Source organism: Delphinus delphis, chromosome 12 (genome assembly GCF_949987515.2).
Source record: "Delphinus delphis chromosome 12, mDelDel1.2, whole genome shotgun sequence".
Classification (NCBI taxonomy): domain Eukaryota; kingdom Metazoa; phylum Chordata; class Mammalia; order Artiodactyla; family Delphinidae; genus Delphinus; species Delphinus delphis.
Window position 1 is genome coordinate 19,660,928 of NC_082694.2, and position 72,089 is coordinate 19,733,016.

Sequence of the window (72,089 nt, forward strand, 5' to 3'; positions counted from 1 at the left end):
TGTTCGACCGTGATTCTGATCATCCTAATCAAACAAAAACATACAGATAATTAGAATATCAAGTAGAGTTGCCTTAAGTGTACAAAATTTGTACACACATTTATTCACGTTTGAATTGTCAAGTTATAATATTCAGTTTTATGTCTTGAGGGCAGGGTGCAGGAAAGGGTGATATATACAAAGTGATTCTCACTATGAGCTGACCTAAAACAAGGAAGAGATTTTACAGAATATTCACATATAAAGAAGGGGTAATGGGCTTCCCTGGTGGGGCAGTGGTTGAGAGTCCACCTGCCGATGCAGGGGACACGGGTTCATGCCCTGGTCCGGGAAGATCCCACATGCTGCAGAGCAGCTAGGCCCATGAGCCATGGCTGCTGGGCCTGCGTGTCCGGATCCTGTGCTCCACAATGGGAAAGGCCACAGCAGTGAGAGGCCCAAGTACCACAAAAAAAAAAAAAAAAAAAAAAGAAGGGGTAAGGCCTGTGACCAAGAACCTATCCCATAACATATCCATATTTTCCTATATTTGGACAGAACAATAACTTGATGGCATGATTTGCAAGGCATGAGAAACGGAGGGCAGTATAAACTGGTGTCTATTTAAGAGATATGCCACCTTTCTTTTGTTTCTTCCCTAAAGTTTCCTCTCTATTATTTCTTTCCTGAAGATCAGGAAACTGATCCAAAGAGAGGAAGTAGTTGGTCAAAATTACCTAGCCTTCCTGTGATCAAGCTGGGAATAAAGTTAAGTCTCTTGACCCAGTATTGTACATATTTTCCTCTATGTCTCTAGAGCTACATTTAAGGTTATGCATGATTCTCTGCCATAAAGGTTTTTTCCCAAAAAAATCCCTGAGAAAGCTGAAAAAGGCAGGTAACTGACAAATAATGAAAGATTGAAGAAAAAAATAGAGATTCAAGTACTTTCAAAGAAAGGGCTTAATGCAATTTTGCTTAGAAATGCATTTGGGAGCAAGAAGCCTGCAATTAAGTTCAAGAACTTTTGGAATTTTATTGACAAAGTGATATTATGTGTAACAACTTCACTAGTTGGGGGGGAGCAACCTCTTGAACCAAAGTAGTATTGTATTTCCATTTGTCAGAAAAGAAACCTAAGCAGACAAAGTACATGCTCCTTTTGCACAGTCTTCCTATGAAAGAGATGAGAAAAGAAAATGGAGGGAAGAAAACAGGAAGGGAGGGGAAGAAAGAACACTCTATTCATTCAGAGAAGAGAACCTTCAAAAGACCTGAAAGATGTCTTTTACTCAGATGGTGAGATACTCAGATGGTGAGAAGGCAGCCAACACAGTGCCTGGTAGTAGGAGAAACTGATTCTGACTTTAGAGAAAAGATTAAAGAAAAGCACCTTAGAACTGTAAATGAATCTGGAAAGTGATTGCTATACAGATATCACCAAATCAAATCCACTCATTATAGATATCCATTAAAAGTATAGAAGGCAGATCTCTACAGGACAGAAGCCTAAGTCTAACTGTTAGAGACTAATGCCAAGGTCATGTAACAACTCAGGATTAGCTCTAAAATGGGAACCTATACACCTACTCCTAGAGTGTGTCTCTTCCTTTTTTTTCTTCTTTTAAGATTTTCTTGATGTGGACCATTTCCAAAGTCTTTATTGAATTTGTTACAATATTGCTTCCATTTTATGTTTTGTCTTTTTGGCCACAAGCCATGTTTGATCCTAGCTCCCTGATGAGGGATCAAACCGGCACCCTGTGCATTGGAAGGTGAAGTCTTAACCACTAGACCAGCAGGGATGTTCCTAGTGTGCCTCTTCTCATTAGCACTGTTGTAATCTAGCTTGCCTCAAATTAGTCTTGTGCTATAATGCTTATAGTTGATTATTACTAAATAGTTTAATCATTTTTTTATATGAAGGCACTGTTTAAAATATTTCACAAGGCTTAACCTTTTTAGATTTCATATATAAATGAGTTCATCACTTTTTGTCTTTGGCTTATTTTACTTAACATAATGTCTTTCAGGTTAACCCATGTTCTTGGGAATGGGATCTTCCTTTTTTAAGGCTGAATAATGTTCCACTGTATATATGTACATCACATTTTCTTTTTACATTCATCCATTGAGAGGCATTTAGGTTGTTTCTGCATCTTGGCTACTGTGAATAATGCTTCAATCAACATGGGAGTGTAGATATGTCTTTGAGATACTGATTTCATTTCCTTTGGATATACAGTTGACCCTTGAACAAATTGGATTTGAACTGTGCAGATCCACTTATATGCAGTTTTTTTTTTTTTTTTTCAGTAGCCAGTACTATAGTACTGTACAATTTGAGGTTGGTTGAATTGCAGTTGGGAAACTGGTGGTACTAAGGAACCACATACAAGGAGGGCTGGCTATAAGTTAAATTGCCATTTTTGACTTTGCAGAGGGTCAGTAACAAGGGTCAACTCTATATCCAGAAGTTGAACTGTTAGATCATATGATAATTCTACTTTTAATTTTTTTAAGAACTTCCATATTATTTTCTAAAATGGCTGTACCAGTTTACATTCCTGCCAACAGTGTGTAAGTGTTCCCTAAAAAAGCTAAACTCGTAGAAGCAGAGAGTAGAATGGTGGTTGGCATGGTCTAAAGGGTGGAGGAATGGGGAGATGTGTATCAAAGGGTACAAAGTTTCATTTATGCAGGATGAATAACTTCTGGAGATCTAATGTATAGCATAATGACTATAGTTAATAATACTCTATTGTATACTTGAAATTTGCTAAAAGAACAGATATTAAGTATTCTCACTATAAAAAGAAAGTGAGCTGATGTATATGTTAATTAGCTTGATCGTGGTAATCAATTCACAATGTATATGCATATCAAAACTCCACACTGTATACTTTAAATACATGCAATTTTTATTTGGCAATTATATATAAATAAAACTGAATGGATTGATTAATGAATTAATTAGTACAAGCCAGATCACAGGTCTGATAAAACAAACAAAAACACATGTATTACCTTCTTTAAAACTTGCAAAAACTAAGCTAAATAGTAATATTATTACCTCAGTTTTATAGAAGGGCAAATTGAAACAGATACATTGAAAACATTGTATATGTTCCCACCATTGTTGAGGCAGAGTTGTGAGTTGAAGGTGTCTGACAACAAAACCCACATTACTAGAGTAACCCGTCCTAGAACCTGAAACTTCTAGTACTGATTCCTTTGAGTTATGTTGAGGAAGACCAATATCAATAAACTTATTTTTGCCTTAGAGTAGAAGTTTTAGTTCTTCTACCATGCCATGGATTCTGTACAGTTTCAGTTCAGAGTACCTAGTCTGAGCCATTCTGTGAGTGGGCAACTTTAGAGTGTACAAGTTTGACAACAGTAATGTCTTCACTATCAAGGAGTGTACAATCATCACAGCAAATTTGTTAGTGATGCTTGAGAGAACAGGACACAGATTGGGAGATTTAAATTGTCAGCAAGAGAAATACTATCATTTTATAAAAGATCTGCAAAAATGACAGTTAGCCAGCTGCAGTGTCAGTGTAGAATCCTGGGCTTCCAATCTATCAACTCTTAATACAGGTTTTTTTTCCTCTAAAATTTTCATTTGCTAGAAAATTTAGTTGTTATATATCTTGGGTTACCTGCTTCTTTGGAATTTCATTATAAAACAAAGCAAATTTATTTCCCTCAAAAGTAGACAAACATGCAAAGTTCTACATATAATATAAGTATGTTTCCTGACCTCAAGTTAAGAGCAAATATTTTAGAAACAGTTATGGCAAGATGAGCCATTAGTAATAAGGATACATGTGATAATTAAGAAACATTTCTAATGTCCTATAAACTGGAATAATGATAATATACTCACTGCCTATTACGTATAATCAGTCAGCTTTTATTAAGCACTCATTATACTCCCCAGAATGAGTTTAAGGCTGACGGAATACACAAAAAGAAGAAAGTTCTCCCTTCAAGGACTTCATAACATGCTCAGATATAGTCAAAAAGTATTTACTGTAAGAGTCAAAAAGTACAGTCAAAAAGTATTTACTGTAAGAGTGGGAATCTGCATAAATGAGAGAAACCATGTAATCATAAATGTTTAGCTCTCTTCCATCTAAAATTCTCTGTCTTAAAAATGGTTTATACTGGAGTATCTTTAAGGTCACTCAAGCTCTAACATTGTATGATTGTATCAACAGCAATGGTATCAGGACTCAGGCACAGCGAGCAGTAAGGTATACAGCAGAAAAGATTAGCTTATGCCAAAAGCTCTAAGTTCACACACCTATTTCTCTTTTCCTTACCTTCCTCCCTTGAATCTACCAGCCTATAGATCACTCTTGCTTCTCTCTAGAGTTGTGACAACTTACAGAATATTATTTTTTCCTGATGTCTAAAAATTTTACCTGAAGAACAAGGATACTGTTCCCTATATTGTGAGTGCAGAGAATTACCAGCAATAGAGAGCATCTTTTGCCATGTTTACTGAGTGATCCCAATTGAGAAAAAAAATGTGTTCTACCATTATCCCTCAATTCATGCAAGGACAGCTCTCAGAAAGAAGCAAATATTGTGTGTGTGTGTGCAGATTTCCAGAGAACTTTATTCCTTTTATGATACCCCCTTTTGGAGAGAGAATGGCAGGGCTTTTCCTCCCCAATAATAGGACAGAATCACATGCAATGTATAGTGGTAATATACACTGACAATGTCCTACTCTGAATGTAATTGACCTCTGGGTCCTCAGAGTTCCTGAGATTCCTGAGGTATTGAGACATGGAGGAACTGAAAGGATATAGTGGAGAAAGTGCAATTAATATTTGGTGTGGCTTAAATATGGATTTCCCTCAGAGTCCATTTGACAATATTGGAATAGTTGGACTTGATCCATCTTCCTTTAAATTACCAAGATTATTATTCATTGGTTACTCATTGAATGAAGGAGACAGGCAAAAACAAAACAAAACAAAAACGGATTGAGATGTGTATTTTCTGTTCACCTCTCTAGATCCATTTTTTACTCTTCTTTGCTCTTTGAGATGGCATACTGCATCATACAAGGTCTTTTGCCCTCTGATGTCTAGATGGGTTCATTCCATGAGAGGCATCTGAAGGGCATAAGAAATTCGAAGGAGAGAAAATGAGGATTATTTATTCCAGCACCATGCCTGCCATACCTGGTTTGGCAATGATTGTGTTATTCTGCCTAAGTCACAGCTTCTGTTAGGGGACCTCTCCCAGTGCCTAAGACCATAGCCCTGCCAGATGATTCCATCTGCAAAACTCCAGCTCTCACTTCAGTAACTGTTTCTTTATTTTGCTCTTCAGAGCTAGAAGTGGTAACAGTTTCCATATATTACTAATCACTGGGTGTATCACCATCCTTTCTTGGTTCACTGAATCCAATGCACAACTCTGCAAATAATTTATTAATTAAACTTTTTTTACCACTCCTTCTGAGTCTATCTATTCTATCTGGGAATCTGACTGATAGAGGTTACAGTGTTGTGGATAGGATTTATCTTTAGAGAAGTGACAAAGAAAAACAGAAAAAGGCTGATAATGAACTAGATGTGCAAGGTCAGAAACCTGGAATTATAGTGCTGTCAAGACAATTCACAAATACTCTCTCAAACACAAAATATGTTCAGCCTGTTCTTTTAGACAGAGAAAGAACTGTGCCGAGTTATTTAGACCTGTGTTTCACTCTCCTATCTCCTTGTCTAATAGCAGAGAGGATGCATAGAAGAAATAGTAGGTCAGGAAAGTGAAGAAGAGATTACCTTACCAACTTCCATCCTATCTTAAGACTCCAAGCTGCTATAGCCACAGAGAGGTGTTGCGTACAGTACAGGGAAGGGAGGGAAAGTACTTTAAGTGGATTTTTAAAATAAGTAGGAATAAATTTTGAAACTGAAATGATATAGTTTGAATTAACTGAAGTGACTGACATTAAGGCATCTAACCACAAATTATAAAGGGATCAATGCAAAGGGGGTTTATATAGAACTCCTGAGCAATTATTGGAAAAATAAAATGGTTTCTCATTTAAACCTGTGAAGAGGTGCAACTCTTCAATAAATCACTTGTGCCAATTGTGGCATGCTATGGTTAGCTTGCTTTAGGCTTAGTTATACAGTAATAAACATGTAGCCGTTACATATAACCAGTTCCACTTATGATATAATCTTTAATGAATATGTTATAACTTCCTTCTCTGAATTTGAATACAATCAGTGGTACTAGATTTTTCTCATTCCCTCTCTGAAAATTTGATCAAATGCTGTGTCATAATAGAAGAATGTATATATTGATTTCTGCCCCTGGATCCTGGCACAGAGCTCCTAAAGCCCTGGTAATTACCTAAGTGATAAGGGCTCTAGGAGCATCTTTTGTTTTAATACTTGGTCTTTGACCTTAGCTGCTGACATGGAGCTTCTAAATTCCTTGGATTTCCTAGGTGATAGGAATGTCTTTTGTTCAAAAGAGGTGACTCTTGCGGGGCTCCTTAGTGGGGACTGGTCACCAGAAGGACCAAGCCATGAGTGGAAGCTTGAACTTTTCAGCCCCATCCTCACCCTCTAGAGAGGGGAGAGGGGCTTAGAAATAGAATTAATGATTGATTATGCCTATGTGACAAACCCTCCATAAAAATCCCCAAAGTGTGGTGTTCAGGGGGCTTTCAGGTTGTCATACACATGGAGGTATTAGGAGTGTAATGCACCCAGAGAGGGCATGGAAGCTCTGCACCTCTTCCCACATACCTTGTCCTAATCTTCTCTTCCATCTGGATGTTCATTTATATCATTTATCATATCCTTTATAATATCCTTTGATAAGAAACCAGGAGACAGAAAGCTTCATCTCAGCAAGTGGTCAAGTGCTTAGCTTCTTAATTTTCTCACCTAGAACCTCTATTCCTCCTTCTTCATCATGCTAACTCTGGCTATGACCTCTTCAAAGGAGCAGGAATATTCTTACTTAAGAAAATTTTTAATAAATTGATTTTAGTAATCTTGATTTGGACCTCTTTCTGGATTTTGCAGACATTTAAATTGGTGTTCCCCCCACAGCACTTCCATCTGTTGCTTTTACACATTCTTGAGAAAAATAGTCCTTTATATTGTTGCAGTTTTCTTGAAATGGTTAATACATCTCTATACACAATAGTTGCTTAAAACTCACTTTCCCTAAGTTTAAAGTGAGGGGACAGGGTAATTCCACTCCAAATTTTCAGCTTTCAATCATTCATTTTATACGCTCAATCTCATTATAGATAAGGGAGTTAAGAGGCATACATCTTAAATTTCATTTTTAATATCATCCCAATTGCTTTTGAGTCTCAGCAGAAACATATGTTTTCCATATGTGACTGTGGTGTGGCAATATAAAGATTGCCCTATATTGTTGCAGGTAGACCCTTGTGTTATGGACTGAAAGTTTGTGTCACCCCCAAATTATATGTTGAAGCCCTAAGCCCCAGTGCGATAGTATTTGGAGGTGGAGCCTTTGGGAAGTATTAGGTTTAGATAAGGTCATAAGCATGAGACCCTCACAATGGGGTTTGTATTTTTATAAGAAGAGAAAGAGACAAAAGCGCGCTCTCTCTCTCTCTCTTTCTGCTATGTGAGGATACTGTTAGAAGTTGACCTTCTGCAAGTCTGGAAGAGGGCATTCATCAAGACCCGAGTCTCCCAGCACTTTGATCTTGGGTTTCCCTGCCTCCAGAATTGTAGGAAATAAATACCTGTTTTCTTTCTTTTTTTTTTTTTAATTTGGTGATATATTATTTAAAATTTTTTTGTCTTTAAATTTTTTAAATTAAAGTATAGTTGATTTACAATATTTGTGTATAGCAAAGTGATTCAGTTTACACATATAAACATTCTTTCTCATATTCTTTACTATTATGGTTTATTACAAGATATTGAATATAGTTCCCTGTGATATACAGTAGGACCTTGTTGTTTATCTTATTTACAAAACAGAAACAGACTCACAGACATAGTAAACAAACTTATGGTTACCAAAGAGGGTGGGGAGGAGGGATAAAGTAGGAGTTTGGGATTAGCAGATACAAACCACTATGTCTGTTTTCTAAGCCACCCAGTTCATGGTATTTTGTTTTAGCAGCCCTAGAAGACTAAGACATCCTGGGAGCTGATATGCCCCCAAACCTCTACTCCAACTAATTGTGTCAAAGAGAGGCTGGATTCTCTGCTCCTCCACACAAGTGAGTATTCATTCTGTGTGGGCTGCATTGAACACAGAATTTGATTGTGCCTTTTTGCAGAGTCAGACAGACATTGTGAAATAGCATACAGTCTCTCTCAATACCTTTCTCAACTACCTTTTATGCTCTTTGTAGTGTCTCACAACCAGGAAGTGAAAGCCTGTTTGCAAACTCAGATCAGCCCTTTATGGTGTACCAAGCACACTACAAATGAATTTAATCCAAATTTTATTTCAATGTGTAGTTCACAAATAATATGAACTCAGTGTGATGAGCTCAAGATATCTTGATTACCACCCATTTTTGCAGGAAGGACAGGTGCTTTCACGAACCATACAAGCCACTCAGTACTGTGGAGAAAATGTCAATTCATGTAAATAACCAATTTGTATTTTATTTTCAATGAAATTGAACAGCTACTTGGTGGATCATAAGTAAGTTTATCAAGTTAATTAACCTTGGTAGAATGGTCAGATTAGTCCTGTGTAAAGAGGGTAAGTAATTGCAGGCAAGGAGGAATGTCCAGGTCAAAATACGCAATGAATTACATTTTATAAACATTTAGGCTTTGCACAATTTTGCATTTTTATACTTACCTCTTAATACTTGCCCCACTGAATACTAGCCACGAAATTTTTAAAATGCATTTTTTCCTCCTCCAAGGTGCTATAGAGTATGCCCAATATTTTGCATATTTGAGCCACAGAGTAGCTAGTAAAATCTGAGAGGAGGTACTGGATTTTTAAATTTTTGTCATCTTGTTTCCCACTACAGTATCCAATCTCTGGTATAATGCAAAAAAGACTTTTTGAGTGGAAAGAAATTTGAACTGAATCCATTCATGTTAAGAGTGTCCTGAGTTTTAGAGGCCATCTGGTTTCATAGTAATTATGGAATAAATTAGTTAATTTGAAGCTAATTGTATGCAAGAAGAGAAAGTCAACTTGCAAGGCTCTTCTTTTATGATCAGAGCTTTTTTGAAGTGGGGCATACATATAAACATTGTCTTGTCTCCCCTCCTTCTACTCTCATTTCCAGCAAAGATGAAAGTTGAAAACAACCGTTCTTTAGGTGCTAGCGCATAAGGTAGCAGGTTTGTAGCCAACAGGCGATGGTTGTTTTATATTTACCAAGGAGATAAACATAATATATGGGTGCTTTGAAGATAAAATACATCATATGAAAGAAAAATAGCAGATGGTTGTAGTCACAGTTTAGGCATAAATCAGTTCATTCAAAGGGGAGTTGAAGCAACCTATCAACAGAAATTACTGAAGAAAATATAAAGTGAAGTTTCTCAATTAGTTGTAATTTTCTAATTGAGAAAGAACTTTAGAAATACTGGCTCTGGTGGTGAAGTTGACATCCATGTCCTTATACTAGAATTCCAAACTTGAACAGTCTCTTTAGGATTTGGGGTAGTAAAGGAACGGATACTTGTCCAAGAAAGCAGCATATGCTGGGCATGTAGTATGACAAACACATGACGTAGGACAAACTGTCTCCTCACTCATCCTTGTTTGCTTTGTCTGTAAAATGAAGAAAATTGTATTTAATACCTAGAACACCCTCTGGTCTCCAGATTCAAATAAATTGAATCTGCTTTTCCTTCTCCTGGTATGCAACAATACCTTCATCCATTTCGGAATCTCATTTTCTTTATAAAACAGCGAACTCACACCAAATGATAAATGATTTTTTTTTCACTTCAGAATTGGAGTCCAGAGAAGGCAATACATATTACAAAGTTTAGGAATCACTGATAGTGTAATTCCACAGATTATGACAAACACGTGGCACTTTTTTGGTGGATAATTCTTTTCTGGTATTTCTTAAACTACCCAGTATGGACAACTGTTAACTCCAGATAAGATAAACTCCTTTTGCAAAAGAGTCACACTGGATCCAGTTATAGCTTAGGTCCATGGGGAGTGAGATTACTTTTCCTACAATGGAACTCTCAAGCAACCTATTTACTGGGGACATTGAAGTTTAAGTAGTCATACATAAGTGTCCGTAACATCAGAAATACACAAAAATGTCTTTAGCAATAAAGATTAAAGAAATAGATATCAATAAGGAAAAAGTCATCTCCACATTTTCAGACGTTCATTGCATTTAAGTAATTTCCTTTTATACAATCTACTGGGATTATAGAAATACTAGGCTTCACTATATGTTTTGTTTTGGTTTGTTTTACAATATTTTAGGTTTAAACTAACTGACAATTATATAGGGTAAGGGAATGTGCTATAAGAAAAATTATAGATTTTAAAGAGGGCAAGGGTTCAAAGAATGTAGTAAGATCTATTGGAAAAAGTGAGAAAAAGATAGCAGAGATGGCAAAATGTAAAGAGAGGAGGGAAGAGGACAGGCCTTTTTTTGGGGAGGGAGGACAGGTCTAAAATTTTAGACATTTTAGAGCATTTGTGTATATGAATCTTGAGTCTAACTCCCAACTCCAGCTGAAGTACGTTGTCAATACCAATCTGAGGCAAACATATTCAAGATTTCCAAGTATAAAATCTGAATTTTCACAGCTCTATGACATTTACTCCTACTGCAGTGATATCCTATCAGTTTTCTGAATGTTCTGAAGGGAGAGTCTGATCTTTCTCAGAAGGGGGTCCACTCTACAGTGAAGGTCTAGAATACTCCCTGTGAGACAGTGACCATCTATGTCTGCATGACTATCATGGTGACCCGCACTGGGATTAAGGTATTGTGGCCTTCCTCCCCTAACTCAAATTAATAAGTTAGTTAGAGAAAGGTTATTTGAGATAGATAGATTTTATATTGGACAATATTTTGTTGTAGTGAATAAATCTGCAGTACATAAGTGATTTTAAAGATTACATCTGGTTGATCACCACATCATTACATCAAAGTGAATGGAGTAAATGTAACACAATTTACTATGGGTTTTAAACCACTGTAGCTTTGACATACAGGCACTAATATCTAAAAATAATTGAATCATGAGCTTGACTGAACATGTCTACCATCTCATAATAAGTCCAAGGCCAGAACAAGAAGAACGATATTCAAACTGAATTACTACCAGGGTGTGTGTGTGTGTGTGTGTGTGTGTGTGTGTGTGTGCACGTGCGTGTGTGTGGTGAAAAGAGAAATGTAGGGGTGATTTAGTACACTGAGAGAAGCTAGAAAGGTCGTCCATTCTGTCTGCTGAAATTCCATCTCATTGCCTTTAGTCAAAAAACTGTCTCTCCCCCAAATGTGATAATGTTAACATACTTTAATTATCCTGAAGGCTTACCTGTACACAAATGAAGTTAAATAAACGATCCTTATAAGTTTTAACCTACTTATCAAGAGATTATGATCAGTGACACATGTTTTAAGGGGAAAAGTTAAAGTTGAGTTTTAGGGAAAAAATGTTACAAAGTTTTAATTCTTTAGGCTATATCACAAATTGTATATTATAGTTAATCCTCAACAAGTTCGAACCATGAGATGCCAACTGTGTCTATAATATTTCCTCTTATATAGTGGTACACACACAGCAGCCCATAGTCACCCAGAATCATTAGTGATTATCTTAGTCAGTTTGGACTACTATAACAAAGTACCATAAACTGGGTGATGCAAAAAATATAAATTTATTTCTCACAGTTCTTTAAGAATAAGTCATTTACATGATATCTTAAATCCTTTACAAATCAGCTACTGTAAGATGGGAATCATGATTTACTTGAGTTGTGCCATTTTGCAATATTTAATTAAGATTCTCTAGAGTCAATTATAATACTAAATGCATTACACATTTTATGAGCCTAAGACAGGAAGAATAGCACAGTAATTATGTAAAATTGCCAGGATTTAAATCACATGTTCACTGCTTCCCAGCCTGTCAAATTTGGTGGGTTACTTAAGCACACACAATAAGCAGTTTCTTCATCTATAAATAGGATTATAGTGTATATTTTGTGGGATATCATAAATAATAGCAAATGTTAGCTATTATTATCTTTTTTTATATTCTGTACTCAGATCTTCTTAGAATTAAAAAGTTAACAAAGTGTATTATAGTGTGGGATTCATATAAAAAATGAAAGGATCTTGGCTTTACACATTTTCAATATGATTAGGAAGACTGACATTTGAGCTGATTTTCTAGACCAACCCTGCCCAATGTAAATCAATGTGAGATATATATGTAGTTTTAAATTTTTTAGTAGTCACATTCTTAAAAAAACATTTTAACCTATAATCAATATAAAATTTGTTAGCAAAATATTTCACAAGTTTTAGGTACTATTTTGAAATCCAGTAAGTATTTTACTCATATAGTTCATTTCAATTCAGACCAGACATATTTCAAGTACCCAATAGCCACATATAGTTAATGGCTACTTTTTTAAGATAGTGTAGTGTTAGAACAGGTCACAAATACCTGGGACATATGGTAAAATTCCCCATCTTGTGCCTATTTAAGACTTGTCATTCATTTCTTCTGTGCTTGTCCTTGATCTCAGTCTCCTCAATTCAACCCCCCAGGCAGCTACTACCCGTTATTGAGATTTGGCATATAAGATGAAACTTAATTGTGAACTTGAGTCTATATCAATATCTATGTAAACTTCTAGCTGATACACAAAATTTTCTTTGGTCACAAAGTTTTCCTCTAACTATGGCAGTAGTGAATCATTAATCCTATGAACTGATTCTCAGATATCATTAGTTTTGTCAAAAAGAGCAGAAAAAAACTAAATAATTGGTTTATAGCAAAGCTGCCTCTAAGAGATAATTTCCTACGATTGTGTGTTGAGAGAGTATACTTGTAAACATTTATTGTCACACTATTACTTAAGGCTAAAGATAAGATGAATGCTTTTTGAACAAATATATTAAAACCCTTAGGTTAGCAAATGCTTAAATTAGTAATTTGATAAAGGAGTTATTATTTTTTCTAACTTTTTTTCCCTGTATCTTCTACTTTCTCTTGTTATTTCTATCTTCCCTTCTCTCTTCTGCTCTCTTTTTCTTCACATCTTTTTCTCCCTCTCCCTCTGTCTCTCTTTCTCTGTCTGTCTCTATCTCTCTCTCTCACCATTTCTCCCAGTGATATACCAATAATTATTTCAGGACCCTCACACACACACAAAATCTGAGGAATACACACCTCTGTCATACACTTGCTTCCTGTGGATCATAAATAAATTTATATCAGTAAGCAGCACCTGGCCACTTTTGAGGATGATTTTGAATTACATATTCTTCATGACTGTCAGAGAAGACAGCTTCTACAATAAACAGATCATCCTGTCTCAGGGCTATGTTAATTTCTTTCTAAAGAGTGGTAAACTTGAAAATGCCATGAAGAGGACACCCAGTTGCTGAACTGAACAAATCTACTTTTCTCACACTTGTTCTGACATTAAGTTTTTTACAGTATAGAAACTACATATTCTTGTGCTTCTCTCTGCTCTAGCAGTCTCTTGCAAGCTTTTTAATGGGATAAGGCATTGCCCTTGAGGAGGAAATCTTACTGAAACCACCAAGCAACTCATTAGCAGAGAAATTTGTAGGTGCCCGTGCTCCAGGGCACCAACAGATGGTTTAATTGGATACAAAATTCCAGAAGACTATGTGCAGATTGACAACATTTTTATCAAAAAACCAGGGTGATGCTAGCCTTACAGAGAGAAGAAAAGTGATATCTGAATAGAATATGTGATTTCAGGGAAAGTGGTCAGGACTTCTATAGCCCTGATTCCTCTTTGACTTACTCAACTGATGCCTCAACTTGTAACATAACAGATTCATTTCTGTGATGTAATTCTTATCCTTTGTTGAAATGGAACTTCCCCTGGAGGTTTTAACAAGTTAAGTATAAATGGCTATTGAGGTTCTTTCTACTTAACTAAAGTTGTAGCTGGTCCTGACCCTAGACTCAGATCTTTTACTATAAGCACATTAATAATAATGGGTATGGGAAAATAACTAGGAGTAAACACATATACTAAAATGAAATATCAGCTTTTTCTCAACCAGTGGGTCAGGACAATTTCCTGTATTGCTTATGCATCTGTGGTAATGTTGGCTTAGGTCTTCTGACCCAATATTTTCTCACTTATGACTATAAACAGGAGGTGGGGTAGAAAGAGATCAAATTGGCTGGGAGGAGAGTGCTCCTGATGCAAGCTCAGGAGAATTTATAGGCAGGAATACTTATATGCAAACTGACCAAGACACTTTGTTCATATAGAGAAATTTTGATCCTTTAAAAATGATTTATATATTATACTTTGACATAAGTTATACAGGGAATATCTAGGTGGATTCTAATTCTGACACCTTCAGTTCAAGGTCTTAGGGACAAAACTGAAGTATTATTTGTCTCTTTAAAATTTATTATTCTTAAGTACCTTCTAATGGATTTCATTGACTTGTTCCTTGTGTTTATCACAAGGCAGGTTGGCCATTTGTCTAAGTGTGTTGACATGCACATTGACTTTGAATAGCCTTCAATGTCTTTCTTCATGTGGGCAGTGTTGAAGAGCCCATTCTCAAATAAATAATTGAAAAGAGGATCTTCTCTATTTGTATATAGAGGTTTTTACACACACACATGCACGCACACACAGTGTATAGAGACAGATGGCTGCAACTGGGGAAGAGGACATCTTAGAAAGTATGCTAAGGAGGATCATAAAAATAATTACTTACACTTCTATAGTGCTTACCAGAATCTAGGCATAATTTTAAATGTTGTAAGTGTAAACTTACCTATTACTTAAAACAGCCCTAAGACATACATGTTATTATTATTCTCATTTTACATATGAGAAAACTGAGACATAGAGAGGTTAAGTAACTTTTTCAATGTCATACGATATTCCTACCCTTCAGTCATAAACTGAACAATTGAGGAAACAAAAAATCAGTAGGTAACTGAAGATCAAAGAATATTTCCCCTATCCCATCCCACTAATCTTTTGGAGAAAGAAGGTGAAAGAAACCTCGTTGAGTTGATCTGACTTAATAACTTTCATTCAGACAACTATAGTGAGTAGTCTGTGGAGCTTTTGACTGGCTGAAGATGGTGCAGTTGGCATAAGGAAAGACAGGGGCACATATTGATTGGAGGAGGTTGTCTATGTGCCTAAGAGACTGACTGAAGGGGGTTAGTGATCATAAATGGCAGCTAGGGCATAACTACAGGGAGTGGAAGAATAAGGCACAAGCAGAGAATCTGAGGGAAGATTGAGGCACCTCTGAGGGAGCCCATCAAGAAGAAAGAGGGCAGAAATGATCAGGATACAGTTCTTGCTCTACTAATCCCTCCATAAATTCAATAACATGAATTTGTGAAAAATCAACAATGCGTATGTGGAGTAAATGTATAAAAATCACCTCAAGTCATAAATATCAGTATAAGTGCTCAGGTTTTGTCTGTGTCTTATGTCATTCCCCAAAGACTAAAATTTAGCAATAAATGCCATTTCAGACTCCCACTCCTACATTACTGCATTATTGGTTCATTTATTAAGCTATGTGAATTTGGTTGTCATTAACAGTTGAGATCTATTGTTTATAAATGCATTCAGACCTAGTAATGTGTTTTCATGTAGATTATATCATCTTTACCTTTACAACAGTAAAAAGAGCAATTACTTTCCTGATGTTGTATATGGAGATGGAGATCTGGAAGAGAACTGAATCCTATACTCACTCTGTGCCATTAAATAAGCAAGTCTTTTATATGCTCTTATCCTTCACAGCAAACCTGTTAAGAGTGAGGTGTTTTCTCTAGAAACACTGAGGCCCAGTGTTTGTCAACTATTGCCTTAACACACAATAGCTGATCACACAATAGCTGGTGAAATCAGAAAGTACAAAAAGGGGTTGATTCCAGCTTACACTTTTAATTGCCTTCTTATTTGAAATTTTTAAACTACCAGGGCAAAACTAAAGTTAGAATTCTGATTACTTTACGGGGGTACTCCTGGCATATCAAACACATTGAAATAAAATTGTAAATTCCTAGGAAGTTCCAAATCACCGAGGCAGACATCAGCCAAAGTAAACCTTTACAATCATCAAATATGGTTCAGGAATTTTTCCATTTTACAATGCACCTTGAGTTTGCCATATAATGTGAAAATGTTAAGATTTAGATAATCTATTTTTTCATTTAATTTTTCCAGAGTCTTTGTATGCATGTATACATGTATTTAATTAAAATATGGTTGATTTACAACATAATATTAGTTTCAGGTTTACTACATAACAACTCAACATTTTTGTAAATTACACTCCATTTAAAATCACTACAAAATAATGGCTATATTTCCTTGTAGCATATCCATTTCAAAATGGTAGTTTTACCTCTCAAACCTCTACTCTCATCACATGTCTCCCTACTACCGCTATCTTCTGGTAACCACCAGTCTGTTCTTTCTTCACCAGTCACACCTGTGAGTCTGATTCTATTGTGCTATATTCATTCATTTGTATTATTTTTTAGATTCCACATATAAGTGATAACATACAATATTTGTCTTTCCCTGTCTGACTTATTTCACTAAGGATAAGATAATACCATCCAGGTCCATCCATGCTGCTGCAAATGGAAGAAGTTTATTCTTTTTTATGGTTGAGTAATTTTCCATTATATATATATATATATACACACATACATATACATAATTATATGTATATATGTACCACATCTTTATTTATTCAAATGTTGATGGGCACTTAATGTTACTTCCATATCTTGGCTATTGTAAATAATACTGCTACAGACTTCAGGGTGCATGCATCTTTTCAAATTAGTGTTTTTATTTTCTTTGTATATATACCATGAGTGGAACTGGTGGATCATTCGTAGTTCTAGTTTTAGTTTTTTGAGGAATCTCCATACTGTTTTCTATCGTGGCTGCAGCAATGTACATTCCCACGAGCAGTGTAGCAAGGTTTCCTTTTCTCCACATGCTTGTCAACATTTTTTATTTGCAGACTTTTTGATGATGGCCATTCTGACAAGTGTGAGGTGATATCATCGTGGTTTTGATTTGCATATCTCTGATGATTAGCCATGTTTAACATCTTTTCCTGTGCCTGTTGGTCATCAGTGTATCTTCTTTGGAAAAACGTGTATTCAGGTCTTCCAACCATTTATTAATCAGGTTGTTGTTTTTTGATATTCAGTTGTATGAGCTGTTTATATATGTTGGATATTAACCCCTTATCAATCATACCACTTGCAATTTTTTCTCCCATTCAGTAGACTGTCTTTTCTTTGGTTGATGGTTTCCCTTTCTGTGCAAAATCTTTAATTAGGTCCCATTTGTTTATTTTTGATTTTATTTCCTTGCTTTAGGAGAGAGATTCAAAAAATACTGCTACAATTTATTTCAAAGAGTGTCCTGCCTATGCTTTCCTCTAAGAGTCTTATGATTTCTGGTCTTACATTTCAGTCCTTAATCCATTTGAGTTTATGTTTGAATACCTTGTTAGAGAATGTTCTAATTTCATTCTTTTAAAGGTAGTTGTCCATTTTTTCCAGCACCAATTATCGAAGAGACAATTATAAATGCTAAAAATATAAACAGAAAACTTTAAAACTTTCATATCTAACATAGTCATAAGAGTATTCAACAGTTCAATATATTATGTTTGCTGTATGTATGTGTACAACTAAGTTAGGGTTCAACTGTTTATGGTAGCCTCACCTAATTTTATCACGTGAGCATAGGCATCATGGTCACAGTTATGCTAATTGTGATTTAAAATGACTATATAATTTTCTATCATATAGGTATGCCATAATTTATTTTTATATGATTGTCTTTTTTTCTCTGATAAGCATAGTTTTCATAAATCTTTTAACATTGTCATGAGATATCTATACAATATATATATTTTTTAATTTAGTTACATGGGGTCTTAGTTGCAGCATACAGGCTCCTTAGTTGCAGCTCCAGGGCTCCTTAGTTGTAGTATGCAAAGTCTTAGTTGTGGCATGCATGTGGGATCTAGTTCCCTGACCAGGAATTGAACCCTGGCCCCCTGCATTGGTAGCGTGAAGTCTTATCCACTGCACCACTAGGGACGTCCCTACAATAAATTCTTATAACTGCAGTTATGTGGTCAAAGAAGAAAATATCAAACATTTCTTCAGAATGTTTTTACCAATATTCCTGTTTCCCCAACGGTATGAATGTGCCTAAATGTTAATTTTTATATCAGTAGTAATTTGCATTTGTAAAGCACTTTGTAATTTGTAAATTATCACATATTGATCCTCTTAAATGTGCTAAGATGTAAGCATAAAATGTCATTATCCTAATTTCACAATGAAGAAACTGAAAATCAGGTTATTACATAGTTTGCACCAATACAAGCTATAAATTAACAATTTAGTTTTCAAACACTTCCAAATTTTAGTTTAAATGTTTTCTGACATATTTCTGTTTCTATGGCACATGAGTTCTGGATGCCTAAAACATGGAAAAGATGCAAACGGAGAGCTGGCTAGGTAAGGATGACACATTTAGCAACTCCAATATCATTTAACTAAAATATGTGAAAGTGGTTGTCATATTTGACACAAGTTGTTCACTGAGTACAAAATACTGAGGTTTCCAAATATTATTTTTTAAAAGAATTATAGTAAATAGAAGTCTTTCCCTATAGTTACATTAATACTTATGAATTCAAAATATTTTTTGAATTGGTGATAAAAAGAAGTAACCACTTTTATGACTCACAGAACATATTATTTGTGTTCCACACGGATTTACTAAACTCAGTTGTGTCAACATAGTATGGCAGGGTGAAAGTGTGTTTAATAAACACTACTTTAAGATCATGGCCAATAATAATGATTGTTAGTTGTTTGATCACTGTCTAGTATTCTTTTCTTCTAATTTACAAGAACACCATTTTTTACTGAGAAGTACAATGTACATGTAGTGAGATGAATATCACTACAAAGTTGTCCAAGTTCTAATCCTTAGGGCCCATGAATATGCTACCATACATGGTAAAAGGAACTTTGTGGATGGAATTAGATTAACCACATTGAGACGTGGAGATTATCCTGGATTACCTGAGTATGCCAATTTAATGAGTCCATATCAGAGTGAAGCAGGATGATCTGACTCAGAGAGAAAGGTGACGTAAAGAAGAAAGCAAAGGTCAGAGGGAGAGAAGATGCTACATTTTGGGCTTTGAAGATGGACGAGGGAGCTGTAGTCAAGAAATAAAAGCAGCTTTCAGAACCCAGAAATTCCAAGGAAACAGAGTCTTCAGAAGGAATGCAGGCCACTAGGTCCTTTATTTTAGTCCAGTGAAACTGAGTTTGGGCTTATGACATCTAGAACTATGTCAATGAATTCATGCTTTAAGGCAGTAAGATTGTGGTGATTTTCATATCAGCAATAGAAAACCAATACATGTTTTAATAAAAATAAACTTCAACTTCATGATTTTCCAAATTCAATAAGATTGTTGAACAAGATTTACTTAAATTATTTTTATACAAAAAGAATCAGGAAATATAGAGAAAATGAGATATTATTCAAATAACCACACATAAATACAGTATTTAGGAAAGATTTCAAAGAAGCATATAAATCTTTTAAAGATTTCAAAGAAGCATATACCTCAGTGGGAAAAATATTTTTTAATACATTGAAAGACAGAAAAGGTGGTCTGAATATACTGAGATGTTATTGGACAGCATGAAATTTTTTTTTTTTTTTTTTGCGGTATGCGGGCCTCTCACTGTTGTGGCCTCTCCCATTGTGGAGCACAGGCTCCGGACATGCAGGCTCAGTGGCCATGGCTCACGGGTCCAGCTGCTCCACGGCATGTGGGATCTTCCCAGACCGGGGCATGAACCCGTGTCCCCTGCATTGGCAGGCACTGCGCCACCAGGGAAGCCCATGAAAATATTTTTAAACATCAAATTTCTACAAATTAATCTATAAATATTACATACTACTAATACATATTTTAATTTGATTGTTTTAGGATTTAAATAAAGTTTCTCTAAAATATATATGGAATAATTATGGTCCAGAAAGAGCTAACTTTGGAGAATAAAATAGTGGCTATTGGTTATATAGATATTAGTACATTTTAATACAAAATGAATGTGATATTAGTGTGAGTACAATTATATGTGTAATGAAAGAAACAAGAAGTCCATCAAGGGATCCATGCATATATAAGAATTTAATATACAATAATGTTTAGAGAAAAATCCATGAGAAAATTGATGTATAATGGAAGATTTACAAAAATGGGTTTATTATACAGTATTCCTTTGGTATTCATGGGGGATTAGTTCCAGAATCTGCTGCAAATACCAAAATCTGCAGATGCTGAAGTCTCACACTCAGACCTCCTTATCCTTGGTTTACACTTCCAGAGAATTAGCCAGCCTTGAATGTGTACTATGTTTACGATCCATGGTTGGTTGAATTCATGAATGCTGAACCCATGGATAAGGAGCACTGATTGTACAGAGGAAAACAAAATTGAATCTGGCCTCAACAAAACACACATTTAAATAAAGCTTAAAATAAAATAAAGCTCAAATAGATTAAAAACTTGAATGAGAAGAAGAACACTATAAAGTAAATGGAAAATGGGTGTTGTCTTTTAAAAATTTTTCTTTGAGATAAAATTTAGAAAAAAATAAAATTCATTCATCTTAAATGGATGAGTGTTAGCAAATTATACACCTGTGTGCCTACTAACATGATAACAGTTGTGTTGAACATTTCTCTCAGCTCAAAAATATCTCCCTTGTGGTGATTACTCTACACTCATGGCCCAAGTCAACATTCCATATGTTTTTTGTCACTATATATTAGAATTGTCTTTTCTAGAGTTACATATATATAAATGTAAATATGCAGGGCTTACCCTTGATGTCTATCTTTGTTCCCTTAGAATAATGGCTTTGAAATTCATCCATGTGCTTTGAGGATTATCAAATGATAATTCTTTTTGTTGTTTTGTTGAATACTCTCCTGTTGTATAGACACACTAAAATTTGTTTATCCATTCACCTATTATGCATTTGATTTTTTTTAGTTTACATTAATTTAAAATAAATATTCTATGGTTTGACTATTAATGCCCAAATCTTTGTGTGACCAAATTGCTCTGTTATTTATCTTGTTTAAATACATAATGGAATTGCTGAATCATGATATTTAATAAAAGAGATGTTTAATTTTACAACAGAGTGTGAAAATATTTTCCAAAGTAATTATACCTTCCTTAACAGAATTTAAAATTGTCAATCTTTCATTTTACTCATTCTAGTGAAATTGCAGCAGTAATACATTGTGAATAAATTTCCATTCTTGGAATAAAGTACATTTGGTCATGGTGTATTATTATTTCTTGTATTTCTGGGTTATATTGTATTTCTTAATGTTTTAACATTTATTTTACATGTATGTTCATGGGAGGTATGGTTGTGAAGTTTTGTTGGTTTGTTGTATGGACCTACTTGATATTTTTTTCTTGTATTTTCTTTGGTTTTGATTCAGGGAAATACTGACCTCATAAAATGTGTTTGGAATTTTTCTTCTTGCTCTATTTTCTGATTTTTTTTAATTAATTTTTAAACACTGGTAGAATTCACCACAGAAACCACCTCATTCTGAATTTTTCGTGTGTGTGTGTGTGTGTGTGTGTGTGTGTGTGTGTGTGTGTGTTTTAACTGCAAATACAATTGATTTAATACATATAAGGATAGTCATCTATTTTTCCCTAAGAAAGCTTTGAAGTTGTATTTTTCAAGGAAGTTGTCTATTTGATACATGCTTATTAAAGTTTGGAGCGTAAAGTTATTATTATTATTCCTTTATTATCATTGTAGTATTTATAAAAATGGTAGTGATAGCTCTTTTTTCTTTCCTAATTTTAGTGATTTGTGTCTTCTCTCTTTTTTCTTCCTCAATTTGGCTACGCCTTATAAATTTTATTGATAAAAGAACCAGCTTCTGAACCAATGATCCTCTTTATAGTTTTTTTTTTCTAATTTAATTGATTTCTGTTTTTATCTTCATAATCCTCTCAATTAGTTATACTTAATTTGGTTTTAATTTCACTTTCTTTTTCTAGCTTCTGAAGGTAGAAATATAAATCATTATAGTCCTTATGTTTTTCATAATAAAGGCATTTAAATCTATAAATTATCCTCTAATCATTGCCTTAGTTTTATTGCATGCAAATATTATATTTTGCTGTATTTCAGTTATATATACTTTTAAATATTTGTAATGTTACCAAGTATAAAATTTCTTTACATGAACTTTCCACCTGATCTTGATATTTTGGATTGGATATTCTATAAATATCAATCAGGCTGAGCTGATGAATATTGTTGTTCAAGTCTACTTTTCTTAATTAAGTTTAATTAATATGAAACTTTAAATTAATTTTAAATGTAAATCAAACATATGTTTAAATCATCTTATTAATTTTAGTATGTTTAATTGTAATATCAATTACTAAGAAGTAAATATTGAAATCTCCAAATACAACTGGTAATAAGCTTCTCTCTAATTTCTGTTTGGTCAGCACATGCTCCATGTATTTGGTAATGGTCTATGATTGGTTGCATATTCATTTGGACTATGTATTTTTCATGAATTGATTCTCATTGAAATATCTTTTTTCCTTGGTAATATTTCTTGTCCTGTAGTCTACTGTATAATATTAAAATATTAACTTATGTTTTCTTATGATTAGGCATTTTATGATTTATCTTTTTGCAATCTTCTACTATGTAATAAGCTGAATAATGGTTCCCAAATGATGTCCATGTCCTAATATCTGGATGTTATGAGTATGATAACTTACATTGTGATGGTAAAGATTTGATTAAGTAAGTATCTTGAAATTGGGAGATTATTTTAGATTATCCAAGTCAATCCACTGTAATCACAAGACTTCTTATAAAATGACTACAAGGGAATCTAATTCAGAGAAAGAGATATGTAAATGGAAACAGACATTGCATCAATGAGCTTTGTAGAAGTAGGAATGGGCAGTGAACAAGCTACACAGGTAGACTCTAGAAGCTGAAAAAAGCAAAAGTAGACAAGGACTTCTTAAATAAAATGCAAAATAAAATTTGTAAAGCAAAATAAAAGGACATGTTTGATGTTATTACCATTTAGTACTTTCATTCAATGGTTTGGTGGTATTAAAATTAAATACCTTAATTCAATGAAGTTAACATGCTAAAAACTGTTCCAGGAGAATATACAGGCATCTTGTTTTATTGTCCTTTATTGCACTTTTCAGATACTACATTTTTTTTTACAAATAGAAGGTTTGTGGTAACCTTGCTTCAAACAAGTCTATCAGCCCAATTTGTCCAACAGCATTTGCTTACTTCGTGCCTTTGTGTCACATTTTAGTAATTTTCACAATATTTCACAATCTTTTTCATTATTATTTTATTTGTTATGGTGATCTGTGATCAGTGATTTTTTTTACATCTTTATTAGAGTATAATTGCTTTACAATGGTGTGTCAGTTTCTGCTTTACAACAAAGTGAATCGGTTATACATATATATATGTCCCTATGTCTCTTCCCTCTTGCATCTCCCTCCCTCCCAACCTCCCTATCCCACCCCTCTAGTTGGTCACAAAGCACCAAGCTGATCTCCCTGTGCTATGCGGCTGCTTCCAGCTACCTATTTATTTTACGTTTGGTAGTGTATATATGTCCATGTCACTCTCTCACTTTGTACCAGCTTGCCCTTCCCCCTCCTCGTATCCTCAAGCCCATTCTCTAGTAGGTCTGGATATTTATTACCATCTTGCCCCTAGGTTCTTCTGACCATTTTCCATTTTTTTTTCCTTTTAGATTCCATATATATGTGTGTTAGCATACAGTATTTGTTTTTCTCTTTCTGACTTACTTCACTTTGTATGACAGTCTCTAGATCCATTCACCTCACTACAAATAACTCAGTTTCGTTCCTTTTATGGCTGAGTAATATTCCACTGTATATACCACATCTTCTTTATCCATTCATCTGTCGATGGACACTTAGGTTGCTTCCATGTCCCGGCTATTGTAAATAGAGCTGCAATGAATATTTTGATACATGACTCTTTTTGAATTATGGTTTTCTCAGGGTACATGCCCAGTAGTGGGATTGCTGGGTCATATGTTACTTCTATTTTTAGTTTTTTAAGGAACTTTCATACTGTCCTCCATAGTAGCTCTATCAATTTACATTCCCACCAACAGTGTAACAGGGTTCCCTTTTCTCCAGACCCTCTCCAGGATTTATGGTTTGTAGATCATTTTGATGATGGCCATTGTGACCGGTGTGAGGTGATACCTCATTGAGTTTTGATTTGCATTTCTCTAATAATTAGTGATGTTGAACATCCTCTCATGTGTTTGTTGGCAAACTGTATGTCTTCCTTGCAGAAATGTCTATTTAGGTCTTCTGCTCATTTTTGGATTGGGTTGTTTCTTTTTTTGATATTGAGCTGCATGAGCTGCTTGTATATTTTGGAGATTAATCCTTTGTCAGTTGCTTCATTTACAAATATTTTCTCCCATTCTGAGCATTGTCATTTCATCTTGTTTATGGTTTCCTTAGCTGTGCAAAAGCTATTACATTTCATTAGGTCCCGTTTGTTTATTTTTCTTTTTATTTCTATTTCTCTAAGAGGTACGTCAAAAAGGATTAGCTGTGGTTTATGTCATGGAGTGTTCTGCTTATGTTTTCTTCTAAGAATTTGATGGTGTCTGGCCTTACATTTAGGTCTTTAATCCATTTTGAGTTTATTTTTGTGTATGCTTTTAGGGAGTGTTCTAATTTTATTCTTTTACATGTAGCTGTCCAGTTTTCCCAGCACCACTTATTGAAGAGGCTGTCTTTTCTCCACTGTATATTCTTGTCTCCTTTATCAAAGATAAGTTGACCATAGGTGTGTGGGTTTATCTCTGGGCTTTCTATCCACTTTCATTGATCTACATTTCTGTTTTTGTGCCAGTACCATACTGTCTTTTTTTTTTAACAACTTTATTGGAGTATAATTGCTTTACAATGGGGTGTTAGTTTCTGCTTTACAACAAAATGAATCAGTTATATATATACATATGTTCTTACATCTCTACCCTCTTGCATCTCCCTACCTCCCACCGTCCCTATCCCACCCCTCCAGGCGGTCACAAAGCACCGAGCTGATCCCCTGTCCTATGCAGCTGCTTCCCACTAGCTATCTACCTTATGTTTGGTAATATATATATGTCCATGCCTCTCTCTCGCTTTGTCACAGCTTACCCTTCCTCATCCCCATATCCTCAAGTCCATTCTCTAGTAGGTCTGTGTCTTTATTCCTGTCTTACCCCTAGGTTCTTCATGACGTTTTTTTTTCTTAAATTCCATATATATGTGTTAGTATATGGTATTTGTCTCTCTCTTTCTGACTTACTTCACTCTGTATGACAGACTCTGGGTCTATCCACCTCATTACAAATAGCTCAATTTCATTTCTTTTTATGGCTGAGTAATATTCCATTGTATATATGTGCCACATCTTCTTTATCCATTCATCCAATGATGGACACTTAGGTTGTTTCCATCTCTGGGCTATTGTAAATAGAGCGGCAATGAACATTTTGGTACATGATACTTTTTGAATTATGGTTTTCTCAGAGTATATGTCCAGTAGTGGGATTGCTCGTTTATATGGTAGTTCTATTTGTAGTTTTTTAAGGAACCTCTGTACTGTTCTCCACAGTGTCTGTATCAATTCACATTCCCACCAAAAGTGCAAGAGGGTTCCCTTTACTCCACACCCTTTCCAGCATTTATTGTTTCTAGATTTTTTGATAATGGACATTCTGACTGGTGTGAGATGATATCTCATTGTTGGTTTGATTTGCATTTCTCTAATGACTAGTGATGTTGAGTATTCTTTCATGTGTTTGTTGGCAGTCAGTATATCTTCTTTGGAGAAATGTCTATTTAGGACTTCTGGTCATTTTTGGATTGGATTGTTTGTTGTTTTGTTATTAAGCTACATGAGCTGTTTACAAATTTTGGATATAAATCCTTTGTCAGTTGCTTCATTTGCAAATATTTTCTCCAACTCTGAGGGTTGTCTTTTGGTTTATGGTTTCCTTTGTTGTGCAAAAGCTTTGAAGTTTCATTAGGTCCCATTTGTTTATTTTTGTTTTTATTTCCATTTCTCTAGGAGGTGGGTATAAAAGGATCGTGCTGTGCTTTATGTCATAGAGTGTCCTGCCTATATTTTCCTCTAAGATTTGATAGATTATGGCCTTATATTTAGGTCTTTAATCCATTTTGAGCTTATTTTTGTGTATGGTGTTAGAGAGTGATCTAATCTCATACTTTTACATGTACCTGTCCAGTTTTCACAACACCACTTATTGAAGTGGCTGTCCTTTCTCCATTGTACATTCCTGCCTCCTTCATCAAAGACAAGGTGACCATATGTGCATGGGTTTACCTCTGGGCTTTCTCTCCTGTTCCATTGATCTATCTTTCTGTTTTTGTGCCAGTACCATACTGTCTTGATTACAGTAGCTTTGTAGTATAGTCTGAAATCAGGGAGCCAGATTCCTCCAGCTCCGTTTTTTGTTCTCAAGATTGCTTTGGCTATTCGGGGTCTTTGTGTTTGCATACAAATTGTGAAATTTCTTCTTCTCGTTCTGTGAAAAATGCCAGTGGTAGTTTGATAGGGATTGCATTGAATCTGTAGATTGCTTTGGGTAGTAGAGTCATTTTCACAATGTTGATTCTTCTAATCCAAAACATGGTACATCTCTCCATCTATTTGTATCATCTTTTATTTCTTTCATCAATGTCTTATAATTTTCTGCATACAGGTCTTTTGTCTCCTTAGGTAGGTTTATTCCTAGATATTTTATTCATTTTGTTGCAGTGGTAAATGGGAGTGTTTTCTTGATTTCACTTTCATATTTTTCATCATTAGTGTAGGGGAATGCAAGAGTTTTCTGTCCATTAATTTTGTACCCTGCTACTTTACCAAATTCATTGATTAGCTCTAGAAGTTTTCTGGTAGCATCTTTAGGATTATCTATGTATAGTATCATGTCATCTGCAAACAGTGACAGCTTTACTTCTTATTTTCCGATTTGGATTCATTTTATTTCCTTTTCTTCCCTGATTGCTGTGGCTAAAACTCCCAAAACTATGTTGAATAAGAGTGGTGAGAGTGGGCAACCTCGTCTTGTTCCTGATCTTAGTGGAAATGCTTTCAGTTTTTCACCATTGAGGACTATGTTGGCTGTGGGTTTGTCATATATGGCCTTTATTATGTTGAGGAAAGTTCCCTCTATGCCTACTTTCTGCAGGGTTTTTATCACAAATGGGTGTTGAATTTTGTCGAAAGCTTTCTCTGCATCTATTGAGATGATCATATGTTTTTTCTCCTTCAATTTGTTAATATGGTGTATCACGTTGTTTGATTTGCGTATATTGAAGAAAACTTGCATTCCTGGAATAAACCCCACTTAATCATGTTGTATGATCCGTTTAATGTGCTGCTGGATTCTCTTTGCTAGTATTTTGTTGAGGATTTTTGCATCTATGTTTATCAGCGATATTGGTGTATAGCTTTCTTTCTTTGTGACATCTTTGTCTGGTTTTGGTATCAGGGTGATTGTGGCCTCGTAGAATGAGTTTGGGAGTGTTCCTCCCTCTTCTATATTTTGGAAGAGTTTGAGAAGGATAGGTGTTAGCTCTTCCCTAAATGTTTGATAGAATTCGCCTGGGAAGCCATTTGGCCCTGGGCTTTTGTTTGTTGGAAGATTTTTACTCACAGTTTCAATTTCAGTGCTTGTGATTGGTATGTTCATATTTTCTATTTCTTCCTGATTCAGTCTTGGCAGTTGTCATTTCTAAGAATTTGCCCACTTCTTTCAGGTTGTTCATTTTTTTGGCATAGAGGTGTTTGTAGTAATCTCTCATGATCTTTTGTATTTCTGCCATGTCAGTTGTTACTTCTCCTTTTTCATTTCTAATTCTATTGATTTGAGTCTTCTCCCTTTTTTTCTTGATGAGTCTGGCTAATTGTTTATCAATTTTGTTTATCTTCTCAAAGAACCACCTTTTAGTTTTATTGATCTTTGCTATCATTTCCTTCATTTCTTTTTCTTTTATTTCTGATCTGATTTTTATGATTTCTTTCCTTCTGCTAACTTTGGGGTTTTCCTGTGTTTCTTTCTCTAATGCTTTAGGTGCAGGATTAGGTTGTTTACTTGAGATGTTTCCTGTTTCTTAAGGTAGGATTGTATTGCTATAAACTTCCCTCTTAGGACTGCTTTTGCTGCATCCCATAGATTTTGGGTTGTCATGTCTCCACTGTCATTTGTTTCTAGGTATTTTTTGATTTCCTCTTTGATTTCTTCAGTGATCACTTTGTTATTAAATATTGTATTGTTTAGACTCCATGTTTTTGTATTTTTTGCAGAACTTTTCCTGTAATTGGTACCGAGTCTCATAGTGTTGTGGTTGGAAAAGATACTTGATGCAATTTCAATTTTCTTAAATTTACCAACGCTTATTTTGTGACTCAAGATATGATCTATCCTGGAGAATGTTCCATGAGCACTTGAGAAAAATGTGTATTCTGTTGTTTTCGGATGGAATGTCCTATAAATATCAATTAATTCCATCTTGTTTAATGTATCATTTAAAGCTTGTGTTTCCTTATTTATTTTCATTTTGTATGATCTGTCCATTGGTGAAAGGGGGGTGTTAAAGTCCCCTACTATGAATGTATTACTGTTGATTTCCCCTTCTATACCTGTTAGTATTTGCCTTATGTATTGAGGTGCTCCTATGTTGGGTGCATAAATACTTACAATTGTTATATCTTCTTCTTGGATAGATCCCTTGATCATTATGTAGTGTCCTTCTTTGTCTCTCTAATACTCTTTATTTTTAAGTCTATTTTGTCTGATATGAGAATTGTTACTCCAGCTTTCTTTTGGTTTACATTTACATGAAATATCTATTTTCATCCTCTTACTTTCAGACTGTATGTGTCTCTAGGTCAGAAGTGGGACTCTTGTAGACAGCAAATATATGGGTTTTGTTTTTGTATCCATTAAGCCAATCTGTATTTTTTGGTGTGAGTATTTAGTCAATTTACATTTAAAGTAATTATCGATATGTATGTTCTTATTCCCTTTTTCTTAATTGTTTTGGATTTGTTATTGTAGATCTTTTCCTTCTCTTGTGTTTCTTGTGTAGAGAAGATCCTTTAGCATTTGTTGTAGAGCTGGTTTTGTGGTGCTGAACTCTCTCAGCTTTTGCTTGTCTGTAAAGGTTTTAATTTCTCCATCAAATCTGAATGAGATCCTTGCTGTGTAGAGTAATCTTGGTTGTAGGTTTTTTCTCCTTCATCACTTTAAATATGTCCTGCCAGTCCCTTCTGGCTTGCAGAGTTTCTGCTGAAACATCAGCTGTTCACCTTATGGGGATTCCCTTGTGTGATATTTGTTGTTTTTCCCTTGCTGCTTTCAATATATTTTCTTTGTATTTTATTTTTGGCAGTTTGATCAATATGTGTCTTGGTGTATTTCTCCTTGGATTTATCCTGTATGGGACTCTCCATGATTCCTGGACTTCATTAAATATTTCCTTTACCATATTAGGGAAGTTTTCAAATGTATCCTCTTCAAATATTTTCTCAGTCCCTTTCTTTTTTTCTTCTTCTTCTGGAACCCCTATAATTTAAATATTGGTGTGTTTAATGTTTTCCCCAAGGTCTCTGAGACTGTCCTCAGTTCTTTTCATTCTTTTTTCTTTTTTCTGTTCTGCAGTAATTATTTCCAATATTTTATCTTCCAGGTCACTTATCCATTCTTCTGCCACAGTTATTCTGCTATTGATCCCATCTAGAGTATATTTAATTTCATTTATTGTGTTATTCATCATTGTTTGTTTCATCATCACTTCTTCTAGGTCCTTGTTAAATGTTTCTTGCATTTTCTCTCTTCTATTTCCAAGGTTTTGGATCATCTTTACTATCATTATTCTGAATTCTTTTTCAGGTAGACTGCTTATTTCCTCTTCATTTGTTAGGTCTGGTGGGTTATTATCTTGCTCCTTCATCTGCTGTGTGTTTTTCTGTCTTCTCATTTTGCTTATATTACTGTGTTTGGCGTCTCCTTTTTGCAGGCTGCACGTTCGTAGTTCCCATTGTTTTTCTGTCTCTCTACAGTGGCTAATGTTGGTTCAGTGGGTTATGTAGGCTTCCTGGTGGAGGGGACTAGTGCCTTTTTTGTGGTGGATGAGGCTGGATCCTGTGTTTCTGGTGGGCATGTCCACGTCTGGTGGTGTGTTTTGGGGTGTCTGTGGACTTATTATGATTTTAGGCAGCATCACTGCTAATGTGTGGGGCTGTGTTCCTGTCTTGCTAGTTTTTTGGCACAGGATGTCCAGCACTGTAGCCTGCTGGTCGTTAAGTGAACCTGGGTGCTGCTGTTGAGATCAAGATCTCTGGTAGATTTTCGCCATTTTATATTATGTAGAGTTGGGAGGTCTCTTGTAGACCAGTGTCCTGAATTTGGCTCTGCCTCCTCAGAGGCACAGCACTGATTCCTGGCTGCAGCATGAAGAGTGTTTCATTCACACGGCTTAGAATAAAAGGGATAAAAAGTAGAAAGAAAGATTTAGTAGAAGTAGAAAGAAAGAAAGAAAGAAAGAAAGAAAGAAAGAAAGAAAGAAAGAAAGAAAGAAGGGAGGGATGGAGGGAGGGAGAGAGGGAGGAAGGAAGGAGGGAAGGAAGGGAAAAAAAGAAAGAAGATAAAGTAAGATAAAATATAATAAAGTTATTCAAATAAAATTATTATTATTAAGAGGGGAAAAAAAAAAAGGATGGATAGGACCCTAGGACAAATGGTGGAAGCAAAGCTATACATACAAAATCTCACACAGAAGCATACATATACACACTCACAAAAAGAGGAAAAGGGGAAAAAATGAAAAATCTTGCTCTCAAAATCCACCTCCTCAATTTGGGATGATTCGTTGTCTAAAGGAGGGAAGTAAGGAAAAAAATAATGAAGATAAAGTAAAATAAAATAAAGTTATTAAAATAAAAAGTAATTCTTAAGGGAAAAAAATGGACGGATAGAACCCACGGACAAATGGTGGAAGCAAAGCTATACAGACAAAGTCTCACACAGAAGCATACACATACACACTCACAAAAAGAGGAAAAGTGGAAAAAATCATAAATCTTGCTCTCAAAGTCCACCTCCTTAATTTGGGATGATTTGTTGTCTATTCATGTATTCCACAGATGCAGGGTACATCAAGTTGATTGTGGACCTTTAATCCACTGATTCTGAGGCTGCTGGGAGAGATTTCCATTTCTCTTCTTTGTTCTCACAGCTCCCAGGGGCTCAGCTTTGGACTTGGCCCCGCCTCTGTATGTAGGTCACTGGAGGGCGTCTATTCTTTGCTCGGACACAACGGGATTAAAGGAGACACTGATTCGGGGTCTCTGGCTCACTCAGGCCAGGGGAAGGGAGTGACACGGAGTGCAGAGCGAGCCTGCAGCGGCGGAGGCCGGCGTGAATTGAACCAGACTGAGGCACTCCGTGTGTTCTCCCAGAGGAGTTGTCTCTGGATCCCGGGACCCTGGCAGGGGCGGGCTGCACAGGTTCCCCAGAAGGGGGGTGTGGATAGTGACCTGGGCTTGCACACAGGTTTCTTGTGGTGGCAAAAGCAGCCTTAGCATCTCATGACTGTCTCTGGGGTCCTCGCTTTTAGCCGCGGCTCACACCCGTCTCTGGAGTTCCTTTAAGCAGGGTACTTAATCCCCTCTCCTCACACACCAGGAAACAAAGAGGGAAGAAAAAGTCTCTTGCCTCTTCAGCAGGTCCAGACATTTCCCTGGACTCCCTCCTGGCTAGTCGTGGTGCACTAACCCCCTGCAGGCTGTGTTCATGCTGCCAACACCAGTCCTCTCCCTGCGTTCTGACTGAAGCCCAAGCCTCAGCTCCCAGCCCCGCCTGCCCTGGCGGGGGAGCAGACAATCCTCTAGGGCTGGTGAGTGCTGGTCGGCACCAATCCTCTGTGTGGGAATCTCTCCACTTTTCCCCCCACACCCCTGTTGCTGTGCTCTCCTCCATGGCTCTGAAGCTTTCCCTCTCTGCCACCTGCAGTCTCTGCCTGCGAAGGGGCCTCCCAGTGTGTGGAAACCTTTCCTCCTTCACAGCTCCCTCCCACTGGTGTAGGTTCCATCCCTATCCTTTTGTCTCTGTTTATTCTTTTTTCTTTTACCCTACCTAAGTACGTGGGGTGTTTCTTGGCTTTTGGGAGGTCTGAGGTCTTCAGCCAGCGTTCAGTAGGTGTTCTGTAGGAGCTGTTCCACGTGTAGATATATTTCTGCTGTATCTGTGGGGAGGAAGGCAATCTCCACATCCTACTCTTCCACCATATTCCTGGAAGCCCATACTGTCTTGATTCCTGTAGTTTTGTAGTATAGTCTGATGTCAGCGAGACTGCTTCCTCCAGCTCCCTTCTTCTTTCTCAAGATTGCTTTGGCTATTCGGGGTCTTTTATGTTTCCATACAAATTGTGAAATTTTTTGTTCTAGTTCTGTGAAAAATGCAAGTGGTAGTTTGATAGGGATTACATTGAATTTGTTGATTGCTTTGGGTAGTAGAGTCATTTTCACAATGTTGACTCTAGCAAGCCAAGAACATGGTATATCTTTCCATCTGTTTGTATTATCTTTAATTTCTTTCATCAGTGTCTTATAATTTTCTGCATACAGATCTTTTGTTTCCTTGAGTAGGTTTATTCCTAGATATTTTATTCTTTCTGTTGCAGTGGTAAATAGGAGTCTTCTCTTGATTTCACTTTCAGATTTTTCATCATTAGTGTAGAGGAATGCAAGTGTAGAGGAATGTGCATTAATTTTGTATCCTGCTACTTTACAAAATTCATTGATTAGTGCTGGTAGTTTTCTGGTAGCATCTTTAGGATTCTCTGTGTATAATATCATGTCATCTGCAAACAGTGACAGCTTTACTTCTTCTTTTCCAATTTGGATTCCTTTTATTTCTTTTTCTTCTCTGATTGCTGTGGCTAAAATTTCCAAAACTATGTTGAATAATAGTGGAGAGAGTGGGCAACCTTGTCTTGTTCCTGATCTTAGAGGAAATGTTTTCAGTTTTTCACCATTGAGGATGATGTTGGCTGTGGGTTTCTCATATATGGCCTTTATTATGTTGAGGAAAGTTCCCTCTATGCCTACTTTCTGCAGGGTTTTTATCATAAATGGGTGTCGAATTTTGTCGAAAGTTTTCTCTGCATCTATTGAGATGATCATATGTTTATTCTCCTTCAGTTTGTTATTATGGTGTATCATGTTGATTAATTTGTGTATATTGAAGAATCCTTGCATTTCTGGGATAAATCCCACTTGATTGTAATGTATGATCCTTTTAATGTGCTGTTGGATTCTGTTTGTTAGTATTTTGTTGAGGACTTTTGCATCAATGTTCTTCAGTGATATTGGCCTGTAATTTACTTTCTTTGTGACATCATTGTCTGGTTTTGGTATCAGAACAATGGTGGCCTCGTAGAATGAATTTGGGAGTGTTCCTCCCTCTGCTATATTTTGGAAGAGTTTGAGAAGGATAGGTGTTAGCTCTTCTCTAAATATTTGACAGAATTCTCCTGTGAAGCCATTTGGTCCTGGGCTTTTGTTTGTTCAAATTTTTTTTTCCTAGCACATTTTATTTTATTTTTTACATCTTTATTGGTGTATAATTGCTTTACAATGCTGTGTTAGTTTCTGCTTTAAAACAAAGTGAATCAGTTTTACATATACATATGTTCCCATATCTCTTCTCTCTTGCATCTCCCTCCCTCCAACCCTCACAATCCAACCACTCTAAGTGGTCACAAAGCAGCAAGCTGATCTCCCTGTGCTATGCAGCTGCTTCCCACTAGCTATCTATTTTATGTTTGATAGTGTATATATGTCTATGCCACTCTCTTACTTTGTCACAGCTTACCCTTCCCCCTCCCCATATCCTCAAGTCCATTCTCTAGTAGGTCCGTGTTTTTATTCCTGTCTTACCCATAGGTTCTTCATGATATTTTTTTCTTAAATTACATATATATGTGTTAGCATATGGTATTTCTCTCTTTCTGACTTCCTTCACTCTGTATGACAGACTCTAGGTCCATCCACTTCATTACAAATAGCTCAATTTCATTTCTTTTTATGGCTGAGTAATATTCCGTTGTATATATGTGCCACTTCTCCTTTATCCATTCGTCAGATGAGAGACACTTAGGTTGTTTCCATTTCCAGGCTATTGTAAATAGAGCTGCAATGAACATTTTGCTACATTGCTCTTTTTGAAATATGGTTTTCTTAGGGTATATGCCCAGTAGTGGGATTGCTAGGTATATGGTATTTCTATTTGTAGTTTTTAAAGGATCCTCCATACTGTTTTCCATAGTGGCTGTAGCAATTCACATTCCCACCAGCAGTGCAAGACTGTTCCCTTTTCTGCACACCCTCTGCAGCATTTACTATTTCTAGATTTTTTGTTGATGGCCATTATGACTGGTGTGAGATGATATCTCATACTAGTTTTGATTTGCATTTCTCTAATGATTAATGATGTTGTGCATTCTTTCATGTGTTTGTTGGCAGTCTGTATATCTTCTTTGGAGAAATGTATATTTAGGTCTTCTGCCCATTTTTGGATTTTTTTTTTTTTTTTTTATTGAGCTGCATGAGCTGCTTATAAATTTTGGAGATTAATCCTTTGTCAGTTACTTCATTTGCACATATTATCTCCCATTCTGAGGGTTGTCTTTTGGTCTTATTAATGGTTTCCTTTGCTGTATAAAAGCTTTGAAGTTTCCTTCAGTCAAATTTGTTTATTTTTGTTTTTATTTCCATTTCTGTAGGAGGTGGATCAAAAAGGATCTTGCTGTGATTTATGTCATAGAGTGTTCTGCTTATGATTTCCTCTGAGACTTTGATTGTTTCTGGCCTTACATTTAGGTCTTTAATCCATTTTGAGCTTTTTGTGTGTGTGTGTGGTACACGAGCCTCTCACAGTTGTGGCCTCTCCTGCTGCGGAGTACAGGCTGCAGACACATAGGCTCAGCAGCCATGGCTCACGAGCTCAGCTTCTCCATGGCATGTGGGATCTCCCCAGACCGGGGCACAAAACTGTGTCCCCTGCATCAGCAGGCAGACTCTCAACCACTGTGCTACCAGGGATGCCCGAGCTTATTTTTGTGTATGGTGTTAGGCAGTGATCTAATCTCATACTTTTAAATGTACGTGTCCCGTTTTCCTAGCACCACTTATTGAAGAGGCTGTCCTTTCTCCACTGCACATTCCTGCCTCCTTTATCAAAGAAAAGGTGACCATAGGTGCATGGGTTTATCGCTGCACTTTCTATCCTGTTCCATTGATCTATCTTTCTGTTTTTGTGCCAGTACTACACTGTCCCGATTACTATAGCTTTGTAGTATAGTCTGAAATCAGGGAGCCTGACTCCTCCGGCTCCGTTTGTTGTTCTCAAGATTGCTTTGGCATTTCGGGGTCTTTGTGTTTCCATACAAATTGTGACATTTTTTGTTCTAGTTCTGTGAAAAATGCCAGTGGTAGTTTCATAGGGATTGCATTGTATCAGTAGATTGCTTTGAGTAGTAGAGTCATTTTCACAATGTTGATTCTTCTAATCCAAGAACATGGTATATCTCTCCATCTATTTGTATCATCTTTAATTTCTTTCGTTAGTGTCTTATAATTTTCTGCATACAGGTCTTTTGTCTCCTTAGGTAGGTTTATTCCTCAATATTTTATTCTATTTGTTGCAATGGTAAATGGGAGTGTTTTCTTGATTTCACTTTCAGATTTTTCATCATTAGTGTAGAGGAATACCAGAAATTTCTGTGAATTAATTTTGTATCCTGCTACTTTACCAAATTCATTGATTAGCTCTACTACTCTTCTGGCAGCATCTTCAGTATTCTCTATGTATAGTATCATGTCATCTGCAAGCAGTGACAGTTTTACTTCTTCATTTCTGATTTGGATTCCTTTTATTTCCTTTTCTTCTCTGCTTGCTGTGGCTAAAACTCCCAAAACTATGTTGAATAATAGTGAAGAGAGTGGGCAACCTTGTCTTGTTCCTGATCTTGGTGGAAATGCTTTCAGTTTTTCACCATTGAGGATGATGTTGGCTGTGGGTTTGTCATATATGGCCTTTATTGTGTCAAGGAAAGTTCCCTCTATGCCTACTTTCTACAGGGTTTTTATCATAAATAGGGGTGAAATTTGTCGAATGATTTTTCTGCATCTATTGAGATGATCATATGCTTTTTCTCCTTCAATTTGTTAATATGGTGTATCACGTTGATTGATTTGTGTATATTAAAGAATCCTTGCATTCCAGGGATAAACCCCACTTATCATGCTGTATGATCCTTTTAATGTGCTGTTGGATTCTCTTCGCTAGTATTTTGTTGAGGATTTTTGCATCTATGTTCATCAGTGATATTGGTGTGTAGTTTTCTTTCTTTGTGTAGTTTTCTTTCTTGTCTGGTTTTGGTATCAGGATGACATTGGCCTTGTAGAATGAACTGGGGAGTGTTCCTCCCTCTTCTATATTTTGGAAAACTTTGAGAAGGATGGGTGTTAGCTCTTCTCTTAATGTTTGACAGAATTCGCCTGTGAAACCATCTGGTCCTGCGCTTTTTTTTGTTGGGAGGTTTTTAATCACGGTTTCAATTTCAGTGCTTGTTATTGCTCTGTTCATATTTTCTATTTCTTCCTGGTTTAGTCTCGGAAGGTTGTGCCTTTCTAAGAATTTGTCCATTTCTTCCAGGCTGTCCATTTTATTGGCATAGAGGTGCTCGTAGTAATCTCTCATGATCCTTTGTATTTCTGCAGTGTCAGTTGTTACTTCCCCTTTTTTATTACTAATTCTACTGATTTGAGTCTTCTCCCTTTTTTGTTGGTAAGTCTGGCTAATGGTTTATCAATTTTGTTTATCTTCTCAAAGAACCAGCTTTTAGTTTTATTGATCTTTGCTGTCGTTTCCTTCATTTCTTTATCATTTATTTCTGATCTGATTTTTATGACTTCTTTCCATCTGCTAACTTTGGGGGGTTTTGTTCTTCTTTCTCTAATTGCTTTAGGTTTAAGGTTAGGTTGTTTATTCGAGATGTTTTCTGTTCCTTAATGTAGGATTGTATTCCTATAAACTTCCCTTTTATGACTGCTTTTTCTGCATCCCATAGGTTTTGGGTCAGTGTGTCTCCATTGTCATTTGTTTCTAGGTATTTTTTTGATTTTCTCTTTGATTTCTTCAGTGATGACTTCGTTATTAAGTATTTTATTGTTTAGCCCCCATGCATTCGTATTTTTTACAGATCTTTCCCGTAATTGATATCTAGTGTCATAGTGTTGTGGTCGAAAAAGATACTTGATACAATTTCAATTTTCTTTAATTTACCAAGGTTTGATTTGTGACACAAGATATGATTTATCCTGGAGAATGTTCCATGAGCACTTGAGAAAAATGTGCATTCTGTTGTTTTTGGATGGAATGTCCTATAAATATGAATTAATTCCTTGTTGTTTAATGTATCATTTAAAGCTTGTGTTTCCTTATTTATTTTCATTTTTTATGATCTGTCCATTGGTGAAAGTGGGGTGTTAAAGTTCCCTACTATGAGTGTCTTACTATTGATTTCCCCTTTTATGGTTGTTAGTATTTGCCTTATGTATTGAGGTGCTCCTATGTTGGGTGCGTAAATATTTACAATTGTTATATCTTCTTCTTGGATCAATCCCTTGATCATTATGTAGTGTCCTTCTTTGTCTCTTCTAATAGTCTTTATTTTAAAGTCTATTTTGTCTGATATGAGAATTGCTACTCCAGCTTTCTTTTGGTTTCCATTTGCATGGAATATGTTTTTCCATCCCCTTACTTTCAGTCTGTATGTGTCTCTAGGTCTGAAGTGGGTCTCTTGTAGACAGCATATATATGGGTCTTGTGTTTGTATCCATTCAGCCAGTCTGTGTCTTTTGGTGGGAGCATTTAATCCATTTACATTTAAGGTAATTATCAATATGTATGTTCCTATTCCCATTTTCTTAATTGTTTTGGGTTCGTTATTGTAGGTTTTTTCCTTCTCTTGTGTTTCTTTCCTAGAGAAGTTCCTTTAACGTTTGTTTTAATGCTGGTTTTGTGGTGCTGAACTCTCTCCCCTTTTGCTTGTCTGTAAAGGTTTTAATTTCTCCATCAAATCTGAATGAGATCCTTGATGTGTAGAGTAATCTTGGTTGTAGGTTTTTCTCCTTCATCACTTTAAATATGTCCTGCCAGTCCCTTCTGGCTTGCAGAGTTTCTGCTGAAAGGTCAGCTGTTAACCTTATGGGGATTCCCTTGTGTGTTATTTGTTGTTTTCCCCTTGCTGCTTTTAATATGTTTTCTTTGTATTTAATTTTTGACAGTTTGATTAACATGTGTCTTGGCCTTTTTCTCCTTGGATTTATCTTTTGTGGGACTCTCTGTGCTTCCTGGACTTGATTAACTATTTCCTTTCCCATATTAGGGAAATTTTCAACTATAATCTCTTCAAATAGTTTCTCAGTGCCTTTCTTTTTCTCTTCTTCTTCTGGAACCCCTACAATTCGAATGTTGGCATGTTTAATGTTGTCCCCAATGTCTCTGAAACTGTCCTCAGTTCTTTTCATTCTTTAATCTGCTCTTCAGTAGTTATTTCCACTATTTTATCTTCCAGGTCTCTTATCCATACTTCTACCTCAGTTATTCTGCTTTTGATCCTATTTAGAGTATTTTTAATTTCATTTATTGTGTTGTTCATCATTGCTTTTTCATTTTAATTCTTCTAGGTCCTTGTTAAATGTTTCTTGCATTTTCTATTTCTAAGATGTTGGATCATTATTTTGAATTCTTTTTCAGATAGTCTGCCTATTTCCTCTTCATTTGTTAGGTCTGGTGCATTTTTATCTTGCTCCTTCATCTGCTGTGTGTTTTTCTGTCTTCTCTTTTTGCTTATCTTACTGTGTTTGGGGTCTCCTTTTTGCAGGCTGCAGATTCCTAGTTCCCGTTGATTTTGGTGTGTGTCCCCAGTGGCTAAAGTTGGTTAAGTGGGTTATATAGGCTTCCTGGTGGATGAGACTAGTGCCTGTGTTCTGGTGGATAAGGCTGGATCTTCTCTTTCTGATGGGCAGATCCACATCTGGTGGTGTTTTTTGGGATGTCTGTGGAATTATTATGATTTTAGGCAGCCTCTCTGCTAATGGGTCGGGTTGTGTTCCTGTCTTGCTAGTTGTTTGGCATAGGGTGTCCAGCACTGAAGCTTGCTTGTCATTGAGTGAAGCTGGGTGCTGGTGTTGAGATGGAGATCTCTGGGAGATTTTCACCATTTTATATTGTGTGGAACTGAGAGGTCTCCTGTGGACCAATGTCCTGAAGTTGTCTCTCCCACCTCAGAGGCACAGCATTGACTCCTGGCTGCAGCTCCAATAGGCTTTCATCCACACGGCTCAGAATAAAAGGGAGAAAAAGTAGAAAGAAAGGAAGAAAGAAAGAAAGAGGATAAAATAAAATAAAATAAAGTAAGATAAAATAAAATAAAGTTATTAAAATAAAAAAAAATAATTATTTTTTTAAAAAAGAAAAAGAAAAAAAAACACAGAAGAATAGAACCCTAGGACAAATGGTGAAAGCAAAGCTATACAGACAAAATCTCACACAGAAGCATAAACATACACACTCGCAAAAAGAGGAAAAGGGGAAAAAAATAATAAATCTTGGTCTCAAAGTCCACCTCCTCCATTTGGTATGATTTGTTGTCTATTCATGTATTCCACAGATGCAGGGTACATAAAGTTGATTGTGGACCTTTAATCCACTGCTTCTGAGGCTACTGGGAGAGATTTCCATTTCTCTTCTTTCTTCGCGCAGCTCACAGGGCTCAGATTTGGATTTGGTCCCAACTCTGCATGTAGGTCAGTGGAGGGCATCTGTTCTTCACTCACACAGGATGGGGTTAAAGGAGCAGCTGACTCAGGAGCTCTGGCTTGCTCATTCCGGGGGGAGGGAGTGGTGCGGGTGTGAAGCAAGCCTGCGATGGCAGAGGCCAGTGGGACGTTTCACCAGCCTAAGGTGCACTGTGCATTCACCTGGGGAAGTTGTCCCTCTGTCACGGGACCCTGGCGGTGGCGGGTTGCACAGGTTCCCCAGAAGGGAGGTGTGGATAGTGACCTGTGCTCGCACACAGGCTTCTTGGTGCCGGCAGCAGCAGCCTTAGTGTCTCATGCCCGTCTCTGGGGTCCGCGCTGTTAGCCGCATCTTGCGCCCGTTTCTGGAGCTCCTTTAAGCAGCACTCTTAATACCCTCTCCTCGCGCACCAGGAAACAAAGAGGGAAGAAAACGTCTCTTGCTTCTTCGGCAGGTCCAGACTTTTCCCCAGACTCCCTTCAGGCTAGCCGTGGTGCACTAGCCCCCTGCAGGCTGTGTTCACGCCACCAACCCGTTCTCTCCCTGCATTCTGACCGAAGCCTGAACCTCAGCTCTCAGCTCTGCCCACCCCAGTGGGTGTGCAGACAATCCTCTCAGGCTGATGAGTGCCAGTCTGCACCAATCCTCTGTGCAGGAATTTCTCCGATTTGCCCTCCGCACCCCTGTTGCTGTGCTCTCCTCCGCGGCTCCGAAGTTTACCCCGCCTGCCACCTACAGTCTGCGCCTACAAAAGGGCTTCCTATTGTGTGGAAACCTTTCCTCCTTCACAGCTCCCTCCCACTGGTGCTGGTCCCATCCCTATCCTTTTGTCTCTGTTTTTTCTTTTTTCTTTTGTCCTACCCAGGTACGTGGGGGGTTTCTTGCCTTTTGGGAGGTCTGAGGTCTTCTGCCAGCATTTAGTAGGTGTTCTGTAGGAGTTGGTCCATGTGTAGATGTATTTCTGGTGTTTCTGTGGGGAGGAAGGTGATCTCCACATCTTACTCTTCCGCCATCTTCCCCCTCTCTTGTTATAAGATTTTTAATCACAGTTTCAATTTCAGTGCTTGCTATTGCTCTGTTCATATTTTCTATTTATTCCTGATTCAGTCTCGGAAGGTTGTGCATTTCTAAGAATTTGTCCATTTCTTCCAGGCTGTCCATTTTATTGGCATAGAGTTGCTTGTAGTAATCTCTCATGATCCTTTGTATTTCTGCAGTGTCAGTTGTTACTTCCCCTTTTTCATTTCTAATTCTATTGATTTGAGTCTTCTCCCTTTTTTGTTGGTAAGTCTGGCTAATTGTTTATCAATTTTGTTTATCTTCTCAAAGAACCAGCTTTTAGTTTTATTGATCTTTGCTATCATTTCCTTCATTTCTTTTTCATTTATTTCTGATCTGATCTTTGTGACTTCTTTCCTCCTGCTATCTTTAGGGTTTTTTATTCTTCTTACTCTAATTGCTTTAGGTTTAAGGTTAGGTTGTTTATTTGAGATGTTTCTTGTTTCTTATGGTAGGATTGTATAGGTATAAACTTCCCTGTTAGAACTGTTTTTGCTGCATCCCATAGGTTGGGTCATTCTGTTTTCATTGTCATTTGTGTCTAGGTATTTTTTGATTTCCTCTTTGATTTCTTCAGAGGTGTCTTTGTTATTAAGAAATGCGTTATTTAGCATCCATGTGTTTGTATTTCTTACAGATTTTTTCTGTAATTGATATCTAGTCTCATAGCATTGTGGACGGAAAAGATACTTGATATGATTTCAATTTTCTTAAATTTACCGAGGCTTGATTTGTGACCCAAGATATGGTCTATCCTGGAGAATATTCCATGAGCACTTGGGAAGAATGTGTATTATGTTATTTTTGGATGGAATGTCCTATAAATATCAATTAAGTTCATGTTGTTTAATGTATCATTTAAAGCTTGTGTTTATTTATTTATTTTCATTTTGTATGATCTGTCCATTGGTGAAAGTGGGGTGTTAAAGTCCCCTACTATGATTGTGTTATAGCAATTTCCCCTTTTATGCCTGTTAGTATATGCCTTATGTATTGAGGTGTTCCTATGTTGCGTGCATAAATATTTACAATTGTTATATCTTCTTCTTGGATTGATCCCTTGATCATTATGTAGTGTCCATCTTTGTCTCTTGTTGTAGTCTTTGTTTTAAAGTTTATTTTGTCTGATATGAAAATTGCTACTCCAACTTTCTTTTGATTTCCATTTGCATGGAATATCTTTTTCCATCCACTCACCTTCAGTTTGTATGTGTCCCTTGGTCTGACGTGGGTCTCTTGTAGACAGCATATATACATGTCTTGTTTTTGTATCCATTCAGCCAGTCTATGTCTTTTGGTTGAAGCATTTAATCCATTTACATTTAAGGACATTATCAATACGTATGTTCCTATTCCCATTTTCTTAATTGTTTTGGGTTTAATTACTGTCAGTCTTTACCTTCTCTTGGTTGTTTCCTGCCCAGAGAAGTTCTTTGTGCATATGTTGTAAAGCTGGTTTGGTGGTGCTGAACACTCTCAGCTTTTGCTTGTTTGTAAAGCTTTTAATTTCTCCATCAAATCTAAATGAGATCTTTGCTGGCTAGAGTAATCTTGGTTGTAAATTTTTCTCCTTCATCACTTTAAATATGTCCTGCTACTCCCTTCTGGCTTGCAGAGTTTCTGCTGAAAGATCAGCTGTTGACCTTATGGGGATTCCCTTATGTGTTGCTAGTTGTTTTTCCATCACTGCTTTTAATATCTGTTCTTTATATTTAATTTTTTATAGTTTGATTAATATGTTTCTTGGTGTGTTTCTCTTTGGATTTATCCTGTATGGGACTCTGTGCTTCCTGGACCTGACTAACTATTTCCTTTCCCATACTAGGGGAATTTTCAACTATAATCTCTTCAAATATTTTCTCAGTCCCTTTCTTTTCCTCTTCTTCTTCTGGTACCCTTATAATTCCAATGTTTTTGTGTTTAATGTTGTCCCAAAGGTCTCTGAGATTGTCCTCAATTCTTTTCATTCTTTTTTCTTTATTCTGCTCTGTGTTAGTTATTTCCACTATTTATCTTCTAGGTCACTTATCCGGTCTTCTGCCTGAGTTATTCTTCTATTGATCCCTTCTAGAGAATTTTTAATTTCATTTATTGTGTTGTTCATCTCTTTTTGTTTGCTCCTTTATTTCCTCTATGTCCTTGTTAAACGTTTCTTGTATTTTCTCAATTCTATTTCCAATATTTTGGATCATCTTTACTATCTATTATTCTGAATTCTTTTTCAGGTAGATTGCCTTTTCTTCTTCACTTGTTAGGTCTGGTGGGTTTTTGCCTTTCTCCTTTATGTGTGTTTCTTGCTCCTTGCTCCTTGTGTGTTTCTCTGTTTTCTCACTTTGCTTAGCTTACTGTGTTTGGGGTCTCCTTTTGCAGGCTACAGGTTCAAAGTTTCCATTGTTTTTGGTGTCTGTCCCCAGTGGCTAAGGTTGGCTCAGGGGATTGTGTAGGCTTCCTGGTGGAGGGAAGTAGTGTCTGTTTTCAGGTGGATGAGGCTTGATTGTCTTTTTGGTGGGCAGGTCCACGTCTGGTGATGTGTTTTGGGGTGTGTGGCCTTATTATGATTTTAGGCAACCTCTGTGCTAATGGATGGGGTTGTGTTCCTGTCTTGTTAGTTGTTTGGCATAAGGTGTCCTGCACTGTAGCTTTCTGGTCATTGAGTGGAGCTGGGGCTTGGCATTGAGATGGAGATCTCTGGGAGATGTTCACCATTTGATATTACATGGAGCTGGGAGGTCTCTTGTGGACCAGTGTCCTGAACTTGGCTTTCCCATCTCAGTGGCACAGCCTTGACACCTGGCTGGAGCACCAAGCACCATGGCTCCAAATAAAAGGGAGAAAAAAAGAAAGAAGAAGATAAAATAAAATAAAGTAAAATAAAATAAAGTTATTAAAATATAATATAATTAAGAAAAAAATTATGTAAGTAAAAAAAAAAAAAAGACAGAGAGAACCCTAGGACAAATGGTAAAAACAGAGCTATACAGACAAAATCACACACAGAAGCATACACATACACACTCACAAAAAGAGAAAAAGGGAAAATAATATATATATATATAGTTGCTCCCAAAGTCCACCGCCTCAATTTGGGATGATTTGTTGTCTATTCAGGTATTCCACAGATGCAGGGTACATCAAGTTAATTGTGCAGATTTAATTCACTACTCCTGAAGCTGCTGGGAGAAATTTCTTTTTCTCTTTGTTCGCACAGTTCCCAGTGTTCAACTTTGGATTTGGACTCACCTCTGAGTGTAGGTCACCTGAGGGTGTCTGTTCTTCACTCAGATAGGACGGGGTTAAAGGAGTAGCTGATTCGGGGGCTCTGGCTCACTCCAGCTGGAGGTAGGGAGGGGTATGGATGTGGGGCGATCCTGCGGCGGCAGAGGCTGGCATGACATTGCACCAGCCTGAGGCATGCTGTGCATTCTCCTGGGGAAGTTGTCCCTGGATCACGGGATGCTGGCAGTGGCAGACTGCACAGGTTCCTGAGAGGGGAGGTGTGGATGGTGACCTGTGCTTGCACACAGGCTTCTTGGTAGCTGCAGCAGCAGCCTTAGTGTCTCATGCCCGTCTCTTGGGTCTGCACTGATAGCCGTGGCTCACGCTCATCTCTGGAGCTCCTTTAAGTGGTGTTCTTAATCCCCTCTCCTTGCGCACCAGGAAACAAGGAGGCAAGAAAAAGTCTCTTGTCTCTTAGGCAGCTCCAGACTTTTTCCCAGACTCCCTCCCGGCTAGCTGTGGTGCAGTAGCCCCCTTCAGGCTGTGTTCATGCAGCCAACCCCAGTTCTCTCCCTGGGATTTGACCTCTGAAGCTGGAGCCTCAGCTGCCAGCCACTGCCCACCCCAGTGGGTTAGCAGAGAAGCCTCTCGGGCTGGTGAGTGCTGGTTGGCATTGACCCTCTGTGCAGGAATCTCTCCGCTTTGCCCTCCACACCCCTGTTGCTGTGCTCCCCTCCGTGGCTCTGAAGCTAACCCCCTCCACCGCCAGCTGTCTACGCCCATGATGGGGCTTCCTAGTGTGTGGAAATCTTTCCTCCTTCACAGCTCCCTCCCACTGGTGCAGGTCCTGTCCCTATTCTTTGTCTCTGTTTTTTCATTTTTCTTTTGCCCTACTCAGGTATGTGTGGAGTTTCTTGCATTTTGGGAGGTCTGAGGTCTTTTGCCAGCGTTCAGTAGGTGTTCTGTAGAAGTTGTTCCTCATGTAGATGTATTTCTGATATATTTGTGGGGAGGAAGATGATCTCTGCATCTTACTCTTCCGCCATCTTGAAGCTCCTCCATCAGTGATTTTTGATGTTACTATTGTAATTTTTTTTGTGTGCCACAGACCACGCTCATATATGATGGCAATAAATGTTTTGTGTGTTCTGACTGCTCCACCAACTTCCCACATCTATCTCCCTCTCCTCGGGTCTGCCTGTTCCCTGAAACACAACAGTAAAAAATTAGGTCAATTCATAACCCTTCAATATTCTCTAAGTGTTCAAGTGAAAGGAAGAGTCACGTATCTCTCATTTTAAATCAAAAGATTAAGCTTAGTGAGGAAGGCATGTCAAAAACTGAGATAGGGTGAAAACTAGGCTTCTTATGCTAAACAGTTGGCCAAATTTTGAATGCAAAGGAAAAGTTCTTGAAGGAAATTAAAAGTGCTACTCCAGTGGATACATGAATGATCAGGAGGAAAAATAACTTTATTGCTGACATGGAGAATGTTTTAGTGGCCCAAATAGATCAAACCAACCACAACAATCTCTTAAGCCAAAGCCTAATATAGAGCAAGATCCTAACTCTCTTCAAGTCTATGAAAGTTGAGAGAGTGAGGAAGCTGCAGAAAAAAAGTTTGAAGTTAGCAGAAGTTGGTTCATAAAATTTAAAGAAAGAATCCAACTCCTTAGAATAAAAGTTCAAGGAGAAGCAGCATGTGCTGATATAGAAGCTGCAGCAAATTATCCAGAATATTTGGCTAAAATAATTAATGAAAGTGGCTACACTAGACAACATATGGTCAATGTAAATTAAACAGTTTCTGTTGGAATGAGATACCATCTAGGACTTTCATAGCTAGAGAGTAGAAGTCAATGCCTGGCTTCAAAGCTTCAAAGTACAGGCTGACTCTCCTGTTAGGGGCTAATGCAGCTGGTGACTCTAACTTGAAACTAATGCTTATTTACCATTCTGAAAATCCTAAGGCCCTTAAGAATTATGCTAAATATATTTTGCTTCTACGCTATAAATGGGACAACAAACAATAGATAACAGCACATCTGTTTACAACATGGTTTACTGAACATTTTAAGCCCACTGTTGAGACCTACTGCTCAGAAACAAAGATTGTTTTCAAAATATTACTGCTCATTGACAATGCATCCAAGAGCTCTACTGAAGATGTACCATGAGATTAAAGTTTTCATCCCTGCTAACATGACATCCATTTTACAGCCCATGAATCAAGAAGTGATTTTAATTTTCAAGCCTTATTTTTAAGAGATATATATTTCATAAAGGTATAGTTGCCATAGATAGTGATTCTTCTGATGGATCTGGGAAAAGTCAATTGAAAACTTTCTGAAAATGATTCACTATTCTAGATGTCATTAATAACATTTGTGATCACGGGAAGGGTCAAAATAGCAACATTAAAAAGAGTTTGGTAAAATTTGATTCCAATTCTCGTGGATGACTTGCTATGATTCAAGACTTCAGTGGAGGACATAGCTACAGTTGTAGTGAAAATAGCAAGAAAACTAGAATTATAATTGGAGCATGAAGATCTGACTGAATCGCTACAATCTAATGAAACAAATTGAAGGATGAAAAGTTGCTTCTTTTGAACAAAGAAAGTGGTTTCTTGAGATGGAATCTATCATTGGTGAAGATGCTGGGAAGATTGTTGAAATGACAACAAAGCATTTAGAATATTATATAAACTTAGTTGATAAAGCAGTGGCAGGTTTTGAGAAAACCGACTCCAGTTATGAAAGAAGTTCTACTGTGAGTAAAATGTTATTGAACAGCAGTACATGCTATGGAAATCTCATTGATTAAAGGAAGAGTCAATTGATGTGAAAAACATCACTGATGTCTTATTAAAAGAAAGTGTCACAGCCACCCCAGCTTTTAGCAACCAGTATCCTGATCAGTCAGCGGCCATAAACATTGAAGTAAGACCTTCAATTAACAGAAAGGTTAAGACTAACTGAAGGCTCAGATGATGGTGAGCATCCTTTAGCAATAAAGTATTTTTTAATTATGGTATGTACATTTTTTTTTTTTTTACGGTACATGGGCCTCTCACTGTTGTGGCCTCTCCCATTGCAGAGCACAGGCTCCAGACGCACAGGCTCAGTGGTCATGGCTCACGGGCCCAGCTGCTCTGTGGCATGTGGGATCTTCCCAGACCGGGGCACGAACCCGTGTCCCCTGCACCGGCAGGTGGACTTTCAACCACTGCTCCACCAGGGAAGCCCATGTATATTGTTTTTAAACATAATGTCATTGCACGCTTGGTAAACTACAGTATAGTGTAAACATAACTTTTATATGCACTGGGAAACCAAAAAAAATTTGTGTTACTCTCTTTATGGCAAAAGTAGCTTTTCTGCAGTGGTCTAGAACTGAACACACAATGTCTTTAAGGTATGCCTGCATTTCCATGTCCAAATTTGACATGAGAATAGCATGTGAAAATTTAAAGATCTTTTACAAATCAAAAAGAAAAGGCAAGAATATTAGTGAAAAACAAAGGTCAACACAAGTTGAAAATTGAAAATATGAGGAAAATAATGAAAAGTTTAGAGATTTTGATAGTTAATTTTATGTGTCAACTTGACTGGTCATGAAGTGCCCAGATTAAGAATTTTTTCTGGATGTGTCTAAGAGAATGTTTTTCAATGAGATTAACATTTGAACTGGTGGACTCAGTAAACGAGATTGCCTTACTTGATGTGAGTGGTTATGATTCAATCTATTGAATGGCATAAAGGCAGAGGAAGAAGGATTTCATTACTTTTGATTTCTGCCTGCCTGGTTGAGTTGGGAATTATTTTTTCTGGCCCGTAGACCGGGATTTACACCACTGATACTCCTGGTTCTCAGGACTTCAGACTTGGACTGAGTTACACCACTGTTTTCCTGAATCTCCAGATTTTAAATAGATATACAGAACAAGCTTGTGTTTACCAGAGAGGAAGGGGTTGGGTGAATGGGCAAAAGAGATTAAGTAGTAAAAACTTCCAGTTATAAAATGAATAAGTCACAAGGATGTAATGTACAGCATGGGGAATATACTCAGCAGCATTGTAATAATTTTGTGTAGTGACAGATGCTTATTAGACATACTTAATTGTGGCGATCATTTCATAATGTATAAAAATGTCAAATCACTATGCTGTATGTATGAAATTAATAATATGGTAAGTCAATTATATTTCAATTAAAAATTTAAAATGGAAGCATAGTAAGCTGTGACATATTTTGTGTTGTTTGGCATTCTCCTTCTCACTGGTTGGAGTGCAGATGAAATGCCTGGTGTTTTAGATTGATTTATTTTGTTCATGAAAGAATGATAAAGAGAATTTCAAAGGCATTGACATCTTTGTGAAAATGAATTAAACAACTGTCAACCTTCAGAAATCTTGTTGGCTGTTAATTGTAGCAAACATAGTAATTTCTGAAACAACAAACTAAGGCAGAATGAGATACACTTTGCAAAGTCTAGCCTAGGATCAGTGGAAGAATTGGAATTCCTGAGCTCTGTTATTTTATCACACTAAAATGAAAGTGCAGCAGTGGAAACGTCATGCATTTTGGAGACATAAACTGTGTGGTCAAGTCTCATTCTTTACAATTGTTGTTTAGGTAACCCGAAGAAAATCACATAAACCACTTCTGCCTCAGTATCTCCATCTATATTATTAGAAAAATATTATATCCTTACAATTTTTAGATTTAATAAAGATAATGCGCTTTAGATGCTTGGCATTTATTTGTTATTTACTTTCCTTTTGAACAAAAACCTTTAGTTGTATCAAGGGAATTATTCAAAATGACCAAAAAATTTGCCTCTGCACCTGAAAAGCGGCCTTAGGTTAGTTACCTAAGGTAGGATTCAGGCTGACAATGATGCAGTGACCCTTTTAAAATCATGCTGTAGACGTTAAAACACCATCTGTCATTACAGATGGTGTGTTGGCAGGAGGCAGCTGTGATATTTCTGACGACAAAATAGAGTCAAAACACTTTAAAGGGGTAACAAGCGGGTCTAAAATTCTTGAAATGAAATGTAACATAATTATATATAAAATATTTTGATTTGGATAGTAAAAAGCAACCATACAGGGTTGAAAAAAGAGAAATTTATTTTAAAAGTTTTGATACAAAATGTTAACATTTTATTAACAGTGATACCAGTTTAAACAAATAAAATGATGCATGTGAATGTAATGAGTTCAAGATGGCTAATCAAAACTACAGGTCTGTTTCTCTTTGCTCTGAGAATCGTATAAAATGACAATAAAAATAAACACATAAAAGCAAATGAGAGAGAAGACAAATTATCTGTGAATGAGAAATTTCTGCCTATTCACAGATAAAGTAGATCATCCAGACACCAGTACCTATAAGTACAATTGCAGTGGAGGGGAGAGCTTCTCTGGATGACCAGCAGAATCACCAAAATTATAGCACAAAGGGAGAATGTGAGAATGGAAGCTGTAACAGGGATTTGGTTGAAATGCTGAATATTGAATTAATCCACCAATCCAAATCGCTATATTCTTCATATATAGCTTCACCTATATAGCTTCACCATTATAGCTTCACCTATATAGCTTCACCATTATAGCTTCATCTATATAGCTTCACCATTTCCTCACCCATTCCCAAGAGGAATAAAAGAGAACCACAGCATCATAACACCATACATCATCAAATACAGGCTAGTATTTAAAGAAAAATGTCTTAAAAAGAATTAGAACTGCTCAAGCGAGCTTTGGATTCTTAGAGAAAGGTACACCCATGTTAGAATTTGGTCATCTCCAATCTAAAGATGAGGTCTCTGATTTTGACTATGAAATAAGTATTTTTAACTTCAAACTTGACACAAGTTCCAAGAAAATTCAATAAAATTTCCCTGTCATGAGAGTGTCTTGAAGAATAAAACATGATTCCATGGACAGAATAGTATAGATACAAATAAACAGTTATCTTAAAAATGAAAAAAATAAAGTAAAATCAATGCCATTTCAGAAGTCTCTTTGTTTCCTCATAAATAAAAAATCTATGTTTTATTGTGAAATACAGAAATATTTATAGGTATTAGAATTATAATAGTAAAAGGAAAAAACTTATGAATCCAGTACCAATGTTTAAATAAAAATTACCAATAGCAGAGTTCTGCTTCAAGTAATGTTACCTCATATTAGATTAATCCTTCTACAAATACAAGTAATAAATCTGAACAAAACACTAAAATCAACCACATGAAGGCACTGGAAAGTTGAAAAAAAGCAGGCAGAAACTGGAAGGCAGTTGATGGCTGAATGAGGGATAATGTAATGACTAGGAATTGTGTTTTGTGACTTTTCTTCAGAAGATTCTCCCCAAGCTGTGTGGTTCAAGGTGACATGAGGTCATGCTGAACTGAACTGAAGAATAGAGTTGGAGCTTCCAGAACACATGGAAAGTAAAGAAGTAAATCTCAGAAAGAAAGAAAATGCAGAAAAATAAATCCCCGAATCTTTGTTGACACTTCACTGAAAAACCTTAGCTAAGTTCTGAACTATACAGGCATGGGTAAGTTGCCAGAAACTTCCTGAGGAATGCAAATCTGAAAGGCTTAGAAATACTGAACAACAGTTACACAGTGTAAGGGAGAAGTATTTCAAAGTTAAATCCAACCAAGTTCACTGTCTGGTAGAATAAAAATCAACACTTCACAGGAAGATAGCAGAATCCCAAATGTCTATGCTTTATTAGTCACAATATCATGTACACAATAAAAATTTATTAGACATGAATAGAAACAAAAACAGGTGACCTATAATCAATAGACAAGGCAATCAATTGAAACTGACAGAAATGACACAGATGTTAGAATTAGTAGACAAAGACTTTAATGTAGCTATCATAAACATGTTTGAACTTAAATAAAATTTGTATAATAATGAATAAACAAGTAGAATACGCATGCCAAAATGGAAAATATATCTTAAAATAAGAGGTATTCTAGAATTAATATTTATAAAATATGAAATTAAAATTTTACTGTAAGAATTTAAGTACAGATTGAAGTCAAAAGGAAGGGTCAGTTAAGCTGAACATAGACCAACAGAAATTATCCAATCCTAATAACTGAGAAATACATATTTTTTTAAATACAAAGTTTCTCAGTGAACTGTGTGAATGTATCAACTCATTTCATGTATGTTCAAATGAAGTCAAAGAAGGAGCAAGAGAAAAATGAGGTAGAAAAAAATATTTGAAGAAATAAAGTTCCAAAACTTCTAAATTTGTTAACTGACATAGAAGTTTATATCCAAGAAGCTGAAGAAACTCCAGTTAGTATAAATACAAAGGGAATGACACCTAGGCACATTAGAGTCAAATTTTGAAAATCCAAAGATAAAGAAAATATCACTAAAACATGGAAGAGGAAGTACTACAGTACATATAGGGAGACAATATTAAGAAAGGCATCTGCATTGTTTTTCCAGAAAAAAATGTAAAAGAGAATAAAATAGAAAAAAAAACTTTATAGAGCAGAGAAAACAAGAAAAAAAATACAGCAAGAAACCCTGTTAACTCAAAATTCTGAATCCAGCAAAACTACCTTCCATATGAGGGCAAAATAAGGTTTCTATAGATAAACAAAATAGGAGTAAATGTGCCATTAGTGGAGCTGCACTACAAATAACAGTAAATAGATTATTTACAATAAAAAGAAATGAGACCAGATCAATTATGGGGTTATAGGAAGAAATGAGGAGCACCCAAAATGTAAATATAATACAGTGTTCTATGGTTTGTAACATAAGTAGAGGTATTATACATGAAAACAATACCACAAAATATGGGAGTAGTTGGATCTATCTGTGGCAAGGTTTTTACATTTTATACAATAGTTAAGGATGCATTTTCTAACTTTTTATTTTATATTGGAGTATAGTTGATTAACAATGCTGTGATAGTTTCGGGTGTACAGCAAAATGATTCAGTTATACATATACATGTATCTATTCTTTATCAAATTCTTTTTCCATTTAGGTTGTTACATAATATTGAGCAGAGTTCCATGTGCTATATAGTAGGTCCTTGTCGGTTATCCATTTTAAGTATAGCAGTATGTATATGTCAATACCAAGCTCCCTAAGTATCCCTTCCCTCCTCTTCCTCCCTGGTAACCATAAGTACATTCTCTAAGTCTGTGAGTCAGTTTCTGTTTTATAAGTAAGTTCATTTGTATTATTTCTACCATTGTATATATGTGCCACATCTTCTTTATTCATTCCTCTGTCGATGGACGTTTAGGTTGCTCCCATGTCTTGGCTATTGTAAACAGTGCTGCAATGAACACTGAAGTGCATAAGGATGCATTTTTCTTAATTCCTAGAGAAATAACTAAAAAAATGTTAGAAGGCATGGCTGTAAATTCAATAGAAAAAAAATACACTAGAATAATAAAAATAAAACCAAACAAAACACTAGATTAACTCTAATAAAGACAAGAAAGAAGGATTAGTTAGTGGGAGATTGGACTAATAGAAAACAAATAGTAAAATTGTGGACCTCAATCCAACAATTTCTATTAACTTTTTAAAATGACCCAGCAATCCCACTACTGAGCATATACCCTGAGAAAACCATAATTCAAAAAGAGTCATGTACCAAAATGTTCATTGCAGCTCTATTTACAATAGCCAGAACATGGAAATAACCTAAGTGTCCATCAACAGATGAATGGATAAAGAAGATGTGGCACATATATACAATGGAATATTACTCAGCCATAAAAAGAAATGAAACTGAGTTATTTGTAGTGAGGTGGATGGACCTAGAGATTGTCATACAGAGTGAAGTAAGTCAGAAAGAGAAAAACAAATACCATATGCTAACACATATATATGGAATCTAAGAAAAAAAAAGGGGGGTTATGAAGAACCTAGGGGTAGGATGGGAATAAAGACACTGACCTACTAAAGAATGGACTTGAAGATATGGGGAGGGGTAAGGGTAAGCTGTGACAAAGTGAGAGAGTGGTGTGGACATATATACACTACCAAACGTAAAATAGATAGCTAGTGGAAGCAGCCGCATAGCACAGAGAGATCAGCTCGGTGGTTTGTGACCACCTAGAGGGGTGGGATAGGGAGGGTGGGAGGGAGGGAGACACAAAAGGGAAGAGATATGGGAACATATGTATATGTATAACTTATTCACTTTGTTATAAAGCAGAAACTAACACACCATTGTAAAGAAATTATACTCCAATAAAGATTTTTTTAAAAAAAAAAACTATCAATGCTATAAAGACTGAAAATAAAAGGCAGAATAGAATGGATTAAAAGGTAGAGATGTGTATTCTGCCTGCAGGGTCATATTTTGGATTTATAACACAGATAGGGTTAAAGCAAAATGATGGAAAATGAGATGTACTGTGCAATACTAGAAAACCCTATGATTATAAAAATAGCAAAAAAAATACATATCTAAACAACTAATGTTTTCAGAGATGACAAAATTTTCAAATATCAGAAAGTTATAATTACCTAGTGAATTCACCTAATACCATAATTCCCAAAAAGGAAAAAGAAAAGAATCAAACAAAATTCACAACAAAATGGAATTGAGGTAAATCCAAAAACATAGACAAAGGTTTTTAAAAAAACACTTTTCAGCAATCAATAAATAGACAAAAAAAGCAATAAGAACATATCAGTATTAAACAACACTATCAATCACCCTAACTCAATTGATTTTATAAAAATACTACACCCAATGGTCCCAGAATATACATTATTTTCAAATGCACATGGAGTATTAAACAAGAGACCACACGCATTGAAATAAAATAAATTTCAATAATATTAAAGATAGAAATATTACAAGGCATATTTTCTGAAAATAGTGGCTTTAAATTAATAATTATAACAAGGGATTTAAAAATCACCATATATTTGAAAAGTTTAAAACACAATAGAAAAAATCTGTGTCAAATATTATCACAAGTCATAATAAAATATTTTGCATCAAATGATAATAAAATCTCAACATATATACATTTGTGAAATCCAGCTAAAGCAGTGATTAAAGGAAACTTTATAAATACTCTATTAGAAAATGAAAATGTAAAAATCTTCTACCATAAAGAATAAAAAGAAGCTGAGTAATTTAAATACAACATAATTGGAAATAAGTAAATAATAAAAATGAGGCAGAAAAACATGAGAAAGAAAATGTAACAGTAATTAAAAAGGAAAAAAAAAAAAAAACAAGTTTATTCTTTGAAAAGCCACACTAGCAGGGCATATTGAGAGAAACAGAAAGAGCAACAGAGTAAAGTTACCAATTCCATAAATAAAGAAATAAGTATCAATATTGAATATTCTACAGACAAGAAAAGGTATAGAAAAGAATATTATAAATGACTCTATACTAAACTGTGACAATTCCTTGAAAAAATACAACTTAACACACCTGACGTAAGAATAGTCTTATATCAATTACATAAATTACATTTTTTATCAGAAACATTACTTCAAAGAAAACTCAAGACCCACGTGGCTTCACTGTTGAGTTTTCCAATTCATGGAAGATAAAATATCACATTTATCATACTGTTCAAAAACTAGAAAACAAACTTCTCGTTTCATTTTATGAAGCCAGCAAACCCTGATATGAAAGCCAGACTGACACATAATAAGTAAATAAACTATCATAACTAAAGATTTAAAATTCCTAAAAAAATAGTGAAAGAAACCTAGCAGTATATACAACATAAAATAACTTACCACTTAGTGATGTCTGTCCCATGTGTGCAAGATTGGTTTAACATTTAAAAATCACTTAGACTAATTTAAAAATTGAATACAAAGAAAAATTATAGGATCATCTCAATATATGCACAAAACTCCTTTGGCAAAGTTCAACATTCATCCTTGATTTAAAAATCTCAGTAGACTATGAATAGAAGGAAGCTTCTGAATATGATAAAAAAATCTATAAAACACCTATGGTTAATACCATACTTAAAGGTAAAATATTAAATCCTTCCCCTAAGTTCAGGAACAAGGCTAGGGTGCTCATTCTCACCATCTCTTTGTAGCCTTTCATTACATAGTCTAGCAGACAATAAAAATAAATAAAATGCATAAAGTTTGGAAAGAAAGAAGTAATACTATTTTCACTCATGGAAAATATGATTGCTTATAAAGAAATCCTTAAGAAATTAACAATCAAACAATGAGAATTAAGAAATTAATTTATCAAGATTGCAGAATACATGGTCAAAAATAAAATTAAAAGTCCTTTCTATATAATAGCAACAAATACTGGCAAATAACATGACTAAAACTACCTTTTAAAGTAAAAAGCACTCAATGCATATGAAAAAAATATTAAAAAAGTAAAATATATAAAATATAAGATTTCTACACTAAATACTACAAAACTCACTGAGACAAATTTTAAATCAAAAAAGTAAATGGAGAAAGATATCTCATATTGAAAATTGGAATGCCTCAATATTATTAAGAAGTCCATTCTCCACTACTTCATCTATAGATCCAATGTTCTCCAAATTATCATATTCACAATAAGCTATTGTAGAATCTGACAAGCTGATTGTAAAATGTATATGGAAATGCAAAAGATCTAAAAGAAATAAAAAACTGTGTGTATCTGTGTGTGTGTGTGTGTGTGTGTGTGTGTGTGTGTGTGTACAAACAAAAAGAGAAAGAATATCAAAGCAAATTACATAAAGTGCTAGCAATTTTTGAATCCAGGTAAATGTTATACAGGAATTTTACATGTTATTCTTGCCACTTTTGTCTGAGCTTAAAATTGTACCAAAGTAAAAATTACTGAAAAAGAAAATAAATTCTGTGAGTCAAGCTCCATTTTCTCCTTCCTATACACACCCTCTTCAAAATTGTTTTTAACACTTCCTTGATTTTCTTTATACCAATTTTATAGCATATGTGTATACCTTAAACAATAAAACCAATAAATTATTTAGTTTTGATTATTTCTAAAGCTTAATAAACATGGTTTCATATTGTACTTTTGCCACATAACATTATATCTTATTAATGTTGACCTCCTGCCTTATTTTCCTCTTATTTAAATGGGAAAAGAATAAATTCATATTTACTCTTCTCCTGTTAATTAACATTTGGAATTTCCATTCTTTGGTAATTATAAGCAACACTGTTAGGAACTATTTTTTTTTATTTCACACTACACTTCTACAGGAAATTCTATAGATAACATATGTGAGAAGAATGTTTGTGGATACTAGAGTATGTATGTTATCAGTATTACAAAATAATGCATGGTTAATTCCTAAAGTTGTGATTCCTATTTAGATTCCTATGAGTAGAGGTAACAAAGATGCAATTTCAAAGTAGTGTGAAATGATGAGATATTCAATAAGTATTTCTCAGTATCAATAACCCACTGGAAAGTAAATGTAGATGAATCATTCTCATTCCTGGTATATAAAAATAACTGTCAAGTGTATTAAACACAGTGTGAGTCAACCTTAAATTTTTGGAAGGTACTTTATATATATGTGTGTGTGTGTATGTGTGTGTGTGTGTGTATAACCTTGGGAGAGAAATGAGTTTATTAATAAGACACAAAAACACTAAATTGAAGACAATATGTGTCCTTTAGTTTCAAAGTACAAATTTCTGTTTATCAAAATAAAACATAAAACTACAAAGACAAGCTACAAACCAAGAGAAATTAATGTAATACATTATATCTGAGAAAATATTTAGCCAATATTAATAATATATAAAGATAACCTGCAAATCAGTGGCTTAAATGAGGCAGAGGTTTACTTTTTATTACCTAAGACTTAGAGATAAATAATAAGTCCAGGGCCAGTAGAGAATTTTTCTGCCTTAGTCATTTAAGCACCCATGTCTTTTTGTGGGTCCAATTGTTGCACTTTAATAACTTGTGTGTTTTCCTACATTGAATGATCAGTACTGGCTGGCTCACCAGCACACGTGGAAAATAGGAAAGAATAGAAGAGAAAAGTAAGCAATTCCTTTTTAAGGAAAAGATGTAGAAGTTGCACACATTATTTCCATTTAAAATTCCCTGACATGAACTTAATCATATAGCCATACTATTCTTTGACATGCCATCTATCTTCCTTTCTAAATTTATATAATTCATTATTTAAAATAGAAGGGGAAAATGGATACTGGTGGAAATTTATCAGTGTTTGTCATGGTGGTGGGCTTTCAGCTATCATTATGTTATTCCCTTTTAATGTAATACATAGTCTTGTCATTGGAGATGTGAGTATATAATAAAAATAATTTTAATTAAATGCTGTACTTGCTTTATAATAATGTACAAAACCAGTTATTATAAATCAACTCTACAAGCCTAGGAAGACTGCATTTTCCAATTATTCAGTTCAGGATTTTCTATATGTCCATTATGTAAAACTTATTACTTTTATTTTTAATATACATATTTTTCTAATTTTTCATATTTTTAATTTATGAATAAGATACATGTTTCTTATGATGGTAACAACATTACCATTTTCTCAATTAATTTGTAACTATTTCTGATTTATTAATATGCAGGTTTTTGTTATGAAATTACAAGTTTAAAACTGTAATATCATACTGATTAGGGTTTGAATGACTTGATTTGTCATTACAGAATGACAATCTTCAATCCTAATAATCCTTCTCATATTAAGTCTAATTTGAAAAGTACTGTAGCTACATCAGTTTCATTCTGCTTTTTTGTCCTGGAAATATAGTTATATTTTCATGGAAAATCTTTTTTTCTATTATTAATTTTTATCATTTCCATTTATTAATTTTTTATGTTCCTTTTGTAACAACTTAGCTGAATTTTTATGTGAAATCTGAAAAACTCTTCTCTTAGCTGACAGATTAAATGCACTTTACTGTCTTGTAAATAATGATTATTTGATATCACACACTTTATTTTTCCCTGTTATTTCTTTTTCTTTTTTTTTAATGTCTTCTCTTTCTTATAACAATTTTATTTCTATTTCCATTATTTTAATGGCCACTATAAGTTTTTACTGCATATTTGCAACAAAGTCTAAGGTTAATCAGTGTTTAACTCTTCTCCCAGCTAATATATGGATATCAGAAGAAGTTGAAATTTTGTTTGTATCTTTGAAGGTATTATTTTACTTTTCTCTAGCTTCCATTCCTGCTGATGTGTAACCTGCTGTCAGCAAAAATATTAATCCTTCATTGGTGGTACATCTTTAAGCTTTTTAAAAATCTCTCTTTGTCTTTGGTGTTTTATAGTTTTATTGCATTGTGTCTTTTTGTGGTGTGCGGTTTTCAGTGTATTTACCTTATTTGTTTTATATTGCTTTTCCTGACTGTGAAGATTTATGTAATTCATTTATTCTGAAAAATATTTATTCATAAACTCTTAGAACTTTAACGCTGGGACTTCCCTTGTGGTCCAGCAGTAAAGAATCTGCCTTCCAATGCAGGGGACATGGGTTTGATCCCTGGCTGGGGAACTAAGATACCACATGCTGCAGGGCAACTAAGCCCATGTGCCACAACTACTGAGCTCATGCACCTCAAGTAGAGAGACTGCGTGCTGCAAACTACAAAGCCCATGTGCCCTGGAGCCTCAGTGCCACAACCAAAGAAGAGAAAACCCGCATACCCCAACTAGAGAGAAGCCCGTGTGCTGCAACAATAGATCCCGCATGCCTCAACTAAAGTCCCACATGCTGCAACCAAGATATGATACACCAAAGAAAAAAAAAAGAAAAGAACATTAACTCTTTTCATTCTCATTCTCAACATCAACTCAAAAAGAGAATACTCTTTCTGAATCTTTATATGTGCATGCATGTGTGATAAGCAGACTTCTAGGATAACACCCATCTCCTGGTATTTAAGCCTGTGTAGTACTAATTAAGTATAGTCTGATTCTAAAAACTTGCTTCTAATTAAGTTGCTTAATTAGTGTAAGCAACACTTACACTACTCATACTGATCGCCCCTGTCTTAATTAGGGGGTGTTGCTTCTGTGACAAAAGATTGTGACTTTCATCTTGTTAGCAGACTGCCTCTCTTGTTTTCTCACTTACATACTTTGATGATGCAAGCCGCCTAACTGGAGAAGTTCAATAGCAAGGAACTAAAGTAAGCCTCTGGCCAATGTCCAGTGAGGAGCTAAGGCCCTCCGTCTAAAAACCTACAGCCCTGTCAACAAACAAGTGAGCTTGAAAGTGGATCTGTCCTGGTCAAATCTTGGGACAGCCTTGTTGACATACTGATGGTAGCCTGTAAAAGAAACTTATGACCGGGCTTCCCTGGTGGCGCAGTGGTTGAGAGTCCACCTGCTGATGCAGGGAACACAGGTTCGTGCCCCGGTCCGGGAAGATCCCACGTGCCGCGGAGTGGCTAGGCCCGTGAGCCATGGCCACTGAGCCTGCGCATCCAGAGCCTGTGCTCAGCAACGCGAGAGGCCACAGCAGTGAGAGGCCCGTGTACCACAAAAAAAAAAAAAAAAAAAAAAGAAACTTATGACCCAGTTAAGTCTTGCTCAGACTCCTTACCCACAGAAACTGTGAAATGATAAATGAGTGTTGAGGAAGTGTTTTTCAGTTATCTACACTATAAAGTTACTCTTTTCTTCCCCCTTGCAGACTATACTTTTGGGAAGGAAGTCACCATACACAGACAACATATAAGGAAACTGAAGTCACACTGCACTTATTTGAGGTCAGGGCAGAGTATAGAAATTGTTTTGAATTCTTCTTTGAAATGGGAGATTTTTCTAATTTCCCTCATTTGTTGATTAATTCAATCATTAATTTATATCAGTTTTGACTCATATATATTTATTTTAAAATTTAGGTTCTAATTCAATAACGTTTTATTTATTTTGTAGGTCAAAATGTTCCAGGTTTGGCTACTGGGATTTCCTTCAGTTTATCCCTGTGTCCTCTTGACATATCCCTGTTACTGTATTTGGTTAGTTTATTTCTTTGTTTCCTTCTTGAGATGTAACCATCTGCATGTGTAGTAAACTAAACATGAGTTCATACTGATGTTTTCAATGCTAATCTTTTACCATATGCCTCTCTCTAGCATCCTTCTCTTGATTATCTGTAACCTCCAATTCCCAAAGTGAGAAAACTATTTCCCACTATCCACAATTCTTTTACTTAATAGTTCAATTCCATTATAGCATTACCAGAAATGCTAAACCCATAACCTGGTGGGAAACAATTTTATAAACTAGTGTATACTTGCTTATATGCAGTTCCTGTTGTCTTTGGTTTTACAATGACTAGTCATTTTCGATGTTATTTATATTAATTAATTATTTTTCCTTTACTCTGTCAGTGAGGGTTTTTTATGAGTTTGTAATAGAGTTAGATTGTTTTGTCACATTTCATATTTTATCTTGGAATCCCCCAGTCTCTTAATGATGTTCATTTTTATTTGCATACTTTATAGTTCACTCTCTGTGCCTTAAAGTTCTATGGGTTTTGAGAAATGAATAGTATCCTACATTCACCCCCACAGTAGCATACAGAAGTTTTGTTATCTTAAAATATCCCCTATACTTCACTTATTCAACCTTTCTGTCCTTTCCCTGAACCTCTAACAGGGATTGACCATTTTTATTAACCCTATAGTTTTGACTTTTCTAGAATACCTTATAATTGGATTCATATAGTAAATAAACTTTTCAGAGAGGCTTCTTTTAATTAAAAAATGTTTTAGTTCCTTTGGGTTTTTTTTTATGGCTAGATAAGTTTATTTTACCACTAAATAATATTCTGTTATATGAATGTATCACATTTTTTTTATCCATTCACCCATTAAAGAGCATCTTGGTTGCCTCCAGTTTTGAGAGATTATTAATAAAGCTTTATAAATATTTTTTGCAAAGGTTTTTCTTTGACATAAGTTTTTAAGTGAGTTTAGTAAATATCTATGATTGAAATTGCTTAATTTTATGGAAAATTATGTTTAGCGTTTAAGAAACTGCCAAATTGTATTCCTGCCATTTATAATTCCCTCCAGCAATTAATGAGATTTCATGTAGTTCACATCTTCACCAGCAAGAGAGTGTTAGGTTTTGGGATTTTAGACATTCTAATAGATTTGTAGTTGCTTTACTAATTTCTAATGATAAATGATATTGAACAACTTTTCAGACACATTTTTTTCTGCTTCTCTTGTGCCCATCTTTTAGTGGGCTGTTTATTTTCTAATCATTGAGTTTAAAGATATATATATATATATACATTTAGATATGAGATTTTTATCAGCTGTATGTCTTGCATGTACATTCTTCCAGTCTGTGGCCAGCCTTTTCATTCTGTAAACAGCATCTTTCAATAGAGTAGATTTTAAATTTAACAACAAATTTTAATTTATCAAATTGTTTCATATATTGTGTTTTTTTGTGTTTTTTCTAGACTTTTCCACAGATTGATCATGTTATGGAATTTCACCTATATTTTATTTTAGAAATTTTATATTTTGCATTTTACATTTACATGTATTACTCATTTTTAGTTAGTTTTTGTGAATGCTGTAAAGTTTATGCCCGCGGTTTTTGTTCTCTGTTTTGTTTTATTTGTGACTATAGATATCCAGTTGTTCCAGTATCAGTTATCAAGGAGACTATCCTTTAACTTGCATGGGTTATTTTGTCTAGGATTGTTTAACTGTATTAGTGTGCATCTATTTCTGGGCTCTATATTTTGTTTCATTGATTTGTCTATTCATTCACCAATACCACATTATTTACTGTAGCCTTATGGTAAGTCTTGAAGCTGGGTAGTGTCAGTCCTCCGAATTTGTTCTTTGCCTTCAATATCATGGTGGCTATACAGGATCTGTTGTCTTTCCATATAAACTTTATTTATAAAATTATTATTTATTGCAGTATAGTTGCTTTACAATGCTGTGTTAGTATCTGCTCTACAGAAAAATGAATCAGTTAAACATATATATATATATATATATATATATATATATATATATATATAGGCCCTCTTTTTCTGATTTCCTTCCCATTTAGGTTGCCACAGAGCACTGAGTAGAGTTCCTTTTGTTATACAACAAGTTCACATTACTTACCTATTTTATACATAGCAGTGTATATGTCAATCCTAATCTCCCAATTCATCTCACCCCTTCACCCCAACACCCAGTATCTATACAACAGTTCTCTATGTCTGTGTCTATATTTCTGCTTTGCAGATAAATTCATCTGTATCATTTTTCTACATTCCACATATAAGCAATATTATACAATATTTCTTTTTCTCTTTCTTACTTACTTCACTCTGTATAACAGTCTGTATCTCCATCCATGTCTCTGCAAATGGCACAATTTTGTACCATTTTATGGCTGAGAAATATTCCACTGTATATATGTACCACAACTTCTTTAACCATTCTTGTGTTGATGGATATTTAGGTTGCTTCCATATCCTAGCTATTGTAAATGGTGCTCTAATGAACATTGGGGTGCATGTATCATTTTAAATTATGGTTTTCTCAAGGCATATGCCCAGGACGGGGATTGCTGGGTCATAAGTGGTCCTATTTTTAGTTTTTAAGGAACCTTTCTACTGTTCTCCATAGTGGTTGTATCAATTTACATTCCCACCAACAGTGCAAGAGGGTTCCCTTTTCTCCAACACTCTCTAGGATTTACTGTTTGTAGACTATTTGATGATGCCCATTCTGACCAGTTGAGGTGATACTTCATTGTAATTTTGATTTGCATTTCTCTAATAATTATTGACTTTGAGCATCTTTCATGTGTTCATTGGTCACCTGTATGTCTTCTTTGGAAAAATGTCTATTTAGGTCTTCTGCCCATTTTTTGACTGGGTTGTTTCTTTTTCTTATATTGAGCTGTTCATATATTTTGGAGATTAATCACTTGTCAGTTGCTTCATTGGCAAATATTTTCTACCATTCTGAGGGTTATCTTTTGGTCTTATTGATGGTTTCCTTTGTTGTGCAAAAGCTTTTAAGTTTCTTTAGGCCAAAATTGTTTATTTTTGTTTTTCTTTTCATTACTCTAGGAGGTGGGTCAAAAATATCTTGCAGGACTTCCCTGGTGATGCAGTGGTTGAGAGTCTGCCTGCCGATGCAGGGGACACGAGTTTGTGCCCCGGTCCGGGAAGATCCCACATGCTGCGGAGCGGCTGGGCCCGTGAGCCATGGCTGCTGAACCTGTGCGTCTAGAGCCTGTGCTCCACAATGGAGAGGTCACAACAGTGAAAGGCCTGAATACTGCAAAAAAAAAAAAAAAAAAAATCTGGCTGCAATTTATGTCAAAGAGTGTTCTGCCTATGTTTTCCTCTAAGAGTTTTATACTGTCTGGACTTACATTTAGGTCTTTAATCCATTTTGAGTTTATTTTTGTGTACAGTGTTTGAGTTTATTTTTGTGTATGGACTTACATTTAGGTGTTTAATACATTTTGAGTTTATATATGTGTATGGTCTTTAATCCATTTTGAATTTATTTTCATGTACAGTGTTAGGAAATGTTCTAATTTAATTTCTTGTACATGAAGCTGTTCAGTTTTCCCAGCACCACTTATTGAAGAGATGGTCTTTCTCCATTGTATGTTCTTGCCTCCTTTGTCATAGATTAGGTGAACATAGGTGCATGGGTTCATTTCTGGGCTTTCTATCCTGTTCCATTGATCTATATTTCTGATTTTCTGCCAGTAACATACTGTCTTGATTACTGTAGCTTTGTAGTATAATTTGAAGTCAGGAAGCCTGACTCCTCCAGCTCCATTTCTCTTTCTCAAGATTTCTTTGGCTAGTCTGTGTCTTCTGTGTTTCCATACAAATTTTGAAATTTTTTATTCTAGTTCTGTGAAAAATGCCATTGGTAGTTTGATAGCAATTGCATTGATTGTAGATTGCTTTGTGTATTATAGAGATTTTCACAATGTTGATTCTTCCAATCCAAGAACATGGTATATCTCTCCTTCTATATTTATAGTCTTTAATTTCTTTCAATGTCTTGCATACAGGTCCTTTGTCTCCTTAGGTAGGTTTATTCCTATGTATCTTATTATTTTTGTTTCAATGGTAAATGAGAGTGTTTCTTAATTTCTCTTTCAGATATTTCATCATTAGTGTATAGGAATGCAAGAGATTTCTGTGCATTAATTTTTTAACCTGTAAGTTTACAAAATTCATTGATTAGCTCTATTAGTTTTCTGTTAACATCTTTAGGATTCTCTATGTATAGTCTCAAATCATCTGCAAACAGTGACAGCTTTACTTCTTTTCTGATTTGGATTACTTTTATTTATTTTTCTTCTCTGATTGCTGTGGCTAAAACTTCCAAAATTATATTGAATAATAGTGGTGAGGGGGACAACCTTGTCTTGCTCCTGATCTTAGTGGAAATGGTTTCAGTTTTTCACCATTGACAACGATGTTGGCTGTGGGCTTGTCATATATGGCCTTTATCATGTTGAGGTAAGTTCCCTCTATGCCTATATTCTGAAGAGTTTCTGTCATAAATAGGTGTTGAATTTTGTCAAAAGCTTTTTCTGCATCTATTGAGATGTTCAGATGCTTTTTATCCTTCAATTTGTTAATATGGTGTATCTCATTGATTGATTTGCATATATTGAAGACTCCTTGCATTCTGTAATACATACCACTTGATGATGGTGTATGAACCTTTTAATGTGCTGTTGGATTCTGTTTGCTAGTATTTTGTTGAGGATTTTTGCATCTATGTTCATCAATGATATTGGCCTGTAGTTTTCCTCCTTTGTGACATCTTTGTCTGTTTTTGGTTTCAGGGTGATGGTGGTCTCATAGATTGAGTTTGGGAGTGTTCCTCCCTCTGCTATATTTTGGAAGAGTTTCAGAAAGATAGGTGTTATCTCTTCTCTAAATATTTGACAGAATTCTCCTGTGAAGCCATCTGACCCTGGGCTTTCATTTCTGGGAAGATTTTTAATAACAGTCTCAACTTCAGTGCTTGTGATTGGTCTGCTTATATTTTCTATTTCTTCTTGGTTCAGTCTCAGAAGGTTGTGCTTTTCTAAGAAATTGTCCTTTTCTTCCACGTTGTCCATTTTATTGGCATACAGTTGCTTCTAGTAATCTCTCATGATACTTTGTATTTCTGAGGTGTCAGTTGTTACTTCTCCTTTTTCATATTAATTCTATTGATTAGAGTTTTCTTCCTTTTTTGCTTGATGAGTCTGGCTAATGGCTTATCATTTTCATTAATCTTAAAGAACCAGCTTTTAGTTTTATTGATCTTTGCTATTGTTTCCTTCATTTCTTCTTCATTTATTTCTGATCTGATCTTTATAATTTATTTACTTCTGCTAACTGTGGGGTTTTTTTGTTCTTATTTCTCTAATTGCTTTAGGTGTAAAGTTAGGTTGTTTATGTGAGATTTTTCTTGTTTCTTGAGGTAGGATTGTATTGCTATAAACTTCCTTCTTAGAACTGCATTTTCTGCATCCCATAAATTTTGGTCATCATGTTTTCATTATCATTTGTTTCTAGGTATTTTTTGATTTCCTCTTTGATTTTTTCAGTGATCTCTTGGGTATTTAGTAGTGCATTGTTTAGCCTCCATTTGTTTGTATGTTTTACAGATTTTTTCCTGTGATTGATATCTAGTCTCATAGCATTGTGGTCGGAAAAGTACTTGATATGATTTCAATTTTCTTAAATTTACCAAGGCTTGATTTGTGAAGCAAAATATGATCTATCATGGAGAATGTTCTATGAACACTTGAGAAAATAATGTAATCTTCTGTTTTTGTATGGAATGTCCTATAAATATCAGTTAAGTCCATCTTGTTTAATGTATCATTTAAAGCTTGTGTTTCCTTATTTATTTTCATTTTGGATGATCTGTCCATTGGTGAAAGTGGGATGTTAAAGTCCCCTACTTAATTGTGTTACTGTCGATTTCCCCCTTTAAGGCTGTTAGCATTTACCTTAGGTACTGAAGTGCTCCAATGTTGGGTGCATAGATATTCACAATTGTTTTATCTTCTTCTTAGATTGATCCCCTGATCATTACATAATGTCCCTCTTTGTCTTTTATAATAGTCTTAATTTTAAAATCTATTTTGCCTGATATAAGAATTGCTACTCCAGCTGTCTTTCGATTTTCATTTGCATGGAATATCTTTTTGCATTCCGTCACTTTCAGTCTGTATGTGTCCCTAGGTCTGAAATGGGTCTCTTATAGACAGCATATATACAGGTTTTCTTTTTGTATCCAATCAGCCAGTCTATGTCTTTTGGTTGGAGCATTTAATCCATTTACATTTAAGGTAATTAATGATATGTATGTTTTTATTAGCATTTCCTTAATTGTATTGGGTTTGTTATTGTAGGTCTTTTCCTTCTCTTGTGTTTCCTGCCTAGAGAAGTTCCTTTAACATTTGTTGTAAAGCTAGTTTGGTGGTGCTGAATTCCCTTAGCTTTTGCTTGTCTGTAAAGATTTTAATTTCTCCATTGAAGCTGAATGAGACCCTTGCTGTGTAGAATAATCTTGGATGTAGGTTTTTCCCTTTCATCACTTTAAATCTGTTCTGCCACTCCCTTCTGGCTTGCAGAGTTTCTGCTGAAAGATCAGCTGTTAATCTTATGGGGATTCCCTTATATGTTAATTGTTGCTTTTCCCTTTCTCTTTTTAATATTTTTCCTTTGTATTTAATTTTTGATAGTTTGATTAATATGTGTCTTAGTGTGTTTCTCTTTGGATTTATCCTGTATGGAACTCTATGCTTCCTGGATTTGATTGAGTATTTCATTACCCATATTAAGGAAGGTTTTAAGTATACTCTATTCAAATATTTTCTCAGTCTCTTTTTTTTTTCTCTTCTTCTCTGGGACCTCTGTAATTCGACTCTTGGTGGTTTTTATAGTGTCCCAGAGGTCTCTGAGATTGTCCTCAGTGCTTTTCATTCTTTTTTCTTTATTCTTCTCTGCTGTAGTTATTTCAACATTTTATCTTCCAGGTCACTTATCTGTTCTGCTGTCTCAGTTATTCTGCTATTGAGTCCTTCTAGAGAATTTTTAATTCCATTTAGTTTCTTTTTCACCATTGTTTGCTCTTTAGTTCTTCTAGGTCTTTGTTAATAGTTTCTTGTATTTTCTCCATTCTATTTTCAAGGTTTTGTATCATCTTTACTATCATTACTCTGAATTCTTTTTCAGTTATCCTGCTTATTTCCTCTTCATTTGTTTGGTCTGATGGGTTTTTACTGTGCTCCATCATCTGCTGTATATTTCTCTGTCTTCTCATTTTGCTTAAATTACTGTGTTTGGTGTCTCCTTTTCACAGACTGCAGGCTTGTAGTTCCTGTTGTTTTTGGTGTCTGCTCCCAGTGGGTAAGCTTGTTTCAGTGGGTTGTGTAGGCTTCCTGGTGGAGGGGACTGGTGCCTGTGTTCAGGTGGATGCAGCTGGGTCTTGTTTTTCTTGTGGGCAGGACCACGTCCAATGGTGTGTTTTGGGGTGTCTGTGAACTTATTCTGATTTTAGGCAGCCTCTCTGTTAATGGGTGGGGTTCTGTTCCTGTCTTGCTAGTTGTTTGGCATTGGGTGTCCAGCACTGTAGCTTGCTGGTCTTTGATTGGATCTTGGTCTTAGCATTGAGATACAGATATCAGGGAGAGATTTTGCTGTTTTATATTATGTGTGGCTGGGAGGTCTTTGGTGATCCAGTTTCCTGAACTCGGCTCTCCCACCACAGACTCTCAGGCCTGATACCCGGTCAGAGCACCAAGACCCTGTCAGCCACACTGCTCAGAAGAAAAGGGATAAAAAAAAAAGAAAGAAAGAATAAATTTAAAAAAGAAAATAAAATTATTAAAATGGAAAAAAATATTAAAAATAAAAAGCAATAAAAAAAAATAAAGAAAGGAAGAGAGCAACCAAACCAAAAAACAAATCCACCAATGACAGCAAGTGCTAAAAACTATACAAAAAAAAAAAAAAAAAGGATAGTCAGAACCCTAGGACAAATGTCAAAAGCAAAGCTATACAGAGAAAATCACACAAAGAAGCATACACATACACACTCACAAAATGAGAAAAAGTAAAACACACACACACACACACACATATATATATAGGGAAGAGAGCAACCAAATGAATAAACAAATCTACCAGTGATAATAAGATCTAAACACTAAACTAATATAAACATAAAAACAGAAACAAATTAGATGCAGAAAGCAAACCCCAAGTCTACATTTGCTCCCAAAGTACACTGCCTCAATTTTGGGATTATTCGTTGCCTATTCAGGTGTTCCACAGATGCAGGGTACCTCAATTTGATTGTGGAGATAAATCTGCTGCTCCTGAAGCTCCTGGGAGAAATTTCCCTTTCTCTTCTTTGTTTGCCCAGCTCCTGGGGTTCAGCTTTGAATTTGGCCCCATCTCTGCATGTAAGTCACCTGAGGGCGTCTGTTCCCCACCCAGAGAGGACGGAGTTAAAGGAGAGGCTGATTAGGGGCTCTGACTCACTCAGGCTGGTGGGAGGGAGGGGTACAGAATGCTCGATGGGCCTGTGGTGGCAGAGGCTGGCGTGATGTTCCAACAGCCAGCCTGAGGTGTGCCATGTTTTCCCAGGGAAGTTGTCCCTGGATCACGAGACCCTGACAGTGCCAAGCTGCACAGGCTCACTGAGATGCAAGGTGTGGATAGTGACTTGTGCTTGCACACAGGCTTCTTGGTGGCTGTAGCAGCAGCCTTAGTGTTTCATGCCTGTCTCTGATGTGTGTGTTGATAGCTGCGGTTCACGCTCATCTCTGGAGCTCATTTAGGTGGTGCTCTGAATCCCCTCTCCTTGTGCACCCCAAAACAGTGGTCTCCTGCCTCTTAGGCAGATCCAGACTTTTTCCTGGACTCCCTCCCAGCTAGTTGTGGTGCACTAGCCCCCTTAAGACTGTCTTCATGCAGCCAACTGCAGTCCTCTCCCTGGGATCTGACCTCCGAAGAATCCGGAGCCTCAGCTCCCAGCCCCCAGCCTCCCCAGAGGGTGAGCAAACAAACTTCTCAGGCTGGTGAGTGCTGGTCCACACGATACCCTGTGTAGGAATCTTTCATCTTTGCCCTCTGCACCCCTGTTGCTGCACTCTCTTCTGTGGCTTCAACGCTTATCCCCCACCTAACACCTGTCTCCACCAGTGAAGCAGCTTCCTAGTCCTTGGAAACTTTTCCTCCTTCACAGCTCCCTCCCTGAATTTCAGGTCCCATCCCTATTCTTTGTCTCTGTTTTTTCTTTTGCCCTACCCAGGTATGTGGGGAGATTCTTGCCGTTTGGGAAGTCTGAGGTGTTCTGCCAGTGTTCAGTAGGTGTTCTGTAGGAGTTGTCCCACATGTAGATGTAGTTTTGATGTATTTGTGGGGAGGAAGGTGATCTTCACGTCTTACTCCTCTGCCATCTTGAAGGTGTAAAAACATGTGTTTTATGATTAAAGTAACCTGAGTTTGAATTTCAATTACTTGTGTTTAATCTCTCTATTGTTCAGTTTCCTCATCTAAGTGGGCTCCAGGCACCCTGTTGGAAGATTTTGAATCACAGTTTCAATTTCATTACTTGTGATTGGTCTATTCTTTCTATTTTTATTTTTTTTTTGTGGTACGTGAGCCTCTCACTGTTGTGGCCTCTCCCATTGTGGAGCACAGGCTCCAGACACACAGGCTCAGCAGCCATGGCTCACGGGCCCAGCCGCTCCTCGGCATGTGGTATCTTCCCAGACCGGGGCATGAACCCATGTCCCCTGCATCGACCAGCAGACTCTCAACCACTGCACCACAAGGGAAGACCTGTGATTGTTCTATTCTTGTTTTCTATTTCAAGCTGGCTCAGTCTTTTGTGGTTGTCCCTTTCTAAGAATTTGTCCATTTCTTCCAGGTTGTCCATTTTTTTGGCATATAGTTACTTGTATTAGTCTCTTACTATAATTTACATTTCTGCAGTGTCATTTGTAACTTCTTTTTCATTTCTAAATTTTTTTGATTTGAGTCCTCTCCCTTTTATCTTGATGAGTCTGGCTAAAGTCTTATCAATTTTGTTTTTCTTCTCAAAGAAGCAGCTTTTAGTTTCAGTGATTTTCGCTATTGTTTTCTTCATTTCTATTATTTCTGTTCTGATCTATTTATTTTATTTATTTATTTATTTTTTTGAGGTATGAGGGCCTCTCACTGTTGTGGAGCACAGGCTCTGGATGCACAGGCTCAGCGGCCATGGCTTACGGGCCTAACCACTCCACTGCACGTGGGATCTTCCCAGACTGGGACATGAACCTGTGTCCCCTGCATCGGCAGGCAGACTCTCAACAACTGAGCCACCAGGGAAGCCCCTTCCTTTGCTTTTAGAAACATTTTAGAAATCTTCATTTTTAGGCCAAGTGTTGCAAACTCTTCTGCCTTTAGATGTAAGGCAAACAAATTACATGAGCAAAATAAGCCAAGTGTAGTTTAAACTAACACCAAATTTAAAGTTCATAAAACATGATAGATGATGATATTAGTATTTCTGTTCATATGAAGAGACTCACTTCTACAGGAAGCCAGCTAATTATTGCTACTTGCAAATGCTGGCCATGTATAGACACATTTTTTGTTATATTTTTGTTTATTTTTAAATTTATAACATTATATTTTGATATGATTTCAAACATAGAGAAAAAAGTACAAAAGTGGTTCAAGGAAGTCTCATTACTTTTTAACAAAATTCATCAATTGTTTATATTTTTTCTTTATTTGTGAATCTGTCATATATGTATGTGTATTCATTTATTCTGTTCAATTTCACTTTATGATATTTGACTATATATGTATGTATCTGAATATTTATTAAATATATTATTTTATCATATATTGATAGAATGATAGATATTTTTTTTTTCTGAATGATTTAAGAGTAAGTTGGAGATATCAATTTCCTTTATGTTTAAATTGTTCACTTTTTAATTTCCTAAGAACACATTATTATTACATTACACACAGAGTCAAGATGAAAAAAATAACATGATTCAGTACTATTATGAAATCCTAAATTCATATTTCAGTTTCATTAATTATCATTATATTCCATATAACTTTTGTTAATTTTTTTCTTTAGTCTAAAATCCAATTTAATATTAGTCATAAAATTTAATTAATTTAGACTACATTAATCCAGAAATATTCATTAAATTTCTTGTATTTTTCTGGACTTTGACAATCTTTAAGAATGCAGTCTTTTTGTTTTCTAAATGAATGTAAACTTGGGTTTGTTTGATAGATTATGGCAGGAATATCACAGGGTGATTGTGTGTTCTTTATCAAGTTACTAGATTTGTTATTTTTTAATATTCTTCTTGCCTTATGTCATTGGCTAGGTCTTTCAATACAAGATATACATATATACATATATATATATATATATATATATATGGGATATATATATATTTAGGGGAAAAGTATTTAATATTTTACTATT